This window comes from Tenrec ecaudatus, chromosome 17, assembly GCF_050624435.1.
Source record: "Tenrec ecaudatus isolate mTenEca1 chromosome 17, mTenEca1.hap1, whole genome shotgun sequence".
NCBI lineage: Eukaryota > Metazoa > Chordata > Mammalia > Afrosoricida > Tenrecidae > Tenrec > Tenrec ecaudatus.
Genome location: NC_134546.1, coordinates 78,813,026 through 78,885,114, shown reverse-complemented (window position 1 = coordinate 78,885,114; position 72,089 = coordinate 78,813,026). Strand labels below are relative to the sequence as shown.

The following is a 72,089-nucleotide window of genomic DNA, read 5'->3' as shown; positions in this document are numbered from 1 at the left end:
AGAAGTAGGCACAGAACTAATATTCTTAAATTAGAGAGAGATTCCCTAGGGAAACAGATTTAGCAGAATCTGCAGATCCCCAAAGGAAACCAGCCTTGAAGTTCCAGCTGCACCTGCTCCTGGGTTTGAGTCCTGTGCTCTGTGGGTCCTGAGCGACCCCTGGAGACCACTGTCCTGTGTGCAGGGAAAACTTGTGTATGGCCTCTCACTGATTTGTGCCCATTGGGTGTCTCTTGCACAGTAAAACATGGACGTGTCCTCAGCTTTCAGGCTGTCCATTTGAAGATAGAGTGTGTTCTTGGAGTTGTCTCTGGAGATGGTGCATTGAATCTTCCACCGCTATTAATACCCAAGACCCACTGCAGGCCCTTTCCTTGAGCCTGGAGGACCCAATTCATGCCATCGGTATTGATGTTGAATCCAGAGGTTACACAGGAGATTTTCAGAGACCTCCCAGGCTTTCTCATATCGCCCCCAGACTCCACCAGCTGCACCTACACTAACCACCTGAAAACAAAGGCACTGTGCTTAGATGACCCACATACAAACTAAATCACTCACCATCACACACACACAAACACACACACACAGAGCACGGTACACCACAATTACCATGTGAAATAGCCAAAATGAAAGCCAGCGTTGCTGCAAAATTCATGATGTGTCCTCTGGATGAGCTCCTGGCACCAAATGGTAACAGCAGAGACCCGGTGACTGGACTGTCCTCTGAGATCTCCCACATCAGGGGCTGTGGCTGGTTTATCAGCAAGCAGAGAGCTGCATTTGTATATTCCCTGATATTTAGAAGTGATTGTGTAGAGATTATGGGCAACTCTTCTCCCTCAGACTCAGAGAAACACAAGCATTCTCACAGGAAAACAGAACTCTTAAACAGGTTCCGTACCAAGTATTACTTTGTTACACATTATTAAGTTTTTAAGAAAGTAACTTTCAAGTTATAAGCTGTATATGGCAGACACAACAGCCTTTGCCATCTGAGTTCACAGTGCATCCCCTCTCGTTCCCCTCAACCGCTGGATACGCATGATGACAGTGAGCAGCTCTGTGATCCGTTTCTTGTGTGTGGACATTATTAGATTCTTTGTCGCCTTTCAATGTCCATAAAACCTGTGTAATGGTGTCTCTTCTCTGATTTCTGATCTGGGATATTCCAGCCACCTTTCTTTTATCATGAGCATTAAAACTAGGTATTTATCACTTTAATTAGTCTTCTCCGTTTTCATTTAATTGGGTTATTTGCTATGTGCCTTCTGTTTTGTTAGGTGAGTTTTTATATTTATTAGTTCCTACCCATCCACGCCTGCCCTGCTAACCTGAGTTCTCTCTCAGATTCTCTCCCACATGAGTGGACAGCTGTGCCCTCAGTGTGACTGAGATCAGATTCAGGATAACTGATTTGTGAATATTCTTCTGGAGTTCGAGTATCAGTTCCATAGGGATGGGAGGCTGTTTTCTTCTACTAGAATATATTGCTCACAACTATTCCAACCTTTTCTGCAGGTTTTGGCAGATCCAGCTCTGGCATTCAGCAGTCACCAGAGATAGCAAAATTTAGGTTGAGAATCTGTGAGGGATGCATCAATCCTGGGTCCAAATCTTGGACAACTAGGAAGAGGAAACATAATTACTGATGACAAGTAATGGAAACCGTATTACGTCAACCCATTTTGGGAATCTGGACACTACCAGAGAGAAGTAACCACTTGGCAGAAGAATCTCCACAGGTAATTCATGACTACGGACAAGGTCTGTGGATCCTAGAGGACCCTGTCCATGACGTAATGTTTTTCACTACGTTTGAGACTTTACCTGGAAATTGATGAGATGTTCTGCATTTTGGAAGTCCCAAGAATGAAGTAGAGACAATCCAATTCTTCTCAGAAACTGAAAAGAGAAAGTCTGACCCCCATCATCTTCTTTGTGATAACACCAATCCCAACCCCACCGTCATTAAGGTGATTTTGAATCACAGTGACTCTATAAGACAGAGTATATTTTCACATTGAAAAACACACTCAGCCAAACGAATGTGTAACATGTTAGTGACACCACTCTAGCTGAGAAAAAAACAGGAGCAGCATGAAAGTGAAAGAGTCTGCTTTACTTGAACCAGGCAAAAACTAAGCCAGAACATTCCTCAAGGAAAGTTCCTGGGGGAAAAAAGGTGGGAGTGGTTTACAGATTTAGCCAAGGAAACAAACAAGTAAATGGGGTGTTCCCACATGCTGTGGCACCATCTCATATCCTAACTGGAGGTTCCTTGTTCAAGCTGTGGAGTTTACATTGACAGACAAAGTTAAGCAGGTCGGGGCATTGCCTCAAACAGAATGTCCAATGTTCATAATTGTTCTTACACTGTAGTAAGATTCTCCTTAGTTATTATAATCACAACAAATATAATCTTGTAACAAAAAATTAGTTCTTGAAGATAACTTTTTCAATCTCTTGGTGTGTACTGCATTTTGCTCAAATAAATGGTAAGTTTATTAATATTTATTGTTTGTTTTATTTCTGTTTAGGAACTTGATAGTCATTGGTAGGCATCAATGGTCATAAAATATACATATTACATTTACTTTTCTATTCTTCCTTCCAAAGACAAGCAAGAGCTTTGGGTAAAGATCAAAGACTTTATTGAAAGAAGAAAACAATCTAGGAATGGACAATAATAATTATAAAGAATCACAAAGTCCCACAATGAAAGACAATTATCAGAGTTTAAATGCAGAAGGATCCTGCAACATAAAAGAAAATTTCAATCCTTTGAACTTTACTGCACTTGGTTCAAACAGACAAGGCAATATCAATGCCACTTATAAAGACTGAGTCATGTAACACTTTTTTGTTTTGCTTTGATTTGAGGTATTGGGAGAGAGAGTGAATGCTCTTCCTGGAAGCTTGTTGTGAGAGGAGCTGGGAGGAAGGTGGGTGTCTGGAGTCTTCATGAAGTATTCTGACTTTTCAAAGTCAGTTCAAAATAAACGGTAATCATAAACAACAACAGAATTGGAATCTGGCCCACATCGTTTGGTCTTCTTTACATTGAATCCTAATACATAATGACGTCTGCAATCCTTGATCATCATCAGCAAGTGTTTCAAGTCCTCACTTTCAGCAAGCAAGATTGTGTTATCTTCATATCACAGGTTGTTCATAAGCCATAAGTCATAAGCCTTTTTCCAGGCCCGATGCCATATTCTTCTTCATACCAGTAACTGACTGGTATAAGGCCTGGGATCCATGAGCAGTTTGTTAATGCCACAGCACCACTGCTCCACCAGGAAGTTTCTACAAAGCTGTTTCTTGAATCAAGTTGAATGCAGGCAACTGAATCAAGTTAGAAAGCAAGCAAAGATCATGGCTACTTCTTAGGAAGAAATTCTAGTAACATTGGGAATGGCCTTGATGAGGAAAAGGCCAGGACATTTGAGCTGATTTTTTTTTTTCTATGTGACAACGCACCTGCTCATTCTTCAAGAGCATCAAGGGCTGAACTCTGAGAATTTCATGAAGAAACCTTACGTCATATGCTGTATAGTGCTGCGGTTAATCAGAAGTTACACAGTGGGCCACTCCAGAGAAACTCTTACTGGTAAGATACATCAGTGCTCCCATGTGGGGAGATGTCTCCCTGTCATGTCAGTGGCCTGTGTTATTGGTTTCACGCTCTAGGAGACAGCAGACACTCTGTCCTCTGGTGCTGAGTTGAGAGATGCTCTGAGACTCCTGCTCTGCAGCTGCATCAGGCTGAGGGTTTCTGCCCCTCTCAAGAAGGAGTTTCTCTCACTGTGTATCTTGCACAGTAATACATGGCCATGTCTGACTCCTTCAGGCTGCTCCACTGCAGGTACATGGTGCTGATGTAGTTTTCTGTGGAGATGGTGACTTTTCCTTGGAAGGATGAGTTGTACCTGGTGTCAGCGTCACTAGGATAAATTATCCCTATCCATTCCAAGCACTTTCCAGGTGTCTGCCTAATCCAGCCAATCCAGTTTCTATTAAAGTTGTACCCAGATGTCTTACAGGAGATCCTCAAAGACTCCCCAGGTCTCTTCACCTCTGCCCCAGACTGCACCAGCTGCACCTGAGCACAGACACCTGTGGAGATAGGATTGAGAGATGAGAGACTCCCTCTGCACACACACCCTCCATTCATGTCAAACCTGTGGTGATCCTGACCTGGGAGAAGAGCAATGAGGAAAGTAGGGTGGCAGACCCCATCTTGCAAGGAGGATGCAAAGGAATCACACTGAGGTCACCAGCTGGGTGATGAGAAACCTTCCCCTCTGGAGGTGGCCTGTGGGTCTAAAATGGATGTCTTCCACTTTGTATATTTCTGCCCTGCCCTCCGTGTCAGACTCCTCCAGTCCTATAACCCTAGATACCCAGGGTAGGGGAGGTTCAGGTCTTGGGATTCCTGGGAGGGACAGAACCTAATCCTAGTAACATCCTGCAACACACACATGCAGAGAGAGAGAGAGAGAGAGAGAGAGAGCGGTGGGGGTGCGGGAGAGACAAGACTGGCACTAGCACTAGAACCTCACACACACAGAGCTTTGAACTGTGGCTCTCCACTCAGTGCATCTCTCAGTTCACACTCAGGGCAGAGTGGTTTCAAACGCAGTGTGAATCTGCAGCCCAAGGAGCCTGGGTCCCTCACAGACGGTCCCTCCTTACTGTCTGTGGGGAATGATGTCCATGATGGAAGGTACCTCTGTCTCCTTAGTGAAGACTTTGAAGAATCTCATCAACTGAATGGCCCCTTCTCAATAGACTCTCAGGTGTGTCCTAGCGCCCAGGTCTCTCCTGCACTTCCTGCTGCCTGAGAAGAGGAAACAAATCTCAGGGAATGTCAGCTTTACTCGGAGTGTCAGACAAATCAGCTAATCTCGGAGTGTCAGATTAAAGTCAAAGATGAGTGTGTCATTCTGAATACTCATGGTCAACCTGGCCCTTGTCAACGTCTCTCTGACAGGGTAGCTGTTTGTAAGAGAAGTTAAAAATCCAACATGGAGAATATCTCACCTTCATCAGTTTTACAATCTCTTAAGTTTCATAATCTGTCTAAACATTTCTCTGACCTACTGTGATCTAAACTAAAGAAAACCATCAGTCTGTTAACTTTTCTCTCTCTCAGGAAGAGGCCTTGGGGCTCAGGGACACAAGAACCGCTGACCTAACGGCGCACAAAGACAATGTCCTACATCTGGGCTTTGAGAGTAGTGAGTGGAGACTTTAAACCACACCAGGAGCAGCTAATTGTTTCGCCCTTTCCAGAGTGATGATCATTGAAGACACAAGGAAACCATTCGTCCAATGTTGTAATGAATCATGGATACGAGTCTCCTGATCTCTATGACCAGATGAAATAGGTGGTGCCTTGCTATTAGTGCCCACTTCTTTGGAAAAGATAGCATTAGAAGGTCTTGGGTAGAGTGGGACAAAAAGTGAAACAACACACACACACACACACAAACAAAAATAATACAAAGACTAGGCTTACTGGTTGGGTAGACTTGTGGAAGTCCTGAGACTATGGCTGTCAGTGTCCCTTCAGGTGTGGGACTGAACTCACCCCTTGGAAAAACTTCCAGTCAAATAATTGACAAGCCTACCTGGGAGCAATAATCCTGGGTAGATACAATTACCTTAAAATAATCAAAGTTCTGTGATTAAAAGGGCAACATTTATCCAGGGGAACATTCAGAATATTTGGAAAGCAAAGGTAATTGTAGCAGGAGTTTTTGTGTATTACAGTCAATGAAATGAAACAAGAGTGTATGAATAGTTGAATGAGCATTAATTTTGGTAAATCTTCCCACAATCCACAAGCAAGTGTAAAGATAAAAATAAAAAATAATATTAAAATGTTTCCCTTCAGTTCTCCTTTGATGGGGATAAAGCACCTCAGGTTGTGGTTTGTGCACTCGGGGTCTCCCAAGAAAAGATCAAGGACCCAGAGAAGATGTCCTAATTCCGTGCTTCATTCTCCTCCCTCTGTTCACTGGAGTTGATGGTTATGCTAAAAACATCTAAATCTTGGTTCTCAGAGACAGGAAGAGGAATAAAAACCATGACACAGGGGAACATTGAATAGGGGAGGCCCCAAATTCAGGAAGGAAACCTGTATCTTGCTCCCCGTACACTGAGTCTTGAACTGGGTCATGTGCTGTTTGTCCCGAGACCCTGTGCAATACATCCCAACCTTCCCTTCGTGGTGCTTACACTCTGGTCTCACATAGCTTCCCTGACCTACTTTTATCTGCATCACCACACACATCAAATAACTGATATATTCCTGTTGTGGGGACCCAGGTACTTGAGATAATCTCTTGAAGAGTGAGTCATTGTTTTATAACATCCTTCCACCTTATGACCCACCGCGTGTAGTAGTTTGTGCATTTAGTCTTCAATTTATCTCAGTATAGAAAAGAGTGTTCTGTGAACACCATCTGTCTGGACTCAGCCCAAACCCCTGAACCTGAATGCACAATGACACTGGTGTCTGTTGAACGAGTTTCTCTTTCTCTCTGTCATCCATTTATACATATTCCTATCTCTGCTACCTTTCTATCTATCTATTTATCTATCTATCATAAATCTATTAATTGGTCCATCAATCTGCTGAACTATTGATTTAGCTGTCAATTTTCTCTATATAGCCTGTCCATATCTTGCATCTCTCATCTATCTGTATTTCTATTAAATATCTATGTGTTTCTATTCGCTTCATGCTTCACTTTATTTCTGAAATAAATTCCAGCCTAACGGGAGCAATATGTTTTGGTTTTGGTTGTATATGCTATATATTGGTCATTGATTCTAGTTTTCTAGACCCATTATTTGTTTGTTTACTTATTAAATTCTTGATGTTCTCATGGCTTTTTATTTAAATGTTAAGACCAAAATTGAAAATATTGAACTGAATTACTCCACTATTTGATGGAGTTCTGCTATTATTTATTTGTTATCATTAAAATATTAGCCAGAATTTGTATGGTGTATTTTGAAGGAATAATGTTATATTCTCACCACCTGTCTGTTATTTCATCATACTTTGGTGGCTTGTGTGTTGCTGTGATGCTGGAAGATATGTCACTGTTATATCAAATGCCAGCAGGATCACCCAAAATGAAAAGATTTCATCAAAGCTTCCAGACTAAGACTAGACAATGCAGAAGGACCCCACTACCTTCTTCAGTGGAAGAAGCTTTGAAAATCTTATGCATACTTTTGAGGCATTGTTAAATACTGACAGCATAAGAAAAGGAATTAGGAAATTGTTGAAACTACTGTTAGAGGATGGACCCCTCAGGTTCGAGAACACTCAAAATGTGACTGAAGTAGAGCTAGTTTCTTGGAAGGGATTCGGCCATGAGGATGTAATTTGGGTAAAGGCTCTGGGAGTGGAGCCGTCAGGATCTTCATTTGCTGATGGGGCATGACTCAAGGTAAAGAGAAACAGCTGCAAAAGTCTTCTAATGATCAAAATTGATAATTTGCATACTATAAATTTAGGAAAATTGGAAGGGGCCAAAGATGAAATGGGATATTTGAAGGTTACTTGGTATTCTAGGCATTAGTGAGCTTAAAAGGACTTAAATGGTATTGCAAGTTGATCAGGAAACCATAAGATTTACTATGCCCGGAACAACACAATGAAGAGAAGGGGATGGCATTCATTGTCAGAATGGATCTTGCTAAACCCATCATGAAATACAGTACTGTCTGTGATAAGATCATGTCCGCCTTCAAGGAAATCCAACCAATACAACTATTATCAAACACTACTTGAAAAATGCATTTGCTGCAAACTCTAATATACAAATAAGTGAAGTATAACACTAAGAAATAAAAATTATATTTTATCTGCTCCTTCCTACTTTCTGCTGTTGAGATTTCAATTCCATTATTATACATCCTGCCTGCAATAATCTGATTTTAAATATTTCTTATACAATAATCTTGCATTCCTTTGTCATAAAAAATAGATAAATTCCTTGGGGGAAACAGTGCGATGGAAAAGCATCCCCAGACCACAACAAGAAACCAGCCCTGAAACCGTGCATCGGCACCTCCTTCCCCTGGGGTGTGACCTGTGATCTGTGGGTTCTGAATGCCCCCTGCAGCCCAGGTCTCTCCCAGCAGGGAGTTTGTGTCTGGGATCACACTGACTCCCTCTCCCTCTTTTCTCACAGAGTACTAGATGGCCTTGCTTTCCATTTTCTAACCTTCTCTCTGCCAATAAACTGTGTGTTTTTCTTTGTGTCTGGAGGTGGTAATTTGAACCTTCATGGAGTCTGCATAGTTGTCAGTACCGTGAGATGTAAGTGTTTACACAGAGAGATAAGGAAAGGCTACATACCAAGGTATTTTTAACCTCCCCCCTTGAGTGGCTGAATTAATTTCACGGCATTGTAATGATAATTTCACAGGAAGTAATTGTCTTTGTTTCTCATCTCTAAGTTCATAGGAGGTAAATAAAGAGAAGATTCAACTACATAGTCAGAGTCACTGCCTCAGCAAGTACAGCTGCCCTCCCCGCAGGTGTCCTGACGCTCTCAGGATGTGGATTTCTGCAGCGTGTGTCTCACACAGGAATAGGTGGCAATGTCCTCGGAGTTCAGGCTGCCAATCTGTAGATAAGCTGTGCTCAATGACGCATCCCAGGAGATGTCTTCCTGCCTTGTGTGAAGCTCTGGGCATATGTTGACTTCCCAGCGTGGGTGTTGATCCAGCCCATCCACTCAAGGCCTTTTCCTGGTACTTGTCACACCCAATTCGTACCATAGCTGGAGAAGGTGTATCCGGAAGTCCTGCAGGACACCTTCACCTACTCTCCTGGCTTCTGCACCTCGGCCTCAGATTACACTAATGGCATCTGGGCATAACACCTGTGAGGAGGTAAACCAGAAGGTGAGGGCTCTGGAGCTTCCACAGTGTTTTCTCCAGCCTCATCTCTGTCTTATCTTACCCAGGATGACTGCCAATAGGAAAATAAAGCTCCATAGTCACTCCTTATGAGTGCACTTCGGTATCAGTGGTTCAAGAGCAAACTATATGGCAATGTCCTTGCTTATTGCTGTATCGGGGTGATGGTTTCAGCTTTCAACTCTATAGGGCACTTATACATGCTCATAATTCACATTCATGAATGCAGTTCTGGTCTACATCAGGTATAAATAAGAGGAAACCTCAAGAACTTGACAGAGCCACACACCAGGATAGCTCTGCTGCTCATCTCAAATGTGGTCTGGAATCCTGATGGCTAGGGGTGGGTGTATCTCATGATGTGGGTTGACAGCTGTTCATGACGGGTACAGATGTATCCATTTATACACGACCCCTATAATTTCTCTGACTTCATAGATGAGATCTGACACAATCAGCTTCTCATGGAATAATACTGATCATTCAAGGGGGCCATTCCTCTGTGTCTGTGATGAGGTATAGTGATTTTTCACTGATTCACTGGGGTGGGTGTGGTGTAACTCTTACTCATTTTACTATATCATACTCAATATTACTATATATGTAATGAGTGTGTTTTCATAAATAGTCAGCTATATCTTCCATGAACTTCTATTTTTTTACTCATTTAAAATAATGTATACCAAAATGTTATTTTAATAGGCACAAAGTTTCTTATTTCCTCTCCTCACATAAAAAACAGCCTACAAAATATTATATAAGAAAAATTGAAAAGCAATCAATTAAATAATATAAAATATGTAAAGTATTCAGAAAACATACAAAACCAAGCAATACAATCTTTAAAATATAATGAAATATTATTTTATCACAATAAGTCAGATAGAATTCCCCAAATAAATTTAATAATTTTGAAAGATGTATTAAAGACAGATTAACAAGATTAACATAAGTTGTAAATTTTAATGTAAATAATGATATCAGTGTTGTGAAAAAGATTAGCGAGAGCCCATAAGATTAGGACATATCTCTCGAAACTCAGATATTTTTCTAGTGTACAGTACCTATTTTCTGGGGGGCGTGATCCTTCCTTACTGAATGGTCCTAAAACAATTCAAGTGCTCAGGGCTCGAAGAAACTTAGTAACCATTTGATACACTTCATTTCAAGGCCAGGTAACTGGTTTCTCAGGTTTCAGCTTGAAGAACCTAGGGACTAAGAATAGGGTTGATCAAATGTAGATCAGTTTCCCAGTTCTGGGTGATGAAACATCCTATACTATCAGTCCATTCATCCCTCTATAATGTGTAGTCACGTGGAGATGACCACAATTTTCTGCCCACGTACAAGCTCTAGGCCTTCTCTGGATACCTGCCCCTCCATTTCCACTCTGGACCCCTGGTCTGTCTCTCTTGGACTGTCTCCTCCTCTCTGAGTCAGGCACCTGTTCCTTATTCTGCAACATGAGCCTTGGGTGCACTGATGCTGGGAGTTCTTGCATGCACTGAGAACAGAAGTGAATTTGCATATCAAATGCCATCTGAAATCTAGAGGAAGTCTATTCAGATGGGAACAACTGTGTTCTGCATACCTGAATCAGAAGCTACCAAACACATGTTTTTGATAAAACAAAACAAAATAAAACAAAAATGTAAATTAAAATTTTATAAATTTCTAGAGACAGTACTGTTTACTGAGACAGTGAGAAAGTTCTGGGGCCAGTCATTAGTGGAGCCCCGAACTTTGTGGGCTTTGACTATAAAACCCCTCCAGATTTTCAAGTGAACATTCAAAATAAGCCCTGTGTTTCACACACTGGAGGGGGAGACTTTTATCAACTCAAAAGATTTCTCACCAGAGAAAGGTCAATTCCATTGACTTTTCATAGTTGGAGATAAAATATTTCCCCTATCAACCAGACACCCCTTATCCTACCCATGAGACCTACGTGTGAGGGTATAGTGAACAGATATTAAAATTTCAAACATAAAGGAGATTTTGCCATGAAGGAAAGGAGCATGGACAGGCCAAGCTATAAACTACACCACAGGCATGAAGGTGAGAGCCTTACTGTCCAGGTGCTATAAAAGGTTCAGCATCAATCAGAAGAACACACAGAAATCTCTCTGTTCTCCCACTTCATCATTATGTAGATTCCCAGCATAACAATCTGGATTACAATTTAGAATGGGAAGAATCTGCTCCTCTGAGGAGAAAAAAACAAAACAAAGCAAATGACATATAGCAAACACTTCTATGGGCTAACTTTTCCAGATTATCATGAATCCCCATAAAACGTGGTTCTGAGAACAGGGTGAAAAATGTTGATACCTCAAGGAAACACTAAATACTAAGATAAATTGCCATTTATCTGAATACACCCATCTCATTTGCAGACTGATTTTCTGTGTTGCCATACTTCAAATTTAACTCATTATTCATATTGAAGGTTTTTAAATTTTATTTTATGTTGAAAACTGAACTGAGTATATTTTCAATCTGTGAACCTATTAATATTCTTTACCAAATCGCTGTAACTTGTCCAGTAGAAGTGCGCAGGACACACGGGTCTGGAAATGGAGTGCTGTGTGAACCAGAGTCCTTCTTCCTAGAAGAGGAGACCATGGGACAAAATCGTCTGCAGAGCACATTGAAATCTGAAAACTATGAGTGAGAAGACTACACTGAATGGATGCATGGATTGTGATAACAGTTTTATGAGCCCCCAAGAAATTGATTTTTTTAAAAGAAGAAAAGAAATGTCTAGGAAATAGTGATGGTGACATATCTACAAATGTTCTTGATACAATTGATGTGTGGGTACAAGAACTGTAAGAGCCTCAACTAAATGTTGTTTGGCGTTTGTTTTTTTTTAATAGTGAGGGGACTTAAGAGATGATCACATTCTAATAGAGCGTAAGTGAGGTGTACCAGTGAATAAAGAAAACATAAGTAACAATTTATTTCAAAATATATTGAAAGTAATATGTGAAGCCAGAGGCTTCAGGAAAATCGTCCAAGTTTAAAAGACAAAATGAAAATTATTTATGATACCGCTAAGTAGTATCATAAAGAGCAAATTGCCATTATCCAAAACAGTTGACGAGGACTAGAATTCAGATTAGGAGCACCGGGAAGAAGCATGTGTTTAATATCTGTTAGGGAGAATCCAGACTGCATCATATTTGAGAATGACATGTTGTTTTGTATATGTACCGTCCATTTTGACTAAAGGTCATCCTTTAAAGAGACTGGAACTGCCCCCATAGGGATCTCTAATCTGTAATCTTTTTGGACACAGATTGTCAGTTTAATTGTTCAAGGGACCAGCTGGTGGGTGGTACCTGCTCACCTTTCAAATAGCATCCACGATCTTGAACGTTGTGTCACCAGGGATTGCTACCTCATCACTTACAAATATATAGAGAAATACAGTTAATAACAACTTTTATTTGACATGTATAATGTTTAACTGTAAGCAAGGGCTTTCCATCTCAATCCTATCCTCCCCGTAATCTGGGCTGAGAACAGTAACCTCTGTTAACAGTTTCTGAGCTACGAGCCGGAAATAAAGGGAGAACCTGCTTTCTGTGACGTTCATAAAGATGACTTCATTATTTTCATTTCTTTTTTTAGTACTGTTACACCTGTCTTACATTTATAATCATGCTTATGCAAAATGAACGACATAGATTTTTGTCTATCATACTACTAATCATGAAAGTGTTTATTAAGAGAACATGTGTTCACAATCTATTGAAAAAAACAATTGTTGGTTCAAGTTTGAATATAAAAAAGAAATTACCTTTGCCATGTTAGGACTCAAAATCCAACATTCATTATAGAATGTATAATAAAAAGAAAGTGTAGACAAGAGTTTTGAATGACTTCAGTGTACGTCATAAAATTCCCAGAAAAGGATAGAGGCATTGGTCTTAAACAGAATTGGAAGTTGTCTCACATGTGAACGTCAGTAGGTTGAGAAATACCCAACTCAATATAATCAATAGAAGAAATATATCCCAAACATCTACACCTATGATAAGAGGGAAAAACAAAGAAACAAACATAAAACGGGTTTTCTATATAAAAATCTATCAAAGGTGCGCCAGGCCTACGAATGGCCTGCCATTTTGTCAAACTACAGTGCACACAAAGGACCACGGAATCCATCACCTATATTATGCAGAGATATCAAGCCCAAAGAGGAGCCCCCACTTAAAATGAGGAGCACAAGGAATAGTCTGTCATCTCTAGAGGAGAATTTTCCAATTAGAACACCAATGGCAATGCTGAACCTTCCTTGAAATGCACAACGGTGAATATAATGTCTGCCTAACATACTTGCCCTTGTCCTTCCCTCAGGGTCATAAAGCAGTCTTCCAAAAGTTGTGAAAAAAAGACTTGTTAATTACATTTCTCAGTGAACTATCTGAATCTCAATTATCCTCTTTTCATAGATTAAAAATTCTTCTCGCTTCCCTGGCATCCTCGGAATGGTATGATTTACCTTTAAAATAGAGAGCCAAGAAGTCATTTCCTGACAATATTCAGAAAAAAGATTACGATTTTCTTTTCTATCATTTTCAGCCAGAAATTAATACACATTTTGCTCCTATCATAATTGAAATCCAATGAATATATAGAGATAATAGTGTATACGTTTATTAGCTCAAAAAAGTATATTGGCTTAATTCTGGAAAATTACATGTTACTACTGAAAATGTTCCCTGAAGGAGATAAATTTAATAATAAGCCACCATTCCTGGCAGGTATAGGACACCTCCGGGTGGGTCTCATTGAAATAACAGCTACTATAATTCCAATATTTCTGAAAAATGCCAAGTATAAGAATTTCAAAATAATTACTAAACAATCGTGTTTAATAAGTAGTCTACTTAGATCATACTATAAACTAATGTTCACTTTGCATGAGGCAAGGTAAATGATTTCTAACAAAAGCTGCCTCTGCAATTATTATATTAGAAATAATTAATATGAAAAATGTAATATATAGACAGGTCTTGGTAAGTGGCAAAATATTTCCAAGACAAAGCTTTATAACAAAAATAAGGGAGGGGGGGGCACATTTAATATAAATACTGAATACATATTGTGATGGAATTCTAATAATGCTGGCTTCAAGGAATAACATACTTTATTGAATGAGACTTCATGGAAAATCAGGGGTCAATTCTTCAGTTATTTAAACTGTTCTACTTGAAGACCAAAAACGTGTGGTTGAATATATAAAACAGTAATCAACACAGGTCATTTTAAAGAGCAAAACACACATCAAATGAGATTTCTGCAGTTACATTCTCACTTCAGGATCGTGTGCAATATGTACCTTTTTCCAACTTTGGGTTAAAATATCTACAAGACTGTGGTCTTCGGGGCCTTGTTCCATCTGCTAGTTCTTTCCAAACCTCAGGAGACAGTAGATGATACCGCATTCCACTCATCACCATCTTAAGGCGCTCACGGTTGTCTTGAATGAGGGGGTCAACTGGGACAGTTTTACATCAGAAATTCTTCGGGATGAGAGGAAATCTAACATTAGTGAGGACATATACCATAAAAGGCTGGCGATTTGGCGCATCATGTCTCAGTCACCTGACAGCAGCATCACAAACCTGCTCCTCTGCGTTCACGGTCAGGGAGTCCGGGTTGAGGAGACGTGTTACTCCCTGAGCATCAAGTTGGAGAAACTCCTCAGTTTTGGAAACGTCAGTGAAATGCTGGTGAATAAAGGCGTCTGCAGTGGCTGTCAACTCAGGACAGTCTAGACGCGCTGCTAGAACGCTTAGACCCAGACAGTTTGAAGCATCCACTTGCTCTTTTAAAAAATCAACACACATGTTCTTCACTGGCTGAATCTGGTTTGTGGCGTCCAACAGAGACTGCACGTTGTTGCTATTCATAGAAACCTTAGCAGTGTAAGCACATTCCACCAGGTGTTCAATAATGTCAGGTCAGTGTCTTTGAGTTCTACATCAAAGGCCTTTGATTCAAGTGTGTCAGTTGTGAACATGCCATTAAAAACTGGGCTGGCTGCAGGAAGGACCACACGATGAGCAGGGCTCTCTCTTTCCTGGACCACGAGAGTCACATGACACAAAGTTCTCAGTCTTCGCATGTCATTGGTGACCGCCATGGAGCCACCAACAATTTCTCATCTTTCCAAGCGGCAGGTTTCTTCTCGGTCTTTTTCTCGCTTCTCGGCGCCACCCTGAAGGTTGACATCCTTCCTGAGCTCGGCCCTGTGTCGGAGGCTCTATGGGTCTGGTGCTGGCTGCTGGCTGCAGGCTGCGGGCTGCAGACTACATTTGGGCTTGGGTCACATCTGTAAGCCAAAGTTGAGGGCATGTTGACTGTGGGGGCGGCGGTGGCTCAGCAGCTGCGCAAACACCAGGCTGGGCTGCGTGCCCCCTGCAGCAGCTACAGAGAGAGCTAGGCTGCATCAGGGCAGAGCCACAGCAAGGTGGCAGACGATCCTGGGAATCCCATAACAAGACATTTTCTTTGTGGGGAAGAAAAAAAAGCTTCCAAAGAGAAGAAAGAAAAATTCCTCTATCCACAAAAAGATGCTTTTATGCATAGATGATTCTAAATATATCATACATACTATAGCTGATAAACAGAAAAATGTTGTCGGCTACATTTCAGCACACAATATTAACCTGGTACTTCAATCCCTACACATTCAGTGCTAATCAACATCTCCCAAACCATTAATGCTTATATGTTAACATGCTGAGTATCCTTCCAACACACTGATAACCAGCTGAAAAGCCACTCATCCTCCAGAAATTCTACTCACACCCTGAGCATCTCCTGGTGCCTCAACAAAGTTAACATGTGCTTAAGAAATCCTATGACTGGGGGTGAAGGAGACACTACTGCCACCTCCCTGACCCCCTCCCCCACGGCCTCCTCTTTTACATCACCACCACTCCTAAGTCCCCTGTCCTGATTTGTCAAGACTTTTTTTTTAACAAAAAAAAAAAAATGAAAAAAAAAAAAGAAATCCAATGACTATGCACACTAAATATAACCTAAAGTATTCATTCCAATTCTTTGAATCACTGTAGTCTATCAACTTAATCCTAACCTTATGACCCTAAATCTCAAATTCAGAAACTACCCCCGAAAACTCTAATCCTTAAACAGTATCTCTACATCATTATACCTTAACATATACACTCCTAATCAACTCAAAACATAATCTGTTAGGCAGAAACGTTCTAAACATAATGACCTTTAATCTGTCCACCAACACCTGAATCTCAAATCATCACAATTAACTCCTAATTCTATCCCTTGATTCTTGTTCATGAATCAGGAACACGGATTAATCTCAGGATCTAGTTTCTGATCTTAAGTACCAACTCTGCCTCTAGCACACTAAAACCCTAAGCTAAGCACCAAACCTAACACCCCCAAAAAACTCATGCTGCTAATTGTGTGTGTGGGTCTGTCACCTCTCCCAGATTTTACCTAAATGTAAGGGACTGCGAGAGGTAGACATGCAAAATTAGGAAACACCAACACATCCTCTGTTTTTAGTTTACTTATACAAATGGTTCATGAAATTTGGAAAAATGAAAGGATATATAAATGTTTAAATATGACAAAAAGCATTATGACCAAGATCTATCACAGGACACTTGTGGTCCTCAGCTCTACTGTGTCCTGCACTCAAGGAGTCTTCTCTGATATTAGACATATGCAGGGATGTGTTACCCAATAACAAAGGTGACCAAGAGCTCAATTGTACTTACTCACTAATTGGTAGGTCACAATGTATCCTGGTTTCTCCCTCAAAGATTTAGTGAAACCGTGTTTAATGAAACAAATTACTGGTTATTCTACCTTTGATCCCCTCCATTCCCTCTTTCACAGAGACCCTCATGTCACTAGAGATGGAGGTCGTATCAAATTAAAAGTACTTATATTGAAACCATGATCTCCATTTTTCACAACATTGGACTTTTTCCTCATACTTAAGGGCTTTGAGGAAGATGTAGTACACCCCTCTAACCCTAAAATATTTGGGTCGGTGACTACTTGAGTTTCAGTAAACTAACCAGTTAACCTCACAAGACATACTTCAAGTAGGAACTGTAGCTTCACCCCTTAAGTGTAAAGATGTTATTCCCAGGGACATACTGTGGGTTCAGTGCCAGGAACTCCCTCTCACAGCACACTGGGGCTCTTCACTCATGGAGAAGTATGTCCTCAAAGAGTCACTCGTGATAACAACAGTAGGCACACCCCGTGCTGACTTAATTGGTTAAATCCTGACCAGGCACCCTGGGCGTGTGGATATCTAAATATACCCTGGAATGAAAGTGAGACCCGGATGTGGACAAAGCAGCAACTACGAAGCCATTAGTGGATGTTTCAGAGTCAGCGTGTTAGCACAGGCTGAATATCGTTGAGCGTAACCCCAGGGGCTTCCGGGACATAGCAAAATGCTATGTTCCTCCCTGAGCCTGTCTTCCATACCTACTGGCTGAGGGTACCTGGCGTGGAATAGGTCCCCATGCCCAGGATCCAGGTATTTTTACCTTCCAGGAAGTACAAAACATCCAAGCAAGTATGATCCACTGTCATTCCACACAGTACAGCCTAATATGAAATCCACATCTTCCCCAATTCCAGCACCTTAAATTATTTTCCTCCAGGCTCACCTGGATCCTGAGCAGGAGCTGGGGAATAAAGGAGGGAAGGCAAGAGACTGATTAAAGGGTAATCACGTGTAATTACTTCAGCATCATTATTAATTGGATATAATTTATACTCCAGGAGCCTTCCTTATTGGAATATCCATCCTTTGGTGAATCCAGAAAATCAGGGGTTCTCAAACTTCCAAAGTCCATGACCCTTTAATACAGTGCCACATGCTGTGGTGATGCTCAAACATAAAATTATTTTCATTGCTACTTCATAATTATCATTTTGCTACTGTTATGCTTCAGGAGAACCATGTGAAAGGGTCGTTTGACCCCTAAAGGGGTCGCGAACCACATGTTGAGAACCGCTGGTCGAGATGAAGGCAGAATAAACCCGGGGTGGATTGGGTGAAGTTGCTGTGGGAGGTGTTCTTAGGAAACAGTTGGCAGCTCTGGGAACACCTTGCACACACAGACACACATGCACACAGGTGAACACATGAAAATATGAGAAAACAAGAACCTAAAATGTACGCAGAGAGAATTCAAAAGCCAAGTGAAGTAAGAGACCATGTATAATATTTAACTTACAATTAGGGCTCACTCAAAACCCAGAGCTTAGCATCGTGATCTGCGTGTTTGTTGCATTTATAAAATGTAATACTTGGTGACACTTTTTTTCCTGTTAATCTCATTTATCAAACAAGGTTTTTTCATCAGTAAATTAACTCTTGTCAAACTTCATTGTTCATTGTTCAACCATAACCACCCCTTAAATATTATAAATTCTCTCTCTCTCTTTCTTGACTCTCTTTCTTTTTCCTTTCAGTGTGGACTACTTACATTTTTTCACGTTTGTAATTTTGAACACTGAGAGGGCACTACACAATGGTCACAGGGCATAATTACCAATGAAAGCAAATTAATTAATTACAAAGATTGTTAGCTTAATTATGTCTTCTTAATTATGTGTGTCTTATTTGGAGATATTAGAACGAATGGGATTAACAATGAATGGTAATTTTTTTATCACCATTATTTGAAAAAATCTGCCCGGGCACACAGACAAGACAGTAAGGCCAACATCAGTTTCAGAAATGATGTCCACTCGATGGAGAGTACATCATCAGAGGACCATACTTGGGATACATGGTGTGGAGTGAGCCTGGTCTGACACCCACTTCCCTCCACAGTGGGGTGAACCAATAAGGGAATAGAACAGGTCAGCAATGGGAGCAAAGTGGAGCCATAAAGCCCCTGAGGAGCTGCAAAAACAGACTTCAGGCTAGGAGGGGAAGTTCCCCAAGACCCTCAGGACCGGTGGGAGGAGAGTCATAAAGGTCAGTGGACAGACCTGGGATTATGTATGTTTTTATGTTTGGGGGTGTTTTTTTTGGCTAGTTTTTCTCCCCTTTTTAATTCAATCTTTTCTTTTTGTTTTTTTTTTCAGCTTTTGTTGTTTTGTCTACCCATATAGGCATGGGAAGCACCTGTATCAATGGTTCTGGAGGGCCTTGGGGGAAGAGGGCGTGGGGGAATGATTGGTGATCAAACAATTCCATAGGTAGGGGAACAACTAGGGAATTAAATAAATAATGAGGTGGACTTAGAGATCCTGGGGGTGTTGGAGCAATAGCAATTTAGCTGAGAGGCATTAATAAGAGGCAGCAAAGGGGTGAGGGTGATGGTCGGACAGGGGGAAAGTAAAACGAAATAGAGAACAGATCTAGGAAGCAAAGCTATGGATAGAGGTATAAACATGAGGGTGTACATATATAAATATATTAATTCATAAAATAGAGCTATTGACTTATGTTCATATAATTTTATTGCCATACATTGAGGAAGTGGATGGACTTTGGGCTTCTGCTCCAGCCCTCTCTCAACACCAGAACACTTTGTTCTAACAACATGGCATTTTACTGTATTCTTACTTAATTTCAAGTTAATTGGGTACAAACATAACAATGGAAGAGAGAGAACAATTAATGACACTTTCTATGAGTCCAGTAATATTCTGATACCAGTGTCAGATAATGATACTTCAAGAAAACCGTAGGGCAATATTGATAATGGAGCTACATGAAAAAATATTTTTAAATATTAGGAACTGAGTCAGACAACAATAACTTGAACTTGAATAACAATACAATAAAATGTTATTTATTCATAACTACCAGAATCTGCACCTTTAAAGGTCTTACAATTAGGCTAGAAGTGTTTCATGGAATTTTATTTGTTTATTAAATATTTTATTGGGGGTCCTTACATCTGTTATCAAAATTTATACAGTCATCCATTGTTCCAAACAGATTTGTACAGGAATTAACAAGACTAACAATAGCATTGACCACACATGCTAATGATCCTGAGAAGTGAGGATGGTGACATGTTGTCTCATGTACTTTGAATATATTATCAGGAGAGATCCATCTTGGGAAAATGATATCATGCCTGATAAAGTAAAAAGGCAATTGAAAAGAAGAAGACCCTTGTGAGGGACTGGATCATGGGCTGCAGCAATGGGCTCAAAAATAAAATCCACCCTGACATGGACCAGGACTTGGCAGTGTTTCATCCGATTGTACCTAGGTTCTCTGTGAGCTGGAACCTACTTGAAGACAAATAACAACAACAAGAACACACTATCCACTTTGTCCAAGACTCTCCTGTTTCCATCTTCCCAATCAGCTAAATCCCGTCCATGTTCTTACTTACATGACTGGTAGCCTAGCAGGGGGTGAGTTCAGTTCGGGCATGAAAGTGATCAAAGGCCATTTCCTTGATTGTCTCTTTTGTGAGTTTGAGTTTGGGTCCACATTTTCCTCCCACTCTCTCCAGGATTTTCTAATTGGAGCACTTGGTAGCGGTGGCTGCGCACATCTCATTCTGCTGATCAATCACTAACTTTAGGTGAGCAACCTAATGGGAAGTAGCTTGCAGAGTTGAGGGAATCTTTTGGACTCTAGTTGCATGCTATAGTGGGTGGATCTACAATGAATGAACAAACCCCTGTTTGTGAAGAGGGTATAAGTTGGGCTGCTAACTTTAAGACTAGCACTTTGGAACCACCTATAACACCACAGGAGAACAAATGAGTGTTCTACTCCAGCAAAGATTTTCATTGTTGGAAACTCACCAGGGAAGTTCTACCCTGTTCTATAGTATCTATCCAAGTCTGCATTGACTAGATAACAATGAGGTTTTTATGGTGGGAGTTGGGGAAAGGGAAATTAATGATTTATCCACGGAAACAGGAAACCTCACATGAAAACAGGTGTAGTAGCTACATAATTTCATTTCAACTTGGTAAATAAGTTTAGGGGTAGAGGTTAGCCTGTCAATCAGGTCACAACCAGATGGTGCCTCCTGGTGGGCATGCCCTTCTCATGTAGATTCTGGGAACTTCCACTCATTTTCCCTGTAGCTGGGCTCCTTCTCTTTCTGCTTTAACTTCCTGCTCTTGAGTCACTTGGATAGCTGGAAGAGCCCCATGGAGACCACGCCAGCACGAAATGCTTCTACCACCATTGGATACACAAGACTTTTCACCCACTGGCCTGTGGTCTTCCTGCATTTGTCATCATTGCATGTGCTGTGTGAGTCTGAATAGGAAATTATGGACTAGTATCAAACATATGGGCTAATATCGGAATTTTAGAGTTGATCTGGATTGGGGTGTAATGTTTTCTTGTTATCTATTAGTCTTTGATGTAAATAACTTTCTTACACATATTTGAATGTCCCTGGATTTGTTTCTCTAGTCTACGCAGTCTAAGATAGCAGGTATTTCCAGAAAAGTCACCCATTAGTAGCAACATCTAGGCTAAGTTATCCAAGATTTAAGGATAAGGTGGCTCCATCAGACTGGGAACATAAATCAGTTTAACTCAGAAAATATTGGCTGATAAGTGACTTTTGTGGCTTCCTGATTAAGTCAGGTGACAGTTTTCTGTACAGTCTGCGGAACTATCTGACCATATTGGGAAACGTAACACAGTGTTACAATTCTCCTATCTCCATTTTCAGCCAGCAACTTGGGAACCTGACTTGAACTTTCATAAAGGAATTCCTAAGTATAACAGGCATAAAAGAAGCACAATCTTTATGGATGGAAGTTAATCAGGAAATACTTCACTTTGATCGTTCCCATAAACACTTGCTATGAGAGTCCTGGTAGCCAAGAGTTCCTTGCAAGAAGCAAATTTAAATTTAAGATAACTCAACTTGGAAGTCTTCCCCACTGTCCATAACGACCTCTTGGACTGATAGAAACTTGAATGAGTGATACAATAAATTAGCAGAGTGCATGAATCATTATAAGCATCATAGAAGAACATAACTCTCATGTTTAACTGTCCCCAAAGCTTCCCGGTGAAATCAAACAAGAACATAGTACAAATTCCAGCTCTAAGGACAGGCAAGTTTAACAACTATTCTCCCATCCACGCTCCTCCATTCCCTTTTCAATGCACCTGTGATGACGTCCCCTTGGGCTTCCGTAGAGGTGGGCAGGGCTAGGAAGGCAATCCTTCCGTGGAGCAATCGGAATATTTTTAAATTTTGTTAAATTGACATATAATTTACCTAGACATGCATGCTAGGTACTACTCTTTTCCTAAAAATAAGTGATACACGACAGCGCTTTAGGTCACAGAATGGACTGTCACCACAAAGGTTAAGCAAGGACCCTCAGTTCTTGCTTCAGCCCCATTAACACCTTGGCAGAGTTGGATGGTTGGGTGTTTCCAGTTTGTTAGGAGGATGCACATCCACACCCAACATACATGGTTCTATCTCACCCACGTCACCCATGCACTCCCTCTGCAAAGGGCCAAATTACTGGTGCCTCAGCCATTGTTATCTGAGTCTTTGCCGTTGGAGTTTCAGCCACAGGTGTGGGCGCTTTGGCGTGGACCGCCTCTCTCCTCTCTGGCTCCTCCCCGAGCCCCGCCCCAAGCCCGCCAGGCCCCGCCCACCCCCATACCAGGCGCCTGTGCGGGCATCTCAGCAGAAATGGGCGGGGAAAGAGCTGCCTTGAGAGGAAGTGAAGGCAGACCCCTACCCCTCTCTGACCCCGCCAGCTCCTCCCACCCCGGGTCACGCCCAGAAAGGGCCGGAAGTGGCGGTGTCTTATTCTGAACTGCAGCTCACAGCAAGGATTCCACTGTCGGTGCTCTGCTTGGGGAACCAGAGAAGCGCCCACAGCCTGAGCTCCCTGTTGCCTGCGTTCCCAGGTGGGAGGACCTGGGCTCCAGGACATGTGTGTGGGTGGAGGCTATTTTAGTCCAGCTGACTAGGGTGCAAGCGCCCTTTCTCTCCCCCAGGAGCCCTGCCAGCGCTTCTCTTGGTGAGAGGTGGGCGGGTGTCCCCGAGGCCATCCTATTTCCCCGCTTTCCGATTGGGTGGGGTTCATGGTGGGAGTCCCTGTTGGAGAAAGGGGATCACGGCTGGGGTTTTGGGCTTCCGGGTTCCCAGATTTGTTGCTTTGTGAGTTTCCTAACCCCCCTCCCTTGTTTCCTTCCACACAGCGATGCCTCCTCCCCGAGACTCCTTGAGCCTCCTCAGCTCAAAGGTGAGCCCCGGGGTCTTGTTCTGCTGACCTCTCTCTGAACCCGACCAGAGTCTGTTCTAGGTGTAAGATCTCTTGCTGGTCCGTGACAGAAACGTCTTCCCTGGTTTTAAAATATTGGCCACGGCCTTTTTTTCTTACCCCTTGTTTCGAATTCCATCTATATATTACTAAGGTTTTTTAAACCATTCCCATTTCCTTATCTTTCCATTCTTTATTGCTTCTGTTGTGTTCAGTTTGTGAAGCACAGAAGGGGTGGATGTCTGGAGATGAAATAACATGCCAGGGCTTGTAAGGATGTCTGGGTGGGGTCGGGGTGAGTGGCTGACGGAGTTGGGGAGGGTGAGGGGACTTGGGGAATAAAGAAGAAGGATGGAGGAGACTGAACACTAGAACTGAAGGTGACTAATAAGCCTTTCTAAAGGTGATTTAATCATGGTGGGAAAATAGGCAATATGAAATCGATTGTCGTAATGATTGCAATGCTTAAGATGGCTGAACTGTGGGATTATGTGGGATATGTGCATTCAGTGCCCCAAAAAGTGTTAAAAAAAAGAAAGATCTCCATCATAAAAGTAATCTAACTAAACTATGCACAGAAGAAAGAAAAATCAAAGTGAAACAAAGAAACCAAAAAAGGTAATGCTAAAGTGATCGACCTCTATTTTGGGAATGAAATGGGTCCTTGGATTTTGAATGTTGTGAGGCTGAAGGACAATTTACTTTACCAGAGAGCAGCGAGAGCTGGCCAGCCTGCCTGCCGGGCAACAGCAGGCGCACAGTTGCCAGGATGTTCCAAGCTTTGATAGTCGAGCAGTTTGGAATGTGCCAGTTGAGATGCCTGGTAGGCGATGAGCCCACAGTTGTCATTGATCAATGAGTGCACGACGCCCATGGCCCTGAATGAGATGCTGTAGTCCAAGTGGACCTACTGGAGCACCTTGTGCACATACACAGTGTAGGTCTCCTTGCTGCTGCATTGGCATTTCTTGCTGTGCTCCCTCTGAGCCTTAGCTGCAGTCTCCATGGGGCTCCTCCCCGTTGCAGGCAGGGACTTAGCAGGGTCAGGTGGGTTGTTTGACTGGGACAGTACACCTGGCAAAGGTAATGTAGGTGTCCTAAGGCGAGCTGAGGGAGGACAGAAACTTCCCCTGAAGCAGAAGGGCTAAAGCTTGCTGGATCTTGATTTTCAGCAATACAGAGTGTGAAAGCAGGACCTCTACATCCTTCTAACCTTTTGGGTTTTCAGCAGGTATTGTTGGAAAAGTTACCACAGGGATAACTGGCTTGTGGTGGCCAAGTGTTCATAGTGATGTCACTTTTTAATCCTTCAATGTCGGAATGATTTGATCTGATCTGCCCTGTAAGATGAGGGTGGAGGGTGAGGGGCAGGGGTAGAGGAGAGAGGAAGGAGGACAGAGGAGAGGAAGGAGGAGAGAGGGAGAGATTGGAGCGGCCTCCACACTCCCTAATGGCCCATAGCCTGGATTCCCAGGCTGCCCCCTGCCCGACAAGGTGGGTAGACCAGCCAGTGAGTGGGGACTTAATTGTTTTTCGCGACACTACGTAGGTGTCAACAAGGAGGTCCTGTTAGGAAAACAGGTCGGAGATACTCACATTGTGCACTGTGTGTCAGCATGCCGGTTGGATCCCTGGCCCACTGTCGGCGCTCTCCACCCCTGAGATCCCCAGGCTCTCCCTCCTGTTCTCACTAACTTTTGAATAGTTGAGTTGGATTCCATTTTACTTTCTTAGATCTTATCATTGTTTCAAAATATTTCACAAAAAATCTATTTTCAATTCCATTATTTTACTTACGGGATTTCAGTGTGTACATACGTGCATGTGTGTGTACCCTGCACACGTTTTTGTAGTATCCTTTTGGATCACCACTAAGGAGGTCGACCAGTAGTCTTGTTCAGGCAAAATGTGTGCTACCTGCCAAGTGCATATATAAATCCGCTCGTCCTGCTTCTTCCCATTTTAGCCCTGCAGGCAGGCTGTCCAGCTCTCGCTGCTCACTGGCTAACAGCATCACCTCCTTCTCATCACCTCCTCCACCTCCTCCTGTTTAGGAGGGTATCTGTGTGTTGGAAAGATGCCTAGCATCTTAGTAAGTAAGGGTTAATGGTTTGTGAGTTGGAGATTAGCAGTTAATCATTAGGGATTTAAGTACCAAGTTATTTTTGTGTGTTGAAATGTAGCCTACAACTTTTTTACATTTACTAGCTATAGTATTTATCACCTATTCGGCATATTTTTATATGAAATCATAAATTTATGATGAAAATTTTCTTTTATTCTTTTTTTTCTGATTAATCTAGCTAGTTCAATTTTTAATATGAGTGGTGAAAATGGACATGTATGTTTATGCTGATTTTGAGGTGGGGTGAATTTTTTTCTCTTTCTCCTACATGTGACATTTGCAATGTTTTTTATTCCCATTAATGTATATTAGCATATTGGGTTTGACCTATTTCATGTTAGATTTGTAGATGTTTTGTTTTTAACATGAAAAGCTTTTGACTTTGTTTAGTATGTATTCTGTGTCTATTTAGATAATTGACTTTTTCCCCTTCAGTAAGCATATTTGAGTGTTTTATTTTCTTGTGCTAAATCAATTTTGGGATGAATTAAAATTAATCATGATACACACTTAATTTAATATATTGTCTGTCTCAGTTTCCTATTTTTAAAGTAACGTTTTCATTTAGATCCTTTATCAACACTGGTCTACAATTTTTTAAGTATCATCTTTCATTGGTATCAGGTTATTTCTGGTCTCATAGAAGGTGTTACTAAGTGCTCTCTCAAAAGTATTGTTATGTTGGAACCCAATAAGTTGAACTTAAACAACAAAACAGTAAAAACAAGTGTTTATTCATCTTATGTGAGTACTCTAGCTGCCAGAATTTTTAGTTTTCATGTACCGTACAGTTAGGCTGGAAGTTTCTCATGAAATTTTATTTTGATTCAATTGATTATAGACCTTCTAAGCATCCTGAAATCCAGTGAGTAACTATTGTCAGTCCCTTGCTCTGCTGGATCTTCTGATCTTCCAGCCGAATCCTCAGTGTACAGGACTACATTATTTACAGTTTCCTTGAAAGACAAATAGCTACTCACAACTTAATGAGTGTGCTGCCCTTAGACTAGAGCCCATGGTTGTGAAAATACTCTGCCATCTGGCTTGCTGTGAGGCCCTTAGAGAATTGCCTTCAGCTCACCAAAAGAATGGATTAATGAGGGGTAGAAATGCCTCAGTGATTTTGTTGTCACCTTGCTTGTTCAAATTTTATTAACTGAAGAAATCTCTTCCCTTTTTTAATGAGATAAATAATATCTTTTGTAAATGTAACAACACACTAATGTCTTTGTGTTTGTGCTGGGTGTATATTTGTGGTTTCTGAGACTGTTGTCATATTTTTATTGCTTTTTCATGTCTTATACTTAGCGATCTCTCCACCCACTTCTCTATTATCCATTCCCCTGAGAAGGGGTTATATGTAGATCATTGTGTATATTTCCCCTTCACCCCCCCACCTACCCCTTACCCTCCTAATATTGCTACTCTCATTATTGGTCCTGAATGGGTTTTATCTGCCCTTGATTCCCTGTGTTTCCAGCTCTTATCAGTACCCGTGTGCATTCTCTGGTCTAGACAGATTCGTACGTTAGCTTTGGGGTCATGATAGTGGGGGGGAGGGTGAGGGGAGCAGTGAAGAAGTAGAGAAAAGTTGTATGTTTCATCGGTGCTATACTGCACCCTAACTGGCTCGTTTAATCCTTGTGACCCTTTCTGATAGTTTCGTTTATTGTCCCAACCTAGCCAATAGGAACATGGTATGAATAATGTTGCAGTTTGATTGGAGGGCAAAGAGATAAATGGCTGGGCAAACCCCACCTTTCTCTCTCTCTCTCTCTCTCTCTCTCTTCTGATCAGATCAGGGTGCGCCTGCTAGGTCTCTGCCCCAACTTGTGAGCTACTCTAACAGTTGGACTGTCAACCTGTGGATCATGTCGCTAGAACTTCAGATTCCTTTGAGAAGTGCTTCGTCATGTTGCTGGTGTATACATCACTTGATCTTGGGACTGTTGGATCCTATCATCTTGCTGACTGTTGATGACCTGCCCTTCTGTTTGCTGCCTGTGTCCAGACTGCCTGCATTGCCCTACATAAGACTCACCTGTCTGATTCCTTGACCGTGGACCCAGTGGCTCTCATGAGTTGAAGGGCATCCAGTATATTAAACGTTTCACAGAAGTGAGTTGAACTGAGCAATCTGTACAGCTGTGTGGACATATAGGTGCTATATTCTTTTGTGCTTTATATGTCTATCCATTTTATATAATACATAATAATATATAATGGTTATATATATAATTATATATTGTATATATAATAGCTGTATATAGCACATAAATATATAAACATATACATACACACACACACACACATATATATATATATTTTTTTTTTTTTCACAAGTGCCCTGGTCTTGTTTCTGTATAAAACACCCTTCTATAAGGGGGTTTCCACTTGCCTACAGATGAGCTGTATGTCTCACTCCACACTCCCCATCTTTCACATTGATAGGGTTTTTTGTTTTGTGTCTCTGATGCCTGATACCTGATCCCATTGATGCCTCATGATCACACGGGTTTGTGTGCTTCTTCCATGTGAACTTTGTTACTTCTCAGCTAGATGGGCTTTAGGACCCCAGATGTTATTCTTTTGATAGCCAGACAGCATCAACTTTCTGCACCATATTTGCTTATGCACCATTTTGTCTTAATCTATTGTGTCAGGAAGCTGAGCATCACGGAATGCCAGGTTATTAGAACAAAATCTCCTTTCATTGAGGGAGTACTGGAATAGAGGTCCAATGTCCATCTGCTACCTTAATACTTAGTATTCAAATATATGTTCATAGATTTATTTCCCTTTCGTCATATATATATTTAAATATGTAAATGACTGTATTTAGAACTCTATAAATACTCTTTGTCTCCTAGTTCTTTCCTCTATTTCCTTTTACTTTCCTCTTGTCCCACTATCATGTTTGGCCTTCATCAGTTTTGAGTAATTCCTCTCATTACATTGCTCTTGATCACGCCCTACCAGGCATCCTACACTATCCTCAACGTCGATTTTAGATTACTTATTGTGCCCTTGGCCCCAGGTTAATACCCACTTCCTTTCCCCCTACTTCCCCAGCTCCTGTATCCCCCCAGAAACATCAGCCCCATTTTTTTCTCCTCTGGTATGTTTACCCTGCCTATCTTATCTAGATAGACATGCACAGACAATAGGAAATACAAACAAGACAGAGAAAAAAATAAAAATAAAAACAACCATCAGAGAAAAAGAGAAAAGACTAGATATCATTCCAGGTTTGTTAGTTGACTATTAAGAGTATTTTACTGCCGGTTGAGTCTGATGTGGTACCATGCCTTGGCCACACAGTCTAAATTTTCTGTATTCCCCAGGGACTTCATTGCTTTACTCCCCTTGCTGCTCTGTTGCATGCCCTTAGCGTTTTGCCCCAGTGTGGTGGAGTCAGATCGAGCGCATTTCCCGCACTGTGCCACTAGTGTTGTCCCTCAGCACTATTGGTCATTGAGGGATGCCGTGTCTTGTGGTGTGGCTGGCCCTATGGTCCTCTCTGTGCATTGGCCAATTTAAGCAGGAATATCATCCTTAGGGTTTGGTGGGCTGTGATGTGAGGGTGAACAAATTGTCACAGTCACTTTGTTAATCCATTTAGTACAGAGATTCATGTTTTTCACTGCCTTTCGTCTTTTCCAAACAGAATATCCTTTTCAAGGAATGATCTTTTCTGATAATATGTCCAAAGTATATAATATGAACTCTCACCATCCTTACCTCTAAGTAGCCCTCTGTCATTACTTCTTCCAAGACAGACTTGTTTGTCCTTTGCCTGTTCATGGCAGGTGGGATATTCTTGACCAGAACTACAATTCTAATGCATTCATTGTTCTTCAGCCTTCCTTTGTCCATCTTTCAAGTGCACATGAATCAATTGAAAATAGCATGTTTTTGTCAGGTGAACCCAGTCCTCGAGGTAATATCTTTTTACCCCAATATTCTAAAGAGACATTGTTCATCAGATTCATCTAATGCAACGTAACTATTGATCTCTTGACTCTTTCTTTCAGTATTCAGGGTTTTTGTTTGTTTGGTCTTTTTTCCATAAGCTAACCATTTTTCTGGAAGGAGTTAAAATTTACTCAAGCTTTAGATTAAGAATTTTGATAAAGGAGGGGCTGTTGGAGCCAGCCAAGTAGTCAAACAGTCCTTAAAGGGGGAGTGAGGATTAAGGAAAAAGGAGAGACAAAAAGTATTGGGAAGTCAACAGTGAATACTGAAGCCTCGAGTTTATTCTACATACTCTTTTTATCCATGCAGATACAACCGGTGTTAATTATCTCATTGTTAAGCAAGTACATTTGATACACTTAGCAACTCTATCTTCTGCCAAGCCAGACATCCTTGAGAAAATTAAACAACCTATCTTCCCAGACCTTGCACACTTTCTTGTTCTTGTTGTTAACAGTCCATCCTAAATGTAAAGTCACAGAAGAAATTAGCAAACACTGACACATAGGTCATGAGACTTCTCATTCCTGTCAAGGCTGAGTTTTAATGACCTTCAACATCTCTCCTATTTTATTTACTGAAGACGTCTTTACTCAAAACATCGGCATATGACTGTACCTGTCTTAGGTTGTCGATTCCTCAAATCGCCCTTACCCGTCATCAGTCACAGTCCTGCTGGCGACTATGACCTGTCTTAATTTGGGAGACTCCAACTTGATCTTACGTGTCTCTGACTAACCAGCCTCTGCCTTACACCCCTGTTTGGGGAGGTGGAAAAGTGTTCAGGTGTACTTCATGAAGCTTTGTTAAGGCCAATAATTCAACCATAAACCTGCACAGTATCATAGGGAGTATCCATAAGATCAACAATACACACACCCGCTGTGGCTAGAGACATAAGCATGTGAGGTAGGTCTCTGTGATTTCCTAACGAAGGGAAAGCATCTCGATAATGCTGGAGCCAATCCTCAGCAAGCTTAGCGGCATGAAAATCAAGAGACTTAGCGTCATTAATGGCTAATGATTCTTGATGCAGGTGTAATAAATCTAAAGACTCATTAGCATTGTGCCAAGTACCTTGAAGATGATTCTTCACTTTAATCCAGCTATACTGACTGCTGTTGTACTATTTAGGTGTAACACAGATCCATGTATGTACAGCATGGCACTGTGGACTAGACCTGACCTTAAGCCCCTGCACCTCGTCTCCTAAATATATGTCCATGTCACAAAGAGCATTTACTTTTTGTTCTAACTTCCTGTTTATATCTTCTTGAGTACCCAACACATTAGTCACATTTTTGGATAATTCATTTACACAGTGGGCAGTTTGTATGATTTGTGAAAGTACAATTGCTGCAGTAGTAGCAGTAGCACCTAAACTTATTATATCTAAAACACTTGCTATAAGCAAACCTACAAAACGCTTCGGTCTGGTTAATGCCATTTCAATCTCTTCTAATACCTGTAACCCTCTTTCTGAATACCAAGGCCCAGTAATATTCACTGGTAGCATAACAAAAGAAGGTTGATACAAAATGGCGATGACAATACCTTCAGGGAACCAGGTAATACAATTAGACAAATTACAATTATAACAAGACATGTTAAACTTAGAATCATCATGATATATAGTATATAGTGTTCTTACTATTGTCTCTGGAGATGGTGAATTGGCCCTTCTGAGAGTCTGTGTGGCTTTTCCTACCAACACTATTAATGTATGAAACCCACTTCCGCCTATTCTCTGGGGCTAGGCAGACCCTGTGCATATTATAAATACAGACAGTGAATGCAGAGACTGCAGAGGAGAGTCAGGGAAGCCTCAGGCTACCTCAAGGCTCTTTCAGATTCCATAGCTCCACCTCACAGTGGACACCTGCAAACACAGACATCCTGATCATGAAAATCATAACATATTCATTGCCTCTCACTCATGCCCCCTCATACACACTTTCTCTCCATCAAAGCACCTTTTGAAATTCCAAAAAAGGGAAATTGAGCTCAATATAGATTCCATGGTGACTTGATGTGTTCAGTCCTGAATGTTGGCACATGGGAATTCCAGAGTTGGAGCACCTTTCCAAGAGCTTCAGAGTTGGGACTTGGATAGTTTTCATCAGCTAGGGAGATGTCTATTTGCATACCTTTTGCCTATATAGTCATAAGTAATGTTGAATGACTTATAAGAGAGTCACTCCAAGAGTAGCTAAGGATGTTCTAGATATCTTGGAGAGCTCTGCGTGTAGAGTTCATTATGCGATGGGCTGCTAAATGCAAGGTCATTCATTTTAAATCTCCAATGGCTGTGCAGGGGAAAGAATGCTCTCCACACCCATGAAGGTTTACAGATGCAGAAGCCTAGAAGGGCAGTCCTATGCTATCCTATAGGGTTGTTATGAGAAAGAATTGACTTAATGGAAATGTCAACCTACAGTTAGAGATACTTCCTTGCAATGTGCCCTCCCCCTCCTCCCCACCCCTTTTTGTGCTGCTTATTCTTTTCTTGATGCAGTTAAATATTCCCCGTAGAAATATATATTTAATCTGACACAAGCTTCCCTTGTCTAATTCTATTTTAAATTATCTTTTAGAAAAGGAAATTCATATGCTAAAAGTAAACCCTCCCCAGCCCCTTCTAGGTCTTCCCTAATTGTCCCCTAGAGCTGAATATGACAGTGGCTCCTGAGTCTTGCTCCTTCCCTGCAGGTTTGTCTTGCCTTAAATCAAACTTTCCTTCCCTTCACAATGTTTTTGCACACCAAGAATTTTAAGGTACCAAGTTAAACTTAGAAGTTCTGTAAATGCTGATGGTCTCTACATCTCCCAGAGAAGCCAATGCTGTTTGTGAATTGGCATAACACATCGGGACGTTTCCAGGGCATCTTCCAAAATCTAGAGGAAGTCTCCCATGGCTGAGGAGTTGATTGTGCTTTCCAAATCTAGGTATTATGCTTTACAATACTGATGCTTTCTTTTTTATTAAATACTTTTATTGGCGGCTCTTATGGCTCTTATCACCATCCATGCATTCGTCCATTGTCAAGCTCATTTGTACATATGCTGCCATCATCATGTTCAAAGTGTTTGCTTTCTACTTGAGCCCTTGATATCAGCTCCTCATTTTCCCCTCCCTCTCCCACTCTTCTTCCTTCATGAACCTTGATAAATTATAAATTATAATTTTCATATTTTACATTGTCCGCTGTCTCCCTTCACCCACTTTTCTGTTGTTTTTCCCACTGGGAGGGAGTTATGTCAATCCTTGTGATCGATTTCCCCTTTCTACTCCCACTTCCCATTACCTTCTTGGTATCCCTATTCTCATTATTGGTCCTGAGGGGTTTATCTGTCCTGGATTCCCTGTGTTGCGAGATCTTATCTGTAGCAGTGTACGTGTTCTGGTCTAGTCAGATTTGAGGTTGAATTGAGATCTTGACAGTGGGGGGTAGAAGCATTAAAGAATTAGAGGAAAGTTGTTTGTTTCATCGGTGCTGTAGTGCACTCTGACTGGCTCTTCTCTTTCTTACAACCCTTCTGTAAGGGGATTTCCAAGTCTATAGATGGGCTTGGGGTCTCCACTGCACACTCTTCTTCATTTACATAGATATGATTTTTTTGTTCTCGGTCTTTGATGCCTGATACATGATTACATGGACACCTCATGATCACACAGGCTGGTGTGCTTCTTCCATGTGGGCATTTTTGCTTCTCAGCTCCATGTCTGTTTATCTTCAAGCCTTTAAGACCGCAGACACTATATCTTTTGATAGCCATGAGCCATCAACTTTCTTCACCACATTTGCTCATGCACCCAATTTGTCTACCACCATCGTATTGGGAAAGTGAGCATCACAGAATGCAGGGTTTTAGAACAAAGAGTTCTTGCATTTTTGGAGTACTTGAGTTGAGGCCCATTTACCACCTTCAACCTTAATACCTAACATATAAATATAAGTACGCACATCTATTTCCCTACCATTACATATAAATATATTTACAAAGGTACATGCCTATATTTAGACCTCTATACATGCCCTTTGCCTCCTAATTTTTCCTCCATTTCCTTTTATTTTCATCTTGTCCCACTACCATGTTCAGCCTTCATTCTGGTTTCAGTAATTCCTCTCAGTTACCTTAACCTTGGTCACTTCCTACCAGTCCTCCCATCCCCTTCCTCAACTGGTTTCGAACCACTCATTTTTCCCTTTTACCTGGGTTGGCCAACACCTCCTCCCTTCTCCTACCTCCCACACTCTCATGTCCCTCTGGCACCATTGGTCCCATTATTTTCTTCTCACATTGTTTGTCCAGCCTATCTTATCTAGGTGGACCTGCAGATATAATAATATGTGCATACAGATGCAGATGGCTTTGACAGCACACAAGCAGCATATAAGAACATGCCATTGATAGCAGCAACACTGACATGCTGACAAACAAAAAAGCCACTGACAAACAAAATTTAAAAGATAAAAAAAGAAAACAAAAAGAACAAAAAAATTCTGTTAGTAGTTCAAGGTCTGTTTTTTGGCCTTTAAAAGTGTTTTCTGGATGTATCTGGTGGGGTGCCACGTTCTGGCCCCAAAGTCTATCCTTTATACTCCCTCAGGATCTCCTTTCCCTGCTTCCCCCACCGCTCCATTACACGCCCCCAGTAATTGCCTCAGTGTGGTGGGTTCAGCTCAGTCGTACATCCCCCACTGTGTCTCAGGTGCTGTCCCATGTAGGGCCAAGGTTCGTCTCAATTCCCTGCATGATGGTCATAATGGTTTGGGGTTTAATTTCTAGGTCTGTGATCCACCTTGAGTTTATTCTTGTGCGAGGGGTGAGGTAAACGTCTTGCTTCATCTTTCTACATGTGGATATCCATTTTTTCCAGCACCACTTGTTAAAAAGGGCATCTGCTTCCCACTTGATGTTTTTGGGACCTTTGTTGAAGATCAGTTGTCTATATGCTGATTATTTTACTCTTGGGCTCTCTATTCTTTTCCACTGGTCTCAGTGTCTGTTGTTGTGCCAGTACCATGCTGTTTTGACCACTGTAGCTGAGTAATAGGCATTAAAATTGGGTAGAATGAGTACACCAACTGTGTCCTTCTTCTTGAGGAGTTCGCTGCTAGTTCTGGGTTGCTTCCCTCTCCATATGAAATTGGTGGTCAGTTTTTCAATTCTTTGAAGAAGGTTGATGACATTTGAATTAGTATAGCATTGAACTTGTAAAGTGCTTTAGGTAGGACTGTCATCTTTACTATGTTGAGCCTTCCTATCCATGAGCAGGGAAGGTTCTTCCATTTGTGGAGATCGATTTTGGTTTCCTGTAATAGGGTTTTAAAGTTTTCTTTACATAGGTCTTTAGTATTTTTTGTTAAATATATTCCTAGATAGTTCAGTTTGTTCTTAGCTACTGTGAAGGTTACTTCCTTCTTAATCCCCTCTTCCATAGCCCTGTTCAATGTGTATAAAATACCTACCAACTTCTCTTTATTGATCTTGAAACTTGGTATGCTTCCATATTCCTCTACGCTGTAAGTATTCCAGCTGTGGAGCTTTTGGTGTTCTCAATGTACAGTATTATGTCGTCTGCAGGTAGCGATAGTTTCATCTCCTCTTCTCATATTTGGATTCCATTCATGTCCTTCTGCTGTCTTAGTGTTGTTAGCCAGAACTTCCAAAACTATATTGAATACAAGTGGAGACGGGACATCCTTGTCTTGTACCCCTTTTCAGTGGAATTGTTCTCGTCTTTTCTCTATTGACTATGATGTTGGTCATTTGTCTTTCATAGATAGCTTATATAATCTTGAGGAAATTACCTTCCAATCCTATCTTCATGAGTGTTTTGATTAGGAATGGGTGCTAGATGTTGTCAAATGCTTTTTTCTGAATCTATGGATATTATATGGTTTTATCCTTCTTCTTTTCGATGTGATGTATAATATTGATGGATTTTTGGATGTTAAACCATCCCTCCATCCCTGGGATGAATCCTACCTGGTCATGGTGGATGATATGTTTTATGTACTTTTGTATTTTATTGGCCAATATTTTGTTAAGGATTTTTGCATCTACGTTCATTAGAGATATTGGTCTGCAATTCTCAATACCTGTGGGGAATTTGCCCTATTTGGGTGTCAACATAATGCTGGCTTCATAAAATGAGTTTGGGAGTTTTCCATCCTCTTTTATGTTATGGTATACTTTGTGGAGAATTGGTGTCAACACTTTATTGAATGCTTGGTAGAATTCGGCTGTGAAACCATCTGGCCCTGGGGCCTTTTTCCTTGGAAGGTTTTTGATAACACGCTATTTCTTCTTTTGTTATGGGTTTGTTGAGGTTCTTGATTTCTGTCTGAGATAATGTAGGGAGAGACTGTTTTTCCAAATATTTATCCATGTCTTCCAGGTTTCTGAATTCATTAGAATACAAACCTTCATAGTACTTTGTCATTATCCTTTTTATCTCATTTGGGTTTGTTATTATTGCCCCTGATTCATCCCTCATCCTGGCTATTGACGTTTGCTTCTTGCTATCTTTGGTAACCTTCGCCAGAGGACTGTCAAGTTTGTTAATTCTTTTGTAGAACCAGCTTTTAGCTGCATTTTATCTTTTGCATTGTTTTCTTGTCTTCCCACTGGTTTAACTCCGCCCTGATTTTTATTATTTCTTTTATCTTTCTATTGTTCTGCTGACTCTGCTCTAGTTGTTGCAGGTTTTGTGTTAACCTATCTGTCATATGCCTTTCTTCTTTTTTCATGTATGCATTTAATGATGTCAGGCTACCTCTGATAACTGCCTTTGCAATTTTGATATGTTGATAAGTTTTGATATGTTGTATGCTTGTCCTCATTAGTTTATAGAAACTTCCTAGTATCCTCTCTGATCTGGGCCTGTACCCATTCATGTCGCAGGAGATCATTGTTCATTCTCCAATTGGTTGCCCTTGCTTTTCTGCACGCCCTCGTATTAATCTCCAGCTTTATGGCATGGTGATCTGAGAAAGATGTCTGGATAATATCTATATGTTTGAATTTACTCAAGCTGGACTTGTGTCCCAGCATGTGGTCTATTCTTGCAAAAGACCCATGTGGATTTGAAAAGAATATGAAACCCTTTGTTTTTGGATAGAAAGCACTATAGAAGTCTGTCAGACCCTGTTGCCTAATTACATTGTTTAGCTCTCTGGCCTCTTTGCTAAGTCCTTTCCCAGTGATTTGTCTTTATCCGTGGAGTGTTAAAGTCACCCACTATGATTGTTGTTTCCTTGGTTTCTTCCTTCACCTTTTTAATAGTTTGTTTGACGAAATTCGCCGCATCATTATTAGGAGCTAAAATTCAATATGCTAAGTGCTTCCTGGTTACTAAACCTTAGAGCATTATGTAGTGTCCCTCTTTGTCTCTTTTTATGTTTTGGATCTTGAGGTCCATTTTGTCGGAGATTAAGATAATCACCCCTGCCTTTTTGGAGTTACCATTCGATTGGTAAACTTTGCCAACCCTTTACTCTTAGCATATTCTTGTTTGTGCGCTTAAGATGTATCTCTTGCAGGCAACATATTGATAGATTATGTTTTCTGAGCCAATCTTCAAGCCTCTATTTTAAAGGCCGAATTGAGTCCATTGGAATTCAGAGTTATTATCAGTATCTCTGTATTCATAGTTGCCATACCCTGTTTTGTGTGTTTACCTATATCCCTACATCTCAATGTGCTGTGTTTGAGTGGAGAGTTTCTATCATGTCCTCTTTTCCATCTGAGACCCTGTTGTACTGGTAATTGTTGCTGGCATGTTGGCTTCTAGATGGAGATGGGGTATATGGTGGTCTCCTGATGGTTCTTGTTGGAGCTTGATCCTCTGGCCATAGTGAGTCAGCCACTATCTTCAGCAGGGTCGCGTGAATTGCAGCATATTCTTTGAGTCTTTCCTTGTCCTGGAAGTCCATTAGCTCACCATCTATCTTAATAGATAACTTGGGAGTGTACAGGAATCTGGGGGAGGCATTTTTTTCTTTCAGCGTTTGGAATATGTTGCTCCATTCTCTCCTCCTCTTCATATTATCTGCTAATAGGTCTGAGCATGGTCTTACCTGCACTCCTTTATATGTGACTCTCTTCCTTTCTCTTGCTGTTCATACATTTTTGTATTTTTTCTCTAAATTGGATATTTTCACTATTATGTGTCTTGGTATGTTCTTGGGATTTAGCTTAGCTGGCGTCCTTTCTGCTTCCTGTATGAATGTCTGGATCTCCCTTGTTAGGATGGGACAGTTTTCTTTTAGAAATTCCTTTGCTATCTTGGTTGTCGACTTGTGTATTGAGCTGTGCTCTGGTAGATCAATTATTCGAATGTTATTCCTCTTCATAGGATCTGTCATTGATCTCAGCCTGTCTTCTATTTCTTTAATTTTCCTGACTGTCTTTCTCACTTGCTTAGATCTGTTTGAGTGTCCTCGAGGTCACTGATATGTTTCTCTGCTTCCTCAGGCCTAAGAATCATATCTTCTGTGACCTTGTGTGTGGCTTCTTCTACCTTCTCTGTTAGCTCCTGAAGTTCCCCTTGGTGGGTGGATTTCATCCCCTCTATTGTGAACTTCATCCCCTCTATTGTGCATTTAATCTCCTCTATCATTGCATCCTTATTCTGGGTTGCTTCCCTTAGCTCCTGTATTACTGTGAGCAGCCTTCTGAAGATTTCCCTCTGTGGCAATTCTGTATCTGTTTCTTCTATGAGAGACATTAGTTCTGCTACTATGTCTCATTTCTCTGGGTTTTTTTGTTGGGAGTGATGTGGTCTGTTGATTTTTCCTTGATCCTTTCATAAGGCCGCATGCTTCTGGAAGACCAGGGTAACCTTATCTGTGTTACTGTTACGGATTATTTCAGGAGACTGCCTATGACCTACTATAAGGATGAGTCAGACTGCTGTGTATGCCGAAATCCGGGATGGCTTAGTGACCCGCCATGGTGAGATGTTTGAGCAGCTGAAGTGGGGCTGGAGCCTCAGTGAGTTCCCTGAGGCTCCTTTGACCTGGTTAGACGGGGTACCCTTAGCAGCTCTTTTTTTATTAATAAAAATAATTTAAAAGGTTAGAAATTAAAAAAAATAATTTTTAACAAAATTTTGGGCAGAAGAAGAAAATGGAGAGAGGAAGAAGGAGAATCTGTCAAAGAGGAGAGAAAATCCGTGATAATAGGAGCGGAAGAAGAAAAAAGAGAAGGAAACCCTATGGAAAAGGGGCAGAAGAGAAGTACAGGCAATAATGAAAAAGGAGGAAGAGAGAAGAGGCAACACAGAAAGTAAAAGAAAGAGAAAAACCAGCGCGAGACAAAAGATGTATAGATGTATATATCTAAAATTTTCCCTTTCTTTTCCCCCTAAGCTTTAGTGATGTCTGATAGAATGTGGTGGTGGGGAAGGCCTCACTGTCACGGCAGGTGGTGCTGATCGGGGCTCAGGTGCCGGGCTATGTCAGGAGGAAAATGCTCTTCAGATCAGCAGGCCCTCCCAGGTCCCTGCAGGCCTGTAGAGTTGAGACTGTGGCGGAGGCTACACAGGCGGGAGCAGCTCCATAGGGCGGGTTTCCTGCACTGGCTGGAAAGTCCTATAGCCACTACTGGTCCTCAGAGAGGCACAGGCCTCAGCACCCACCTCCTATACCTGCTGGGAAGGGCTGGGCAGGCTGAGGAGCTGGCACTGTGGACCCCACACGGACCCTCGGTGGAGAGCTGGCTGGAGCACACAGACGGCTCCGGCAGGGACTGCAAAGCCATGTCCCAGGCTCCCGGCAGGCGGAACGTTTATTGCTTAATCTGCGGGGTTTGTGAGCGGTGCAGGCTGGCTCTGCAGCATCGTGGTCCAAGCCGGAAAGGTCAGCGGTGGCTCTGGCAGGAAACTGCGGGGGCCAATGGCGCTTGCCCTCTGCCTAGGTTCAGTGCTCGGAGCCACCAGCTTCTGGAATACCTGCAGCGCACAGGGGGCTGGGGTCGCAATGTCTCCCCCATAGGAGTGTAGAACTCTTGTCACTCGTACTCCCTACAGGCAGGGGCACCCTGGCTCTGGGAGGGCCACCCTCAGCAGGCAGAGTGAGTGCGCCCCGGCCCGCGGCCAGAGGTCTCCCAGGCCAGCCCGCAGTGGCCCCGGGAGAAATGCAGGGTCGGAGGTAGCAGCGGTCGGGCTGTGGCTCGCGCCTTGGGGAAGTACTCAGCGCAGGTTCCCGGCCACGAGTGGAGCCCGCGCTAAGCTGACGGGGGTGGGTGGTCGGGCAAACGGAGTGCCGGTGGAGAGGTCCCAGGCAGCAGTGTGGTTGGATGGTCCCCCGTGGGGGTCGCCAGGAGGCTCGCAGGTCAGTTACCCAGGCCGTGGATGAATGGAGGGAGGGACGCGGGCCCAAGGGCAGATCACTGCCAGGAGGGGAGGGGGGAACCACAGGAAAAGAAAACTTCTCGCCTAGTGGGGTTCCCTGAGTGGGCAGCTGGTGTAGGGGGATCGTGGGACCTGCTGTGCGTATCTCTGCAGGGCAGGTGAGTGACTGTGGGCTCGGGGTGCCGGTCTGGGAATGGAATGGGGCTGAGGTTAGTCGCCTCCGCGATGGCGGCAGCCTAGTGACTGGAGATGTCCCACGAATCTATCACCCAGGTCCCAGCTCAGGACAAATGCATGGGGTGGGGCTGGAGTGCTGTCTCACTGGGATATTTCACTCAGCAGACTCCTGCCGCTCAGCTACCTGGACACCAAATCCACTTTATTCAAAAGAGATCTCAGAGTATACAGGTCCCCTGGTCGGCCATCTTTTTCACGATGGCTTTTTCTTTAAGGCTACTCCTGGTCATGGGTTCCAAATTTCTTCCAGCCATATTTTTTGTTACGTCTTCATCCATCCAGCCTTTAAAATGTGCACGCACAGTAATTCTCGGTGGGAACTTGATCTTTTTAGGGAAGGTCTTTCTTTTTAAAAAAATGACAGGATGCAACTTAATTCCATTAGGTAAACATAATAGAACAGTTCTAAAGTTGTTTTTTTAATTTTCTGTGGTTTTGAGAAAAATGTTTTTTTCTCCTAAATTTGCCACAGTTCTGTTGCTTGGAAGATCAAAAGTCATGACAATTTCATCCATATTTCTAATATCTGCCAGGTCATAATTATAAATCCTTCTTTGTTTTATAAATAATGACTGGAATGACATAATTTATTTTTCAAGATCTTGTGGCAGTTTCTGGGAAATCTTTGTTCTTTGCCTCAAACATAGTAGGCCAAACCTCTTCATGAAACAGGTACACCATTCTGCTGACACAGCAAATTTTTCGTGCCTGGTGCTTTATATTTGTCATCGTTAGCCATTTGTAAAGCGTGTATGCAGATTCCCATATGTGTTACACAGTAACCATTTTGACGACACTTCAAAACCCATTTATGCAATTCAATCTCTAGAGCCCCATAAAAAGACGTTAAACCAAGATGAGCTTTTTTAGCTTTTGGAATCTGTTCCAAGTCAGCCTTCATTTTCCGCCACTCCCTCACTTGCTTTTCGTCAACACAGAATTCCCTACTTGCAATACTGTTATTGCTCTCTTCTGCGCTTGACACAACCTTCATTTTGAAACCAGCCTCATACGACTGGTGTTTTTGTTTTGGTTCAAGAGTATCCATTTCTAATAGGAAAAAAATAAAACTTTGAAAAAGAACTTTCATGGTAATGCCTCCCCCATCCCCCGTGACGTGTTAGCTGGGAGGAGGGAAGGAGACCGTGCAGGCGGGGGATGCAGGATGTGAATTAACACAGAGACCAGAGGGGAGAAATGGAGCACAGCCACGGACACATCATTACTAGAAGGTTTATTTGGACGTGAAAACAGAATCAGAGACCCAATTAACGAAGTTTTAGAAGCAGGCTTTATTGAGAATCTTGCAGGCGGGTTCAGCAACTCAAGGTATCGAGCTATTGAAGCCGTGCTGGGAAAAAATCCTGGTGGCGTTTTTATGCCCACTGCTGACAGGCACAGCTGGGAAGGATCTCTGCACACAGGTGCTTCAGAAGGGAAGAGGTCGTTAATCTTACCTATATGTCAGGGACGGATGGAGTGACCATATCTTCAGAAAACATTCTGGCTTTGGGAGGAGCTGGTTCCCAGATTTGGGGGTTGAGCAGGGGAGGGGAGGCCAGTTAGGGGTCAGTCTTGAGAGCTAAGATGGAGGTGCAGGACTCAAAATGGGAGTCTGTTGTGCCAAGATCGGTCACTTAGCAGTTCAGTTGCTGGCATAAGTGAATCACTACAGGTGCTTCTGGGAATTGGAGCCGTCGACTTCATAGGACGACTCTGATTGGTTAGATCTGAGTAAACAAACATTCAAAACCCTGCGGTATCAGAGGGGCTTTGAATGAACAGTGGAGAAACGGCAATCATCAGCGAGATAATGGGCGCTCATCCCTTTACCTCAGAGGGCCCCAATAAGATGTTACACCTTGCTGGGGTACCACTGACACGTGTATAAGCCGAACCCCAGTTTTCAGCACATTTTTGTGCTGATAAACTTGGCTCATATGAGTATATGTGATAAGTATTATTGCTGATATTAGTATCCTCATGCTATTTTTCTTTACCTGATTCTTTATTAGCACTTCTTTTTTTAACATTTTATTAGGGGCTCATACAACTCTTTTCACAATCCATACATACATCAATTGTGTAAAGCACATCTGTACATTCTTTGCCCTCATCATTTTCAAAGCATTTGCTCTCCACTTATATTCTTGCATCCGGCCTTCTTTTTTTCCCCTCCCTCCCTGCTCCCCCCTTCCTCACGAGTCCTTGATAATTTATAAATCATTATTTTGTCATATCTTGCCCTGTCCGACATCTCCCTTCACCCCTTTTCTGCTGTCCATCCCCCAGGGAGGAGGTCACATGTAGATCCTTGTAATTGCAACCCCTCTCCCTTTACCCTCCCAGTATCGCCACTCACACCCCTGGTCCTGAAGGTATCATCTGCCCTTGATTCCCTGTGCCTCCAACTCCTATCTACATCTGTATACCCTCTGCTCTATACAGACTTTCAAGGTAGAATTCGGATCATGATAGTTGAAGGCTGTGGAGTGGAAGGAGAGCTGGCTGGAGCACACAGATGGCTCCGGTAGGGACTGCAAATCCGTGTCCCAGGCTCCCCAGTAGGTGGGACTTTTATTGCTTAATCCACCGGCCCTGTGAGAGGCGCAGTCTGGCTCCACAGCGATGTGGTCCAGCCGGATCAGACAGTGGAGGCTCTGGAGGGAACCTGCAGGCAATGGCGCCTCATCTCCACTCAGAAAGGAATGTGTCACAGCAGACTCGGAGCTGGCCGCTGGAATCCCCGCAGCACACGGGGTGGGCAATGTCACTCCTGCCGGAATGCAGAACCCTGTCGCTCATGCTCCCTGTAGGCAGGGGCACCCACTGTTGTGACTGACGCTGTTGGTGCTGGGAGGGCACCCTCAGCAGGCAGACTCAGTGACCAGGGCTGTGACCAGAGGTCTCCCAGATCAGCCTGAAGTGGCGCTGGTGGAAATGCAGGGTCGGGGGTAGGTGCGCGCTGGGCTATGGCTAAGCTGACGGGGGTGGGTGGCTGGGCAAATGGAGTGCCGGTGGAGAGGTCCCAGGTAGCTGTGTTGGTGGATGTTCCCCCATGGGGGTAGCCAGGCAGCCCGCAGGTCAATTACCCAGGCCTTGGATAAATGGAGGGAGGAACGTCGGCCCAAGGACAGATCGCTGTCATGTGGGGGGAGGAGAACCGTGGGAAAGGGAAGTTTCTCTCCTACTGGGGTCCCGCAAGTGGGCAGCTGCTGTACGGGGTACCACGCTACGCATGTCTTGGCTAGTTAGGCAAGCGACTCTGGGCTTGGTGTCCTGGTCTGGGGAGTGGGCTTGAAGCTAGTTGCAACCGTATTGGCAGCAGCCTAGTGATGGAGCTGTCCCATGAACGGGTCCTGTATCGCCCAGGCTCCTGCTCAGGACAAATGCATGGGATGGGGCTGGTGTGCTGTCCCGGGGGGATATTTCACTCACCAGACTCCTACCGCTCGTCCACCAGGACACCAAACCCGCTTTGTTTGAAAGAGCTCTCATAGTATGCTGGTTCCCTTGTCAGCCATCTTCCTCCTAGTTCATTCTTCCTTCCTTCCTGCCTTCCTTCTTTCCTTTCTTCCTTCCTCAATTTCTTTCTTTCTCTCTCGCTCATATAACATTCACATTTCCATTCTTAAAACACTTCTAAAAAAGAGTTGTATGTCCATCGTGAAAATAAGCTTAATACTCCCTCCTGCCTCACAGATCCACTGATTCCTCCCCAATTCCCCCCTCCCCCTTCCTTATAAACCATTGCCTCAGTTATTGTCTCTATGCATCCACTTCTTCTTCGCTTCTAAACAGGGAGACAATAACAAAAATAATTTTTAAAAAGATAAAATTAAACAAAAAATAATCACATAATCTGTTGTCGATTTGACACTTAAGAGTGAAGGGTTGGAGTTTATTCTGTCAATCCGGGTTCAGTTTGATGACATCATTTGGAGGCGCTGAGGAGATAAATAGCTCGCTGGAGGCAGGGCACAGGCTCACACCCTGTGAGACATTCCTTTCAACAAGACACATGGAGCTACACTAGAGCCCTGGAGCTGAAGGAGCCACGTGGAGACTCCTGACAGCGTTGAGATGTTTCCACCTCCACTGGATTCACAAGACTTTTCACCCACTGGCATGTGCTCTTCCTGTATTCGGCATCATTGCATATATTGTGTGAGTCTGAAGAGAAATTTATAGTTTGGTATCAGATATATGGCCTAATATCGGACTGATGGACTTGGACTGGGCTGGTATGCTTTCTTAATGTACAATTTATCTTTGATATAAAGTTCTATCTTATACACATATGAATGTCTATGAATTTGTTTCTCTAGTCCACCCAGACTAATACAGTTGTGGAGTTTCACATGTTCACTTTGCAGGTACTAGGTAAAGGTGCCCATGGTTTATGACAAGATTTAGCTAGATCCATCCTCTAGGTGATCATATTCTGGGTACAGGATCTTAACATGGCTCTGCTCAATACTTACCTTCATTGAAAAATCAAAGAAGATAAGGGCATTACAGCAAAGTGTGGTGAAGAAAGCAGATGGTGCCAAGCTATCTATTATCTGGGGTCTAAAAGGCTTGTCTTCAAACAAGCAGCCATCTAAGTGAGGTGTCAAGGAAGTCCACAATGAAGAAGTACATCAGCCTGTGTGATCCATAGATAGTGACAATTAAATTTAAATATGATGAAGGAAAACCCTTCAGAGCTCAAATTATGAATATCCAATTTGTCTTAAGGGTAGGTGAACAGTGAGAACTTGAAATCTATCTGAAGAATATCTAGTCATATTAAACCTCTGGCAGATCCCCTTGAAAAGCTTTACTCTCAGACAGATGATTGTGAACTTGATCATGGCAGATCAGACCATGGCATAGTATGATAATTGGTCAGTTGACCCTATCTCTCGATCCAACCTGAATTTGCTCTAAGGTAAAGTATTTCTCATTTGTTCCATGGCAGCATTTTTTTTTGCTAAACTTTAAATATTGATGGTAGTCTTTCCTTTCTTACTCTTTATTTTCATTTTTGTCTTTATATTATTATTATTTTCTTCTTGCAGTTTTATTTTGGCTTTATTTTTATTGTTTTATTGGGTTTCCAAGTTTGTAAAGCACAGAAGGCACGTGGATCCATAGAGACAATAACTGATGCAATGGTCTGTTGGGCTCTTGGGGAGCAGAGGAGTAGGAAGGGTGAGGAAGTTTTGGGAGTAAACAATGAATGTGGGTGGGGCGGGATCTTAAGAATTTGTTATGATATATATGTGTATATATACATATATAGTTTGCAACACTTTAAAAATTATTTAACTATACAAGTGTATGATATGTGAATATTATATACATCTATTTTTAAAACTACATAAAAAGAAACCAAGCTTGACCAAGGGTTACCTTCGGTGAAGGAGATCGGGTTGTTGCTTAGGGGAAAGTCAGTTTATATTAATGGTTGCGGGATAATTTTGAAAAGGATATCAGTAATGGTTGTAAACATGAAGAGTATAATCAAAGTCACTCAATTGTACATATAATAGTGGTTGAATTGGAGAATGTTTTGCTGTGTACATTTTTCCAAAATAAAAATGTAATGATATGAACATGGAGGAAGAAAAACTTTTAATTGATAGCGATTGTATGCACCCCACATTTAAAAAAAGAAACATCTTTATTAATACAGTATTTATTTGTCTTCCCTCTGTCAAACTCTGAGCCAATTATTTTCCCCAGGCTTCCCAGGGAGGTGCAGGGAAAGGAACATATTGGGCAGACAGACGTGGGACAGAGAAATGTGGGGGGTGGAAATGGCTCCTTCACATGGCAAAAAGGATGAGGAAGGCCACCATCAGGGCCTTTGAGAAGGCAACGCCCAACATGGCGTAGGAGAAGAGCTGCTGCTTCAGAGAAGGGTTCCTGGCATAACCCAGGATGAGGCTCCCAAACCTAGTCCCAATGCAGGCTCCGGAGATGCCACTCCAACTGTGGCAACTGGGTCCCAATGAGCTTGGCTGCTGTGTCAATGTCCCTTGAGATGTGCTGGTTTGGAAGCTGTGACTAGGGATCAGTGAGGTCAGATAATGTGGGGCTGCCAAGCTGCTGAAGCGCTCTTCTGTCAGTGTCTGGGCTGTTTCTGCACGGCAGACAAGGGTCACCTCATCAGCTGGGAGGAGCTCCTGACCAGGGGAGGGGTGGAGAAGAATTTGGCGTTCACGAAAATTTTTAGGGGATGAGGGGTACTGGCAGGCGAGCTGCTCCTATTGCAGAGAAGACTGACAGGTGTATGCCTTTTCTTGATATGATTGAATTGTTGAATTGTACCATATGTGCATGAAATTCCAAAGAACTGTTTTAAGAAATGAAACAAAAGATCATCTATTACTTATACAGACCCTCAGTGTAGGGCTTTGGTTAACAGGTTCATGACCCAGTGCCTGTCTTTGTGAAGAACATTCTATTAATATACAGCTATGTCCTTCTCTACTGCCTGCTGTTGTTTTCACAATCAGTAAGGTTGAGTAATTATCTCTAAGTCTATATGACAAATGGAATCATAAATCATGGTTTTCAGAGGTCTTTTTCAAAAAAAGGAGCTTGTTGACCCCTGATGTAGGGGAAGAGTCTGGAAGAAAAACAGCAAGGCTTCATGAAATACATAATTCTAAACTATAATGATTGTTTGACAGAAAATAATATTTTAACAATTCACTGATAGATAGGTAAGAACTACCAACCTTAGTAGGACAGTGGTGACTTGCCTAGCTGTTAAATGAAAATTCAATCATTCAGACACACCAACTGCTCTGTGGGAGAATTTGTGGTGGAATAATCTCATAAGGAAATACAGGCTTGGAAATCTTATGGGAGCAGTTCTAGTCTGTCCTATAGGATTACTCTGAGTTGGAACCGATCAATGTCAACAGAATTTTAGTTTGGGTGAAGAGCAACTTTTTACAATATATTGTACTTGAATAAATGACACCAAGTTTCAAACCACGAACTTTACAGCCATTAGTTGAGCCCTTAACAGTTAGCACTCCACTGAGTCTGCCTGAAAGATATTCTGACTGTGGCAGTTACATGATCTCCTGGGAACTTGCGAAGGGGTGCAGTCTAGCCTGTCAATCAGGTCACACCTTAATGACCTCATTTGGAGGTGCGAAGGAGATAAATAGCTCACTGAAGGCTAGATACACTCTCTCCCGGTGAGGCATTGCTGTTGACAAGCCACATGGAGTTATGCTAATTGCAGCCAGAACCTTTGGAGTTGGAAGAGCCATGTGGAGGCCCACGCCACCAGTAAGATGCTTCTAATGCCACTGGATCCGCAAGACTTTCCACCCACCAGCCTATGATCTTCTTGCACTCAGCGTTGTATCATGTGTTGCATGAGTCTGAAGAGGATTTTACAGGATGGTATCAGACATATGGGCTAATATTGGCCTTATGGGTTTAATCTGCACTGGACTGGTGTGTTTTCTCAATATACCATTGCTTTTTATATAAAGCTTTTTCCCATACACGTAGGAGTGTCTATGAATTTGTTTCTCCAGTCCACCAGAACTAACACACTGAACTTCTCAAAATATATGCTGATGACCCCTGGCAAATTTCTACTCCCTATGGGACAAGCTCATTTTGGTTGGTTGTTTTTCTCTCTCTGAGAATGTTTTCTTTTCTTACAATACAACATTGAATTCACAGATATTAAGGGTAGGCACTGAATCATAATAAAACATAAATTCCTAGTGGGAAACTGAGATTAAAAACCTTGGATCACAATAGAAACCCAGACTAGAAATTCCCACTCCAGATGCTCATGATTCAGAATCCTTCCTTCTTTTTATGACCTTACAGAGCCCTGCAACTCTGCTCCCTCTCTGCATAGGAGGTTTGTATCTGTACTCGCTCTGACTTCTCTCCGTGTGTCTTCCCCACCATTATACAAGGACGTGTGATTGACTTTTAAACTGCCCTTTCACTGATAACGGCATGTTCTTGGCAGTGTCTCTGGAGATGGTAAACCAGCTTTCATGGAATCTGTATAATATGGTATATCAACAGTACTAAATAAGACCTACTGCAGTCCTGGAACTTGGCTGATACAGGTCATGGAAGAGCTACTAAAAGTGAATCCAGAGTTTGTACATTAGAATCTCAAAGATGTCTTATGTTCCCTCTGGTCTCCTTCAGACTCAACCAGTTGCACATTACAGTTGACATTTGCAAACACAGTATATGCCGTGTGTGAAAACGATCACACATGTCAACTGTCTGCCACTCACACACACTTGCTCTCAATAATGTTACTTATTAAAATAGCTGCCTGAAAAACCCAGCTTAGTACAGACTCCATGATGATTCTGTGTTCATACAAATTGCAGAATAGGGACTCTTGTAGATTATGGTACTGAGGATCTTCTCCAGGAACTCTATTGTTGGGATTGGGGTGTTTTTTTATGAGCAGAAAGAGGGCGTCTGTTTGCATATGCTGCTCCCTGAGAGAATGAGCCAGGTGCACAGATTAAGCAGTCACAAACCTCATGTTTCAATCCCTGAGAGTTTCACTTCTGAGAGTTGCCCCCAAGAAGAGGAAGAAACTGACATATTGGGAACCAGGCCTATTTTCCCAGGAGTTCAGAGTGAGTAAGAGCTAAATTTGAGTAAATATATTATGAGACTATATCTGATGGACTATGTGCAGATTTGCATGTGAGTGGTAACTTTGTAATAAAGTTTTAAAGGGGTCAATCTGGGATGAGAAACGTTGGCTTCTTACTCAGAGAACATATTCCCTGCCATGAATTCTCCATTCTCCAAGACCAAGGCCTATTCTTTCAGGCCACAGAAAGTGATGAAGAAACTGGTTGAGGAGGGAGACACAAATTAAATTTGAGGACAACTTTAGGAGTAAAGGCAGTGGTCCTCTCCTCTCAGGGACTTACATCTTTCTAAGATACTCAGAACAAAACCAAGAGCATTTAAATGGTCAGATATACATTTTCTCTTCTGCAATAGATTATGTAAAATTATTAGATATTCAAAAATTTGAAGGTCAGCAAAACCTAGAAATCTCATTGAATTCAGCCAAAAGTGGCTCCCATTCAATGTATTCTATAAATAGGAATGGCTTTTTTAAATCATGAAGAAGGGAGAGGTTTTCTTTGACAACTATACTCCTACAAGTACGCAAGAGTTATTCTAGTGTGGAAAGAGTACATGCAGCACTAAAAAAAAAATTACCTTTGATACAGGAAGACATTTCTTATCCACAAAGTCATCCACAAAGTTATTCACACCTAATCTTACATTTTATAAAGGATCTTATACCAAAATATCTGAAATTCCTCACTTAAGGTTGTGTGTCAATGGATACTGGGAATGTTACTGGTATCAAACAACAAATTACTAGCAAAGCCACCAGGAGGGAATGAGCTGATTAACAGGACAAATGTGGACCCTGTGGGTGAAACCAGAAAGAGTGGCTGATATTCTGTGGGTCTGTGAAGGTGAAGATACAACATCCAGCATGAAGAACTGAATGATCCTCTTTGGCCCCAGAGCTCTCCCCAAGTCCTGAATTTTCACAAAAAGTTAGTGTGTTTCCTGGACTATCATGGGCTGCAAGTTCTGAAGGATAGACTGATATAGGATATTAGCACCCAGATAATAAAACGCAGTTGGTGAATTTATGTATTTTCAGATGGGATTCCAGAAAAAAAATACACATACACACATACGGCTACAGAGGTTAGGAAAAATAACCAAAGCTGTCCTGACCCCTGAGATTTCCCCAAATGTTGGAAATTCGACTGCATAATTCGTGGTAGTGGGGTCCTGTTTGCACTCTCCCCTGGAGTAAGAAAAAGAAAAAAATGTGTCATTTGAAGGAACAATTCAATATAAAATAGGCAAACTGCCTATCTTTTATTAAACTATTAGCTAGATGATTGCTAGAATTCCTCAGTGTGCTGAAAGAACATACTGTTAGATTTTCAGCCAATACTCAAACACTTAATAGATACCTTTACCCAAGCACCATTTCCCTGAAGTCTGATTGGAAAGTATTTTATCTGAACGTCATGAGAACAATGATGCAGGGACCGCTGGCAGAGTCATTTCCTGTCCTTAAAAGGTTAAGAAGCTGCTTGTTGCTGTGGGACAGAATATATTTTTGGTTACAATATAACTTTTGAATTCACAGATGCCAGGAATAGGCACAGAAGTATTATTTTTTAAATTAGAGATTTCCCACGAGGAACTGTGAGATTTAGGAGAATCCACATACAACCACAGGAAACCAGCCTTGAAGCTCCAGCTGCTCCTGGGTCTGAGTCTTGTGCTCTGTGGGTCCTCCATGCCCCCTGGAGACCAATATCCTCCGTGCAGGGGAAGTTTGTGTCTGGGCTCTCACTGACTCCCCCTCACTGTGTCTCTTGCACAGTAATACATGGCTGTGTCTTTCAGGCTGTTCATCTGCAGATACAGCGTGTTCTTGGCGTTGTCTCTGGAGATGGTGAATTGGCCCTTTACTGAATCTGTATAGTATGTACTACCACAAGTACTAATGCCTGCGACCCACTGCAGGCCCTTCCCTGGATACTGGCGGACCCAGCTCATTCAGAGGTCACTGAAGGTGAATCCAGAAGCTGCAAAGGAGAGTCACAAAGACTCCCCAGGCTTTCTGAGATCGCCCGCAGACTACACCAGGTGCACCCCACACTGGACACCTGCAAACAGAGACACTCTGATTAGATGACTTACATACAAACACATGCACACACAATTATACACACAGCAAGCTCTACAATGAATACCATGTAAAATGGCCAAAATGAAAGCCAAGTTTGGTACCAAATTAATTATGTGTCCTCTGGACTAGCTCTTGGTTTCAAAATATTAACAGCAGAGACCCCAGAAACTGGTACTGTCCTCTAAGATGTCCCACTTCAGGGGCTGTGGTGGTTTTATCAGCAGGCAGAGAGCTGCATTTGCATGTTTCCTGGTATTTAGAACCAGATGAGTAGAGAATATGGACAAGAGTTCTCCCTCAGACTGAGAGAAACACGAGCACTCACAACAGAAAACAGAGCTCTTAAACAGGTTTTTTATCAAGCATTGCTTTAATTGTTATATATTATCAATCTTTTTAAAAATAGTTTTTAATTTGTAAACTTTATATTACATACAAAACAAGCTTTCTAACTGTGTTGTAATAAGGACTCACAATGCATCCTCTCTGATTCCCCTTATGGTGTGGATACACATGATGATAGTAGACTGTTCTATTACCTGTTTCTTGTGTGGGAACCTTACTGATTTTCTTTCCTTCTAAGGCATTTCCACATTTCAGTGATATTTGTACACTGTGGACAGGAAGTTCTTCATAAAGCATGTCCACAAAACATGCAGAATGGTGTCTCCTCTCCGGTTTCTGATCTGAGAGATTCCCGTCCTCCTGCTTTTGGGATGATCTGGAAACCTGGCTATTTATCACTTTTCTTCATCTTCTAAAAGAGTCACTTTTCATATAATCAGCTTACTTGTTGTGTTCCTGTTATTTCATTTATCTTGGTTACTTTCTTATTGCCTCTCCCAGGGCCGTACTACCTGTGCCATGGTTATTACCTATGCATACTCATCTTTTTTCTAGTTCCATTAGTTGGAAACTGAAGTAATCAATCTCAGTTTTACTTCTATACTATACAACTCTGTGCTGCTATGAATTCCTCATTAAGTTCTCTTCAGATGAACCCCATGGTTTGTTGTCTTGTGATTTCATTTTCATTTAATCCAGTGCAGCCATCCAGGATGTGAAAATCATTGAACACATGTTCATGACACAAATAGTATAGTATATATCAATGTATTCATCACTCACACTCACTGCCATGAGCCAATGCAGACTCATCATGACCCTTTAGGACAGGGTAGAATTGTCCTTGAGCACTTCTGAAACTGTAACTCTTTATGGGAGATAAAAGACCCGTTTTTCTACTGTGGAACAGCTAGTGCTTAAGAACTCCTGAAATTTCAGGTCGCAGCTTTATGAGTAACCAAAACACCGCCAGGGTTCATTTATGCATACATATATTTAAATGTGTTTATGCATACAACTTATAAATGAATGAATATTTAAAGTGATGTGGTTTTTTGTAACAAATATTTAGGAAGACAAGATTCTCAGAGAAAATATTTTGGAGGGAAAGGAAACCCTAGATACTATCAGGAAGCTCTTTGCTCCCATCCCTCCCCATTGCCCTTGCCCAGAAGTCTGGCTCCTGTGCTTTGTGCAGGCCATGTGATTCCTATAGACTGAGGTCATTATTACAGGAAAGGTTGTGCCTGGATGGCACTGAGTCCTCTCACTGTTCCTCTCACACAGTAATGGACAGCTGTGCCCTCAGTGGTCATTGCACTCAGCTGCGGGGAGAACTGGTTGGTGGATATTCTTTTGGCGCTTGAGAGTCAGCTGCATTAAGGCAGGTATTTGTTTCCTGATGCTCAAACATATTGATAACAAGCGCTGCAAACTTTTCTGCTGGTTGTGGTAGATTCAGGTCCAGAAATATGGAGCCACAAGAGACAGCAAATCTTAGGGGGAGGATTGGGGATGGATTCATCACTCCTAGGCTCGATTCCTAATGCTGTACCTGTTACAGGGCAGGGAGAAAAATTCATGATGACAACTAATGTAAGCCTCTTTTATGTCAACTCATTTTTAGAATCTCTTGATGTTACGAGAGACATAACCTCCAGGCCAAAGAATATATGAAAGAAAATAAAAACTTGCCGACAAGTTATATAGTTCCTGGAGAACTCTGACCACTATGTGGTGTCTTGCGCCAAGTTTTGAACTTTAATCTGGAAATTGAAGGGGTGATCTGCATGTTAGAGCCCCAAGAGAAAACAGTAGAGACACTTTCAATCTTTTCTCAAAAACCGAAAAGAGGAAGTCTAACGTCTTCATCTTCTCTGGGATTGGCTTCCATTTATTGAGAACTCATGTTCCTTAAACTGAAGAGTGGAGAAAATGTCTGGACACAGAAAACTTAGAGAGTGTTTAGAAATTCTGGCTCTCTCCCTCTCTCCCACTCCTCTCCCTCCCTCCCTCTCTTTCCTCTCTCCCTCCATCTCTCTCTTCCTCTCCCTCTTCTCTTCTCTTCTCTTCTCTTCTCTTCTCTTCTCTCTCTCTCTCTCTCACACTCTCTCCCTCCCTCCTTCCCTCTCTTTCTCCCTCTCCCTTTCCCCTCATCCCTCCTGTGTTTTGGTATTTCCTGTGAATACCCGAAGCTTCCCTTTTTCTTCATAAAAGTCAGATTACAAAAAAAAAATCTGATTTATTTAAACCCCCAGTTGACAGTGGATATTATTTCTACTGTGTTCTCTCATTTCTCTGAATAGTCTCTTGAGAAATCAATCCTTTTTATTTAGCCTAACATCTAAATTAGCACGAGTTGAGATGGTGGACATGTACAGAGTTTTGAGATGCAAATGGGCAAAGGACATGAATAGATACTTGAATAAAGGGGACATTCAAGTTGCAAAGATACACATACAAATATGTTAATTCCCATTACTCATTGGTGTTGTTATTGTTTATTTGGATGACTTTGTTTTTAAGATCTTTTCTTGGAATGGTTACAGAATACCTGGCCATATTTTCTGGAAAACATTTTAAACACTTTAACAGAATCTTAAAAAAAAAAACAAACATATGTTCAATGCAACCTGTGGTGTGATTTGTTTGTTTTTTCCATGAATTTTCATTGTGCATCACAGTGATACAGAATCATTGAAAACTGTAGTAATTTCTCTGTGCAACATGCTGTACTGAGCAAATATCCTGAGAAGCTGTACTAACTGAAAACTATGACATCAAGATTGAAGGAAGCTAGGTTCATAATCTGGCACATGCAAATGACATAAAACTACATGTTGTAAGACAATATGACTTGTAAAACTTACTGATAAAGAGCAGGAACTACTGCCTTCACTTTAGTTTAAAATTCATTATAAAGAAAATTAAACTCCCCAATATGGGACCAATGGAAAGTATCAGGATAAATGGAGATAATGTTGAAGTTTGGAAGAAGTTCATCTCTCTTGGATCTCTAACCAATATTCATGGAAATTTGACTCAATCAACTGCTGCATTTAGTTGAGGAAATCTGCTGCACAGACCTCTTTAAAGGTGAAGAACAAGGATGTCTCTTTGAGGACTCAGATGTACCCGGCCCAAACTATGAGGTTTCCAATTGTCTCATGTGCATATCAAAGTCGGACAATGAATGAAAACTATGAAAGATCAAATGATGTACTTGAATTATGGTACTGGAGAATAATTTGATGGTAGGATGGACTACAAAAGAACAAACAACTGTATATTGGATGATGTACAATGCTTAATAGAAAGAAGTGAGGAGTCGATTACTTCATCTCAAGTACTTTGGATATTTGTTAGGAAAATCATAACTTTATAAAACATAAGGTCATTAAAAAAGTTTAACGTTTAACAAAATAGATTGGCACAGTAACTGTAACAAAGGCCTCATACATCACAACTATGAAGATGAAGCAAGACCTACACTTCATTCTGTTTTCTCTAGTGTTGCTGTGGGTCCAAACTGATTTGATAGGACTTAAAACAGCAAAATGCAAGGTCAATGACAAACATTGAACTCAATGGAGAGTAAGTGAAGACATTCACCTTTCAAATTGGATTCAAATAAGGCTACCATTAAATACCAATCTTATTTCATATTGTGCTGAAACTGTGGTAGTTACATAATCTGGTGTCAGCTTGAGAATATTGAAAGTGAAGGGGTGGAATTTAGCCTTTCAGGTCACAGCTTGATGACCTCATTTGGTAATGCTATGGAAATAAATAGCTTGCTGGAGGAGGGATACACACTCACTTCAGTTGTGAGATGCAAAAGACCCACCCAGCTTTGTCTCACTCAAAGATATGCCAAACATGTTATTTACCAGCTCATGGGAGGTCAGATGCTTAGACATATTCCTCCTGCAGGCCTCTGGTCCACTGTAGGTGGAGTGCCCACACTACTATTAATGGTTTCCATGGAGAGCCAGGAAACCTGCTTGGTGACATCCAAAGTTAGGCTGCCATCCTGAATCTAGGATCCACCCATCTTATCACATGTAAACCCTTAATCCCTCCTCTTCCTATATTGTATGTACCCGTATATCACCCCCTACCACTACTGTATTACCTATAGCACAACCCTTTTCTCTGACTATGTCTTTACCAGTAATTTGGGGGCTTGCATGCCCCACCCAAAACAAGATACATAAGCCTGGGTTAACAATAAAATGCTCCCTCCCCTCACTCTCCCTTGCTCTCAGCTATCCCTTCCTCTCCCTCCATCCTTGCTCCCTTGTTCCCTTTCCCATTGTCCTCCTTCCCCTCCCCCTCTCTCCTGCCCTCCTGTCTCCCATCTCCACGTGGACCACCAAGTGGGACTGAGGTGAGCATGCTACCAGGAAATATGTATCTCTCCTTATTCTCTAGGACTTTATTATAATCTTTATATATCTCAACTGTACTATTGTACCTATCAATCCTGCAATTAGTTGTGGGAGGCTGGCCTTTACCTCACACTCCCTGTGAAACGTTCTTGCTGATAAGACACATGGAGCTACACTAGATTCCTGCAGCTGGAGGAGCCTGTAGAGACACCCCTGCCAGCATTGAGAGTTGCCATTGCCTCTGGATCCACAAGTCTTTCCACCTACTGGCCTGTGAACTTCCTGTATCCAGGGTCATTGCATGTGTTGCATGAGTCTGAAGTGGTATTTTTAGATTGGTATTGGAAATATGGGTTAATATAGGACTTACGCACTTGATGTGGACATGAATAGGATGTTTTCTCAATATACAATTGCTCTTTTATATAAAGGCCTTTCTTAAACAGATTTGAGTATCTATGAATTTGTTTCTCTAGTCCACCCTAACACAAACTCTGAACAATAGCTATCAGTCAACAAATGAAAACCAACTGCATCCTAAATGGCAACAAAGAGGTAAAACTCTCTATAATTGCTGATGACAACTCTCTGCAATTGCTGATGATTTTCTAAACATAGAAAATCCAAAAGCCCTAGAAGAAAATTGTTGAAAGTTGTGAAAAGGAAATCAGAAAATAATACCATTTACAATAGCTACCTAAAAGATAAAATAAATGGAATAAACCTAAGAGAACCAAAGTCTTGTAGAAAGAAAACTATAAGAAAAACACTATTCCAAGGTACCAAAATAAATGCAAATAATGAGAATAATGGACCATGTTCATGAAGCGGAAGGCTCAGCTTTGTGAAAATAACATGCTCTAAGCAATCTATAATTATAATGCAATTACCATTATAATTAACTTCTGACCAAGATCCCAGCATCTATCTTCAAGGACATGGAAATTACTGACCAAATTATAAAGAAATAGTGGGGAAGAGATGAATCACTCAGGGTTCAGCGTAGCAACAATGAAACTCAAAACCTTCCTCTAGTTCTTGAACATTTCCCCCCCCCCCCAATTATCATGATCCCAATTCTGCTTTGGGGACCAGGTTAGACCAAAGGATACACAGCGGTACAGTAGGGATCTGGAAACACAGGGAATCTAGGACGGATGAACCCCTCAGGGTGAGAGTGGCGACACCGGTAGTGAAGGGGGTAAAGAAAGAGAGAACGGATCTCGGGGATCTAAGTGTAACCTCTTCTCGGGGGGTTGGGCAATGGGAAGGAAGGTGAAGGGAGAGACCGGGCTGTGTAAGATAAGATAAAATAATAATTTATAAACTATTAAGGATTCATGGGGGAGGAAGCAAAGAGGGAGGGGTTGGGAAAAAAAAGGAAAATGAGATCATTCTAGGAACCCAAGTGGAAGGCGAATTTTGAGAATGATGAGGGCAACGATTGTATAAGGTTGCTTTCCTCAATTGATGTATGTATGGATTGTATGAGTTGTATGAGCCCCAATAAAATGATTTATTAAAAAAATTACTCTTCAACTTAAAAAAATGAAACAAGTCTGTCATAAAAAAGGCCAAAACTACATAGACACCCCATACCTAGAAGATCAGTGGAGTTGTAGATTACACAATAGACTACTAATTGCAAGTTCTGCAGTTCAAGACCAGCATCTAATCCTCAGGAGAAAGACAAAGCTTTCTGATCATGGAAGGTTTTACAGTCTCAGAAATCCAAAGGGGCAATGATGTTTTGTCCTGTACAGTTTCTGTGAGTCTTAATTGATTCAACAGCAGTAAGTTGGGTGTTTGGGGGTGGGGGGACAATCCCTATAATTACACCAGAGATTGACCTATGGGAAAAAGGACAATCACAGTTTAAGTGGATTATCACTAGACTTGTCTGATCTAAGACAGTCTTCTCTGGAAATGTCCACCTGGGAAAAAAAAACACTCACTTGTGTCTCAGGTTTTCTGGATGTGAATTAGCTAGTTTCTAGAGACTATACTAGAACAGGTTGATCCATATATAAAGCCAAGGATCACACAGCAGAATATGTTTCACTAATCCAGGCAGATGAACTTCCTCTAGAAATGATTTCAAAATACTTTCCCTATGCAAATGAATGGAATGAAATTGAGGACACAACCTTGTATGCGTGTGCAAGATAAAAACAAATTTTTTTAAAAGTCCCCAAACCAAGGAAAACACTCAGGGAATTAAAATAGAGATAAAATGACTCTAGGTGGGAATACACAGTTAAAATGGAGTCGGCATAAGTCTAAACATAGGACAAGCTACTAGAAACTTCTTCAGAGGTAACAGAAATTTACCTTTGGGTAATAATCAGGAGCAGCTCCCACACTCCCCTGGCTTTGTAAAAATTAAAGAAACATTGGGCAAAATTCTTGAAGCGTGTATGTGGGAATGGGAGATCTTCCGTACTTGAGGGGTCTTGCCCTTCTATGGAGACCTATACTCTTTCCCAAAGAAAGACTGGCCTTCACTTTGGCTGAGTTCCTGCGCACTGAACCCCATCTTTGTACAGCTGGGCCCATCTCTCTCCTTTCACTTGCCACCTGCCAGACTGTTGACTGATAGCCACCAACCTGGGTCACCTCCTTTGAGGCCCCCAGTCCTGGAAGGACTTAGCTACCTGGGAATGCCAATCATGTCTCAATGCGCGGTGGGGGCACTGGAATATCACTTCAACACCCTCAAGGTTGGGTGTACTCCCCGTAGCCGCCCTACTGGCTGGCAAGGAGCCAGCGCATTTCCTGACCTGGGTTCTCCCCCAGCCCTACTCGGGGGAAGTTACTGCACAGGTGACAACACTGGGTAAACCTCAGGAGGAAGCCCTAACGTTCTGTGCACCAGCTGCAACCACTCGCTTCCTGAATAGCGTTCACTTCTTTGTAGCGAGAGAAGAAAGGGACCCAGGGCTCACCATTGAGCTGAAGATGTTCCAGGAGTCTCAGGGAGGAGGCACCGCTGTATGGAGACAATGTAGGGGGCATAGGAGAGATCTGCAAAGCGATGAATATCAGGAACACAGACGCGAAACCCAGTCTGGGATCCCCCTTTCTCCAACAGGGATTCTCACAAGGAATCCCAACCAATCCCCAAACAGGGGGATGGGAACAGTCTCTGGGACACCCTCCTACATCTCACCATGCAAGGGGCAAGGCATGGGGCAAGGGGGAGGTGAGGGAAGAAGGGTGCTTTTACCCCAGCCAGGCTGCTGTGTGCATCAGGGTCACCCTAACTGGTCACCAACGCGACCCCAACATAGGCACGCCAACTACACAGAGCTCAGGCTGCAGGCGCTTCTCTGGCTCCACACTCCTTGCACAGCAAGTAGGAACCGCGCTATGAACCTCACTTCTGGCTAGGACACTGCCACTTCCGCCCTGTCTCAGCGTGACCCGGAATAGGAGAAGTATAGTCATGGGTGTGATCGGGAAACACATAAGTGAAAATTCAGTCAGGACAGACTTCATTAAGCATAGGTATTCAGGAGAATATGGATGTGGCAGAGATTAATACGACATCACAAACAGTAGTTCCTGGTGCTTAAATTCTCACCAACACATTTGAAAGTTTGTTCTTCATAACACTGACCATACGGGAATGAATTTAGATGAATTAGAAATAATGCAATGTGTAGGTCTTAGTGGGGGGGGGGACCAGGTGGGGAAACCCACCAGATTCTTATCCTGACAAACGGTTAGATTATTATCACATGTATGATCAAAGTCACATAGCCCATGCAGCACTGAGCTAAAAGCACCAACCTATCTGTGACATTGAATATCCACATCGTAAAAGGTGATGCCTGAGTCACTTTGATAGTGGGTCAGGATGTGATTCTCTTACAACCAGAATCTCACAGCTGTGCTTAGGACCACATAAAACAATTAACTATACACTTCTACCATACCGATACAATTTTATACAAAACAAACCGAATATGTTCTTCAGTTCTTGGATACTCAAGTACATTTTAACTTCCATGTGGTGCTTATACATGTCTGAAACTAAGAAAATCAACCACTACATCACCTGTCTAGTTTTACTATTGTCTATAAGGACACTGCTTGCTGTGGTAAAAATGAAACATGTTCTATAAAATGTAAAACACAAAAGTCTAAGGAGCTGTTTCTCTGCTCTCTATGGTTCTATGAGTCAGAATTCACACAACAGCTCTGACTTTATTGCTCTTCTTTTAAATGAATTTTCATATTCCATATAAGTAAAACCTTAGAGGTTTATGTATTTGCAAACCGGAGGCAAAAACAAGAGATATATCACTTCAACCATGGAGCTTGGTAAACAAGAGGAAAACTTTGATTGAAAAAGGCTGAGACAATGGGCTCAAATATAAGAACAATTATGAGGATGGTTTAGGGCAAGCCAGTGTTTCTCCCTGTGGTGATATGGTCACTATGATTTGGAACTAACTTAGTGACACCTAACAACAACCTCTCTTGTACAGGGACTGTATGTACAATAAGTACAGAGTGTTTCTTTTTAAAATAAGCAGTAAAGTAATAACCATTCCAGAATCTTGTTGAAAAAAATAAAATCATGATTTTAATATGTATACCTGTAATATGAATCAATATTGAAGGACAAAATTGAATAAATATAGATTTGTACAAGAAACCGTATTTATTATTTTAATGCATGAGAAACTATAAAAGAAAATTTTATGACTACAGAGAATATGGGGTAAAATTATTGATAAAATATACTCTAAAACAGAATATATTATACTGTTATTTTAACAATAAAGGAACATATTTGATGATTACATAACTCTATTAGTTTAGGTGAGTGATTAGATCATACATCAGACCAGTTTATCTTTACATTTATTTAAATAGGATGGATTGAGTTAGAGAGCGCCTATCCCTGACTTTGAGTTCATATTTCAACGTGACTAAGTTATTACCAGGGATACAAGGAATTATTACCAGGGATACAAGGATGTTTCAATATTAGAAAAAATTAACGCAGCCAACCACATAAATAGGACAAATAATAAGAACCATATCATATTAATAGATGCATAAAAGGCATTTGACACTATCTAACACCTATTCCTGATAAAAACCCTCAATAACATAGAAATAGAAAGGAGAGACCTCAACATATGAAATATATTAAAAGAAACACATTCTGTGTAGGACAATTAATTGACTGTTACTTGGTCAAAATAGACACTTGTTCACCTTTCTATGTGAACATAAGAACCCACAGATTGGGGGGAAATAAATCTTTAGCAGTGAGGAGAGGGAGAGAGCAGGGGAGAAGAAGACAACTGGACAACTGTGGCATTTTCAGGAATTCCTCATCTTGATGCTCACCTGATCATACACAGGGAGCAGAGCCTGTAGCTCTTAGATTGGGGAAGGGAACGCGAGCTCACCTTGGGCGCACGGAAGAATTATGACCAGTTGAGATGCAAACACCACAAAAGGAGTTTTATTTGCTAGCTCGAGCTAGGGCCTTTTTCCCTATACTGCCCTGCGCAGCAGGACCTTGCATCCAGAACAGAATCAGCCCCGAGTTCTTTGTTCCCTGGGCTTTTATGGAGCCAGGGATGGGGGGCAGTCCAGAGTTGCTGTTCTTTAAACTTATTGGAGAAAACTTCTGGCATCAGCGTTGTCCAGTGGTGGTTGGCGAGTAGTACCGCGTGTATTCTCTTTACTGGTCAATTGGGGGATGGTGCTCGCTGCTTCCTACTGGTCAGTCTGGGACAGGTGATGCCTTCTCTGACAGAATTACTCCAGTGTCCAGGAATCTGAAATTAGAGCCCAAACTTTGGTTTTATATGGCCTGTCATGGTGCTAGTGCCGGAAGTTGTAAACCAGGACCCCACATACCCACTTTCTATGCTGTCACTATTTGGAATAACCATACTCCAATATGATTCAGCAATAAGCAGGTGCACAGAAGCGAGAAATAAGCAGGTTACATTGGGCTTACTCTAGTCCAGGGGTAGTTTATATAAAAACAGCACGTTCTTCCTAATGCTATGCAGAGCTCTAGAGCTCTGCCCCCTTTATGTTTTTACAAGTACTTTTGCTTATAAGTGACGTTCTGTACCTTTTTTATTATTAGACGGGGGTCTGGATTTAGCCTGTGATACTGTTGTAGTAGTACCATTAGCTGGACAGTATTGACGCGTTCTTTCACAAAAACAATTAACTTATTTACAATGCATGGTTCACAAGTGAGAATGAACAAGAGTATGATTAGGGGGTTTTAACAACGTAGAGAGCAGGGTGGTAAACCAAGGCGAGTTATTAAACTATGGTTTAAACCATCTCTTCTTTTGTTCATGTTCTCATTTCTGTCTGGCCAATTTTTCCCTGACTTTAGCCATGGACTCTCTTACCACTCCGGTGTGGTCGGCATAAAAACAGCATTTTCCCCCCAGGGCTGCACACAGCCCTCCCTGCTGGAGGAACACTAGGTTTAGTCCCCTGAGATTGTGTAACACTACCTTGGACAGGGAGGTTAGTGACTTTTTAAAATGGGAGATAGATTCTTCTATTCTAGCTATATCTTCGTCTATGGCTGCCCTTAAACTATTAAATCCTCGGTGCTGTACTGCCAAGGATGAGATGCCGGTTCCTGCTCCTATTGCCCCAAGGCCAAAAAGAGTAGCCCATGTTAACTGCTGTGAAGGGTTCTCGCCTCTACCTGGTCATCTTGGTATTTTCCATACCCCTTGTTTATGCGTCATATATTACTTTTCTGGTGTTAAATAACTTTTGGGAATATTAGCACCATGATGCAGAACTTTATTGATTTATTAAAGACTGGTAGGCTAAGACATGGAGTTAGTTTGGTTTTAGAGCACATTCACCGCCTATTGAGCACCGGAACTATTCATTTTATTTTACCCCTTGTATCCACAGAAGGGAAGGTGTTAGCGCAGAACTGAATGTGGCTAGACGGCAACTTTCCTATGCACGTTCCATTTCCAGTGACTGCCTGGAGCGTCAGTCCTGGGCCTTTATTATCCCATCTGCAAGACCCAGGGGGTCTCTGCACTTGACCAGTTGAAAGGGGCAGCTATTCCTACTGCCTCATAGTATGGGGGTCTGATATCATAGAATAGCCAACAGGCCTCAGTAGCACTGGGGTTAGTGCGATTTAGGGTCTCGTATGCTGCTGTTAGCATTTTTCATAGAGGATCCCCTAGCTCATACACTTTAGGGGTTACTTGAGTTTCCATTTTTACCAGGGTTTTGGGGTTTAAGAATGGGGCAACAGTTTGTGAGGGTGTCTTTGCTTTTCCTGTCCCCCTCCCAGTACTGGATTTGGTCCTCCAACCTCCGCAGTGGGGAAATTTTTAGCTTTAATTGTATTATGGTGTCAAATAATGGGCTTTGATAGAGATATATTCCCCAGGAAAGTCCTGAAACCCATTGTTTGTTTCCTTTTTCCCCCCTCTGTGAACATTACACGTATCAGGTTACAGTCAGGAGCATACCTGGTTCGTGAACAATGTCGGACATAAGACATTTCGATGAAGAGAGATTTGACCTGCCATTTTTCATCCCCATTATTGGTAGTGACACATTTCCAAGCTGCACAATAAAGAGACTTAACTCCCACATTCACACCTCATTTTCCTGGTCCTAAACCCTGCACATGCATAAAACCCGTTTTTTACTTATGGATACCCGCCTTTGTTTCTTCCTTCATGATCCCCTTTCCATTTAGTTTCCAGATTTTTGCTACGGAACCTTTGAACCCAGGCTCAATTTTTAGGCAAATGCTGATGTTGACTTCCAGCTGCATTCGCCGGCTCAATGGCATTTTGGTAAACAGCCCCAATGGCGGGCCAAACATTGGCCTGTACCCCCTGCAAGGCTTGCATAGCCCCTTATATCTTAGCAGGCCCAGCATAGGGCCAATGAACACTCTAGGGCTAATGGGGGGTGTTTTACCGTACACAGTTTCAAAAGGTGTTAATTTAAACACGTAGGGGGAATACCGCACACAGAATATAGCAAACAGCAGGAGAGTCACCCGGTTTTTGCCAGTCTCAGAGGCTAATTTGGTCAAAGTCTCCTTTAAAGTTCTGTTCATTTTTTTTTACTTGCCCAGAGCTTTGCGGGTTGTATGCACAATGCAGTTTCCAATTTGTCCCCAGAGCCCGGGCTAAATTTTTAACGACCTTGCTTACAAAAGCAGGTTCATTATCGGATCCAATTGTTTGAGGCATTCCATATCTTGGAACTATTTCTTTTAACACCTTCTTTGCTACTATCAGGGTTGTTTACTTTTTAGTTGGGAAAGCCTCCACCTAACCTGAAAAAGTGTCAATGAAAACTAACAAGTACTTATAGCCATATTTGCCTGGCTTGATTTCAGTGAAATCTACCTCCCAATGTAGCCCAGGTTGCTTACTTTTTTTTCTAACCCCTTGATGCACACTTATAATTTTATTTGGTTTCATTTCTTGGCAGACATGGCATTGGCTCACCAGCTGATCTGCAGTTAGCCCTTGGCCTTTGAACTGTAGTTTGGCAGTTTGTAACAATGACAGCATCTTTATTTTTTCCAAATGAGTAGTACTGTGTAAATTACACAGCCTCTCTCGTCTCACCTCAGCGGGGAGGATAAGATTGTCCTGGGCCGTTAGCCACTGTGAGCGCTCTCCAGTTAGGGCTTGCAGCTTTGGTTTGGCCCACAGTTCTTCTTCAGCTGTGTAGCTGGGCACATTTGGAATGGACCCAATTCCTGGAAGAGAAAATTTTACAAGGCATACCTGCCCACCTGGTTCTCCAGGTGCATCTCCTTCCTTCTCTTGAACCGCAGCCTTTCTTGCCTCCTTGCCTGTGGCACGATTGCCCTTAGCTTCCATGGAGTCTTCCTTTTTCTGACAGCTGGGTGTGTGCACCACTGCCACAGCTTTTGGTGGTGTTACAGCTTCCAGTAGCTGCAGCACCTCAGTCTTATTTTTTATTTTTCCTTCAGCAGTTATGAATTCTGTTTCTTTTTACTGTGAGGACTGATATTTGTTCCGGTTGGTGGTGTGTAGTGGTTAAAAGTTGCCATTTTGAGCCTGTCAAGCAGATTTGTCCATTTTTAAAGTATCTTTGGACATTTAACTTGGTTAAAATGTCTTTTCCCAGCAGGGGTGTCGGTCACTCGGGGATGAGCATGAACGGGTGACTTACTTGACCCACGCTGAGGTCCATTTTGCGCTTAGAATTCCATCGTAACAGTTGGTCCCCGTGGCACCTTGCACCCAGCTGATACGAGACGACAGTTCTTCATTGTAATGGGTGAGGGCCGATTGTTTTGCCTCCGTGTCAACCAAGAAATTAACCAGTTTCCCCTCTACTAATAAAGTTACCCTGGGTTCGGGGAGGGGTTCTGAACCCCAACCTTCTCATTCTAGGTCCTGTCTCCCCCCACTCCCGCATAAAATAGGGGACGTGCTGGCTTATGAAGATTTGAGCACCGGTCAACCCAATGTCCGTCCTCCTGGCAATGCCAGCACCATAATATTTCTTTCAAAAGCCTTTTTCTCTTGAGACAATCTCTGGCCCAGTACCCTCTTTTCTTGCAGTAACTGCACTGATTTTTTTCTTAGCCTAGGCCTCCCATTTCTATTAACACATTTCCTTGGGTGTCCCTGTTTTCCCTTTCACTCGCAGTAGCTGCCACCAATACCTGGGCAATTTCCCTAATTATTTTTAAATTTTTGTTTTTGTTTCTCCTGCCTGGAACTTTTGATTTTCCATTCACTGTCTTTCTTTCCTCTCTTTCAGGGTTTTTCTATTGTTATAGACCTTCTCTGCCACTTTCAACAAATCCTTCAAATTTATTTCTCCCAGCCTTTCTACTTTCTGCAACTTTCTGGCACTTCCAACAAATCCTTCAAAGTCTTTTTCTCCCAGCCTTTCTACCTTCTTTTGACATCTAGTGTGGCTTGATTAATAAAAGCCATTATTACTGCAGCCCTACTTTCCTCTGTTGTTAGGTTTATGGGGGTATACAGCTTATAAGCTTTTATGATGCATTCTAAGAACACAGCTGGACTTTCTTGGGGATCCTGCCTCACATTACCTAGCTTGGCCAAATTAGTTAGCTTCCTTGCTGCCACTTGGAGACCAGCCATGAGAACCTGGCGATAAACTTGGAGCCTCTCCTTACCTTCTGGTTCGTTGAAGTCCTATGCAGGTCTTTCCAGGGGAAATGTCCAGTCGGTCACCCCAAGGCTTATTGTGGGCTGGCCATCTTCACCCGGTACCAGCCTCCTAGCCTCCTGTTGGATTTGCTCTCTCTCTTCTGTATTGAAGAGCACTCGGAGAAGCTGCTGGCAATCATTCCAGGTGGGCTGATGCGTGAACAGAACAGAATCTAAGAGGTTAATAAGATCCTCAGGATTCTCAGAAAACCTAGCATTCTGGGACCTCCAGTTATACAAATCACTAGTGGAGGAAGGCCAATATTGGAGACCCTACTCCCCGTCATCTCTCACCAGGCCAACTGCTCTCAAAGGCAGAGCCTGGGCAGAGCGAGGCTCTGGGTTGGAACAAGGTCCTGGACTAGAACTGGAGGGGTTAAAATCTCTGCCGGGAACTAGGGGCAGGCCCCGGAAGGAATTTGAAAGGGAATTTACCTCCACTGGTAAATCTGATAGGTTTGGGAATATAACAAGCACATTCCAAGTTTAGGTTGTTTTCAGCTGTGCTTGGCCATTTTCTGTATGTCTCTCTCTGTGTGATTTTCACCCATTTTAAACATAAGAGAGAGCTTTATACAATGTAAAGTTTCAAATCAGGGAGTAACAGGGCAGTGAGGAATCTCTCTCCAATACTACCTGGCCACCTTCTGTGCTTCTTGAGACTCTTTCAGGGGCATGTAAAAACTCTGTTAATCAGGGATGTGACTAGCTTGGGTCATCTCCAGCTTCTACTCTGAACCAGCCACTGGTGAACCTAAAGTATATGGGTTGCTTGTTTACATGGTGTCATCTTGGCTAGATTGAATCCACTGCACTGCTGTCACCTAGGTTGACATAGGAGCAACTCCACTCAAGACCAGCACACAACTCAGGGTTTTTCACAGACATCAGTAGTCTTCAAGAATCAATGCTCCTTAATGTGTTGTATCCCTTCAGTAGGTTTTGAAGAGTGCTGAAATGGTTGTTTTTCACGATTAATCTACCTTTTATTATTCTTTAAATCATGAAAGGATTTACCAACTTCTGTTGGATCCAGATGGGTTCTAAGAGGCAGTTGTGTAATTGAGGGGTACATTAAAGGGACATGAGTCAAAGCATACAAGGGCTCACCTCTTCTACTCGAAACTGGAACCAGAATGAGGCTGTCTTGTATTCTCGCATGGCCTTATATAATTGTGGGCATGCAAGCCACAGTAAGCACATATGAATCAGAAGGGGTTGTTTTAGAGGCACACACATAAATCTCTATGGGCAAGATATTGAATGACGTGGCAATCAACAAAGAAGGTGAAATGATGTAGTCATTTTGCCAAGAACCAGTCAATATCCCACCATTTCAGGAGCTAGCATAGATGCAAGACTCAATGGTGATTAGGGTCAAGCTACATGAAAACATTAGCCAATTAGAAGTCTCCAGGAATTGATGGAATATCAATTGAAATGCTTCCAGTTGATGAAGGACTGGAAGCACCCAGTCATCTATGCCCAGAAATTTGGAAGACAGCTACTTGGCCATCTGACCTTAGGAGATCCAAATTTGAACTGATTCTAAAGACAAGTGACCCAAGAGAATGCTCAAATTGAGATCAAGATCATTGATGCCACAGAAAGGATTGCTGAAGATCATCCAACAATAGTTCACAGATAGGTAGCTGCCGCAGGTTCAAGAATAGGACGTGGAATAAGGGATGTCATCGGTGATGCCAGTTGTCTAGTATTCTGTTGTGCTGGTCTCCATAATCCATATCCTTGGAAGCAGGATTCAAGGATGTTACTTTGAAGTCTAATATGTGCTTGAACTAAGCCATGGTAATTTTCATCACCTCACATGCATGTCAAAGTTGACATTAAAAAAGGAAGAGTAAAGTAGAATCGATTAATTTGAATTCTACCACTGGTGGAGTATATTGAAAATATTGAACATTGTTCTCTTAAAGGCACAAACATTTGTTTTGGAAAAGGTATGGCCAGAGTGCTGCTTGGAGGCCAAGATGGTACAATTTCATCTTACTGGAACAGTGGGCTCAAGCACGAGACAAAATTGTGGGGGTGACCAAGGGATGGATAGTGTTTCTTTCTGTCTGTCCTTAAGGTCATTATGGGTCATAACCAACTTGATGGAACCTGACAATGGGTTAATAGAATTACCTTCTACCCATGGGTATGATTGATAATGTTTATATGACAATGAGAACTCTAAGGTAAATGAGAAATATATAAACCATGGATACAGAATGGATTTTGGCTTTACCTCCAATCTGAAAAAAAAAATAAGTCTTGATTGCCCTGATTGATTGTTGCCCTCATGAAGAGATCATGAAGCTATGAATGCTATAGCAAAGTGTGGTAAAAAAACAAGGTGGTGCCTGGCTATCAGAAGGAATATTATCTGGGACCTTAAAGTTCATCATCAACAAGCATCCATGTAAATGAGATGCCAAAGAATACCAGTCTATATGATTCATGGATTTTAAATAATAAAACTCAAATCCAAGGACAAAATGATTTAAAGTGACGCTAAATCTTTATGAGAGTAGCAAGTGTTCCTTTTCTCCTAAGGAGCAGCTGGTCATTTAAGCTGCTGACCTCGAGGTAAACTCCTCCTGAGCGAGACCATAGTTGATCAAGTATCCTATAAGGATTCCTGTGATAGGGCAGGGAAAGCCACGACCTGCCTGACTGATGATTCCCAGCCAATCAGGGTCAACAACTTAAAAACAACAAAAAGCATAGAGCCCACCCCCACCTCCCCCGCCCAAGCAAATAAGAAGGGCTAACCAGCTCCAGACCAGGCCACACTACTCTCACTCCGTCTATAGTGTAGGTTCCCTCGAGCCTGCCCCTAAAGATCCCGACTTAACTACTTATTCAACCTGCTGCTCCTACCTGTTACTTAAGGCTGCATTGCTGCCAAGTCACCACACCTTTCGAGAAACCGATGGCACCAATACTCATCCCTAGAAAATGTCACTGTACCCTAACACTTAGATAAATTAATTTTGCTTATCAAGATAAGGAAAACCGGGCACATTCGATATTTAAAACTGCTCACAATCCTCCTGTCCTTCAATAAAAAGCCCATCAAGTCTTGTACATCCTTTTTTAAAAATCGAGATCATACCATTCTTCAACACTGAAACTTTGTGTTGTAATTTCTATTGTCCAGTTTGTGCTTTCCATAACTGTCGAACCTATCAACTTCATATCACAAGATTGTACTTTGCAAAATTTCTTCATCCTGTGTATAAAATAAATGCACAGAAATCATAGCAATTATTCCCAAGTTGTCTTGAAAAAAATATCATCAATTAAAAACATGACAAAGTCCAGAGATAAACACATCCAAAAGTGAACAGGATACACAGACACACCACACAAAACAAACAAACTACACCAACTCTATGGAATAGGATAGAACTGCCCTTGTGAGTTTCTGAGATTAAATCTGCGGCAGAAAGCGCTGCCTTTCTCCCATCAAAGCTAACAGGGACAAAATATTTCAATCAATTCAGAGACTTGATGCGGGGACTTCAAGAAGGTCACGGCAAAATGGAATGAATGGATAGTGGGGGTTTTCCATGAACCTATTGAAGCAACTTTGTGTGAAATCTGATCAAGAGACTGACTCCCAATTAAGTCAAGTTCTCCTCACCCAATTTCAGTCAAAATGTCCCAAAAATGATTTTTAATTTGGCACAGTGATTAGAAGTTTCACCTCGAGTAGAGAAAATGGTGCCAAGAAAATATTGAAAAGCACGAAGGGAAAGTTTAGAATATGCAACAGATATTAAAATATATTTTTATATAAAATGCAAATCAAACACCATCCAGCGCATGCCTGACTTGAAGGGCAGGCAGGGAGAATTGGGGGCGGGGGCCCGTGATGGGGAGGGGTTATAGGATGTCGGTTGAGTGCCTCTGACGTCAGAGCGCTTGCATAGCAACCGGCTTGGTGACATGAGCACGAGCTGTTCCGCTTAGCTTCACTTGCTACTTGACCGTTCGTGTCAGTGGCAGGACTCTCCGTGAGAGGGGCTTTGGAGCTGGTTATGGATGCAATCAAAGGCTTTTGTGGGTTCAAAGTTAAAACCTGGGCCGTGCCCATCAACCCCATCACATGGGACCCCCCTGGTCCAGGGTTGGAAGAAGAAATCATCACCGACCCGAAGTATAAGATCGAAGTCCAGGATCTGCCAGAAATCCACCGCGCAGCCTGGTCCGGGAAGGTGAAGAAGGTACAGCAACTTCTTCTGCAACGGAAAACCAATTTAAACTTACGAGATAAACACCTCAGGTAATGGGGACAGTGCGGCAGGCCGCCCAAGGGCCGAAGTCACAGGCAGGATGTGGACCAAATGGTGTGACACTATCAGGGGCTGGCTCCAAGATGATGGTCTACAAAGTTTTTGTGCAGTGTTTCAGCATGAATTCATATTTTTAATTAAAATATCAATAATTTGTCACAATGAAACTCAGCGAAAAAAATTTTTATAAGACCAGCTAACGTGAACCTACCTACTTGTAACAACAAAAGCCTAGGAGTATTTATTTTGTTGAATTGTCAGATGCGCTCTCGTTAGGCCTGCAGTTTTTCAATTAAAACAACACTTAGGATCGCCATTTTGTCTGTATACAGTACAAACTATGTTGCTCTTCTTGGAGCTCGTGTTTTCTAGTTAATGATTTTGTCCAATTGTCCGGTGTATGAGCTAAAAGAGTGTGCTAATTAACATTTGGGAACCTACATCAGTTGTTTAAGAAGCAAATGGTATTCGAGGAAAAAGCAAAATTAAAGCAAAAAAAAGAGGCTCCCATGCAGTTACCAATACAGTATCTAATTGACTTATGTCGTGTATTTCATTTACTGTAAAGCCTCCTGGATTATAAGATGCCCTACTTTGTGTATCAATAAGACACTTTTCAGAATTCTGCTGATTATCGCTGTAAGACGCCATCAGTTACATGTTGCATTCCAGTGTGTAAGTTGTCCAGATGTGAGAAAATGAGCACCTTAGAATCACTGAAAGACGGTAGTATTGCTAATTCCTTCTAAGTATCTGAAAAGTAGAAATAATTGTGTCATTTTCCCCCTTTCTCCCCTCCTTTTTACTTGGCTACCATATATATCCCTGGATTTGGTCTGGCCCTTGCCATACTACCTAGTCCTCACCCCAGGAAGGTTTGTATACAGTAGCTTTTCCCCTATGCCCCATTTGCACTTTTTTAAACCTACCTCAGCGGACTCATATTGTACTTGTACTTTTGTGCCTAACTTACTTCGCTTAGCATAATTTCCTCCAGTTCTTCCCATGTGGCCATGTGTTTCAGACGTTCATCACTGCTTTTTAGTGATGCGTAGTACTCCACTGTATGTATGTACCACAGTTTTTTATCCATTCCTCAGTTGATGGAAATGTGGGTTGTTTCCAGCTCCTTGCAATTGGGAACTGTGTTGCAATGAACAGCAGAGCACAGATGTCTGACTGTGGTTTGTTTCTTGCCTCTTCTGGGTATATGCCCAGTAGGGGGACTGCTGGGTCATATGGTAACTCTATTTCCATGTTTTAGGTATCGCCAGATTGATTTCCATAGTGGCTGTACATACTTACAGGCCCACCAGCAGTGGATGAGAGTTCCTGTCTCCCCACAGCCCCTCCAACACTTGTTGCTTTCTGATTTTTGAATTGGGCTATCTTTGAGAGTTGTTTTCTATTTGGAAGCTAGCAGAGTATTGTAGACTTTAGTAATAAGGCCTTTGTCTGTTGTGTCATTGCTAAAGATGTTTTCCCAGTTGGTGGACTGTCTTATTACTCTCATGGTGAATTCTCTCGATGTACACAGGTGTTTTATCTGCAATTGTGTCATTTTTAAATGAATTGAAATGATGTTTTCATTTAGTACAGAGTGATACTAATGCAAATATTGTGAGCAATTATTAAGCCTCTCTTCGTGTTACAAATTGTTCTCAATGCTTGGCAGATATTCTATGTGCAACATGACAGAAGCATTCTGTGAGGTCATTACTATTTTAATTCTCATTTTATTGTTGAGGCCCCTGAGGAACAGAAACACTGATTGGTAGCTAATAATTGACAGTGATAGAAGAGGATTCACACCCAACTTGGGATGAATCCAGAGGCCATGCTTGCACATAGATATAGAGATTTATGTTGCTCTTTCATTAAGGAAGTAAGTGATTGGAGCTAACTAATATTTAACGTTCTTCAGAAGCAAAAAAATCATGTATTTTATTTGAAGTTCTGGGAATTACATGCTTTGTTATCTTCACCATCACTTGAATAATTTTATATTTGGCAATAGTTTGCTGCATTCATTTCTAAAATGTCCTCCTTTATAGGACTCCCCTACATCTGGCCTGTGCCAATGGCAACCTAGAAGTTGTAAGAGTTTTACTGAACAACAACTGCTACTATAACGTCTGCGATGATGAAAACAGAACACC

At 42.0% G+C, this 72,089-nt stretch overlaps 1 pseudogene; it reads right to left on the bottom strand.

Annotated features, from left to right (window-relative positions):
* Nucleotides 1-45,736: 45,736 nt before the first annotated feature.
* LOC142430529 (uncharacterized) lies at nucleotides 45,737-64,631 on the bottom strand (annotated as a pseudogene).
* Nucleotides 64,632-72,089: the final 7,458 nt, after the last annotated feature.